The sequence below is a fragment of the Alexandromys fortis genome, unplaced genomic scaffold (genome assembly GCF_014885135.2).
Source record: "Alexandromys fortis isolate MF-2015 unplaced genomic scaffold, M_Fortis_MF-2015_v1.1 scaffold_61, whole genome shotgun sequence".
Classification (NCBI taxonomy): Eukaryota; Metazoa; Chordata; class Mammalia; order Rodentia; family Cricetidae; genus Alexandromys; species Alexandromys fortis.
The window spans coordinates 292,315-364,403 of record NW_026067962.1 but is presented as its reverse complement, the minus strand read 5'-3'; positions in this window follow the sequence as shown (position 1 = coordinate 364,403).

Sequence of the window (72,089 nt, the reverse complement as noted above, 5' to 3'; positions counted from 1 at the left end):
TGGTTCTGTCCCTGCTTCCAGCTTCCGACTTTGAGTGGCTGACCTGAATTTTCTCCATGATGTGCTCTGATCAGAATGAGCAAGATGAAATAAACCTTTTTCTCTCTTAAAATGAAAAAGAGAAAGAAGGAAGGAAGAAAGGAAAGAAGGAAGGGAGGAACGAAGGGAGGGAGGGAGGGAGGAAGGAAGGAAGGGAGGGAGGGAGGGAGGGAAGGAAGGAGGAAGGAAGGAAGGAAAAGTAGTTTCCTCGGTGAAATGTCTTTGGAGAAAGCAAAACACTCATTTGCAAGTGGTTATCAATTAGACATTGCTTCTAGGTTAAGGATGGGGCCATGTGTCCACTAATCCCTTCAGTGCCAGGACCCCATCTGGTGTAGATTAATGCAGGTCTATGCCTACTACCTCGGCTCTACGAGTTTGTATGTGGGTTGATCTTGTTGCTATAGAGGACCTTCTTTTCTTGGTGTCCTCCATGCCCTCTGATTCTTACATCATTTCTTCCTCCTCTTCTGGAGGAGAGGGTTTTGATGAGGCCATCCCCTTTAGGGCTGAGCATTCCAAGGTCTCTCACTCTGCATAATATCTGGCTGTGACTCTCTGTATTTGTCCCCATCTACTGATGAAAGCAGGAAAACTCTGCTCTACTTTCTTGATCAGACTCTGCCCTCATTTTTGTTTGTTGGGTCTTTATGTGATTCAGGTGTCAGGGTAATTGTAACCTCTTAAAGTAAACAGAGCAATGTTTATAGTTTGTGTATAGTTGGAAAGTATTGGCATTAATTCTTCTCTGAAAGTCTAGTAGAATTCTTCACTAGAACTATCTGGCCCTAGGCTTTTAAATGACTGCTTCTATTTAACTAGAGGTTAGAGGTCTGCTGAAATTGCTTAATGACTTTTTATTTAACTTGGGTAAGTGGTATATATTGCGAAAATTATCTATTTATTTTTTGATTTTCCAATTTGATGGGGTACAGATTTTAAAAGTAAATCCTTATAATTCTCTGGATTTTCTCACCTTCTGCCCTTTATATCTCTAATTTTGTTCATTTGAATTTTCTCTCTCTCTGGCTTTTTAATTAATTTGAATAATGGTTTTTCACTAATATAATGGTGTTTTCAAAGAATCAACTCCTTTTCTTCACTGAGTCTTGTATTTGTATCAGACCACTGGTAGTTGCCTTGCCTCCTTCCCTGTCCATTCCCCAGTGGATCACATAGATCTTCCCCACCAAACTTTCTCCCTCCCCAACTCATTGCCTTACTCCAGACTCCAACTCCAGCAGGCATTCCCTGGGGACCTTCCAGCAAAACCTGTCAGCAAGTAGGCAAGCTTCATATCTTCATTCTCTGTCCTCTCTTCCTTGTCTAATCCCCCAGTTTCATCCCAAGATCTGTAGCAGATCTGTGACCTCTCCTTGCTCCCTTTTCCTGTTCCCAGGGGTCTACACAGTTTCTGGGGAATACCTTGCTTTCTCCTCTCCTTTTGTATTCCTCATGCACCCACCTCAAAAATCCCCATTCTAAGGGACAGCTCCCTGTACCTAGAAATACATTTTACCATTAATCTTCAGTGGCACACCTAGCAGAATCCTAGAATTCCCTATTGGAAAACACAGCATCACCAAATCCTTCTAAGAACCAGAGAGGGCAATAGAAAGCAAGGGACAAAACACCTACTCAGCAAGGCTAAGACCAAATATCCACACCTAGATTGTAATCTTCCCAAACTCAGATGCCTAGATGCCAGCATAAAAGCATGATCAATAACAGCCAGAGTAATATGTCTCTGCTAGAGCTCAGCAACCCTAACACAAAAGGCTCTAGATATTCACCATAGCTGAATCACAAGACAAATACTTAAAAATATCCATTATGATTATAAATCCCTTAAAGAAATCTATGAAAAACAAAACAGTGGAAGAAAATGAATAAAACAGTTTAAGACTTGAAAGTGAAATAGAATAAAGAAAGAAAATCCAAACTAAGGGAAATCTGGAAGTGAATAATTTAGGAACTCAAACAGAAATCTCAGAGGTCCTAGAGATAGAAGAGTGAAAATTGAAGACCAGATAGAAGAAATAGATAACTCAGGCAAAGAAAATATTAAATCTAAAATAAAAACCTCCAGAGACAAAATATCTAGGAAATCTGGGACACTATGAGATGAAAATCTAATAATACTAGTAATAGAGGAAGGTGAAGAAGTCAGGTCAAAGGCACAGAAAATTTTTTCAAGAAAATTATAGAAGAAAAATTCCCTAACCTAAATGAGGCACCTTTGAAGGCACAAGAGGCATACAGAACACAAAACAGACTGGTAAAGAAAATAAATTCCCTTTAGCAAATAGGAATCAAAGCACCAAATGTACAGAACAAAGAAGAATATTAAATGCTGCAAGGGGGAAAGGACAGGAAACATATAAAGGCAGACCCACTAGGATTACACCTGACTTTGTGATGGAGATTCTAAAAGTCAGAAGGACCTGAACCAATTACTACAGACTCTATGACACAGTAGGTGCCACCATAGCCTACTAAACACAAGAAAACCTTTCAATCATAATACCTGGTGAAAGAAAGATATTCCATAAACAATATTTATGTATAAATCCAAGCCTACAGATGGCACTAGTAGGAAAACCCGAACTGAAAGCGGTTCACCCAAGGAAACACAAGAAATAAATAATCCCAGACCAGTAAATTAAAGGGGGAAACACACACAACTACAACACAACAAACTAACAGGAATCAACAAACACTTCTCATTGATATCTCTCACCATTAGTGGTCTCAATTTTCTAATAAAAAGATATAAACTAACCATAATGGATGCAAAAGCAAATTTTATCCTTCTTCTACATCAAAGATACATACCATAACTTCCAGGATAGATATCAGCCAGGGATAAAAAGATGGAAATGGTTATTCAAAGCAAATGGAACTCAAAGGTATGCTGGTGTAGTTATTTTAATATCTGACAAAATAATCTTTGAACCAATCTAATCAGAAAAGGTAGGAAAGAACACTACATGCACATCAAAGGAAAAATCCACCAAGAAGATACAGCATTTATTAACAACTATGCACCAAACCTAGGGCCACCAAATTTTGTCAAAGAAACATCATGAGCTTAAATCACATATTGACTCTCACACTTAGATAATGGGAGGCTTCACTCTCACCCTCTAACCAACAGACAGGCCATTCAGACAAGAACTAAGCAGAGAAATGCTGGAGTTAACCGACATCAGCCAAATGAGCCTGACAGATATTTGTAGAACATTTTACTCAAACACAAAAGAATACACAAATTTTCTTTGCATTATATGTAAAAGCCACTTATGAGTGAGTACATATTATATTTGTTTTTCTTGGTCTGGGTTACTTCACTCAATATGACGTTTTCTAGATCCACTCATTGGCCCACAAATTTCAAGAGGTCATTATTATTTTCTGCTGTGTAGTACTCCATTGAGTAAATGTACCATATCTTCTTTATCCATTCTTCAGTTGAGGGACATCTAGGTTATTTCCAGGTTTTGAAACTAAGGAGCTTCTGTAAAGCAATGGACATGGTCAACAAGAAGAAATGGCAGTCTACAAAATGGGAGAAGATCTTCACCAATGCCACATTGAATAGAAGGATGATCTCTAAAATTTACAAAGAATTCAAGAAATTGGTCATCAAAAGAACAAATAAACCAATAAAAATGGGGTACAGACTTAAACAGAGATCTCTCAAGAGATGAATCTAAAATGGTTGAAAGACACTTAAAGAAATACTCAACATCCTTAGACATCAGGGAAATGCAAATCAAAACACTTCTGAGATTTCATCTTATACCTGTAAGAATGGCAAAGATCAAAAACACTGATGACAGCTTATGCTGGACAGGATCTGGGGTAAAGGGAACACTCCCCAATTGCTGGTGGGAGTACAAACTTATACAGCTTCTTTGAAAATCAGTATGGTGATTTCTCAGAAAATTAGGAAATTGCCTATCTCAAGACCCAGTAATACCACTTTTAGGTTTATACCCAAAGGATGTTCAATCATACCACCAGGAAATGTGTCCAACTATGTTCATAGAAGACTTCTTTTAAACATACCAGTTTGATTAAAGTTTTTATTCATTTACCATACTAAAACATCATTTCCTTATAAGAAACAAAGACACACTGAGGAAATGTCATTATTTATATAGTGTTTGAAAATAATGTTTAAGTCTAGATTCTGAGTTTTGCCTCTGCATTTGAACTGTTTTGATGTGTTTGGCCTAAACACGATGGAATGTTTGGTTATATACTGATATCTCAGATATCTCATTGGAAAGGAGGAGTTTTGTGAACATCTTTTTAGATAATTGAAGATTCTTTGAAATACACAGAATGTGATGGTTGACAGCTTATTTAAGTTGATTGAGGTGCAGAAACATAATCCAAGGAAAATCAATATAACAAATAACAAAAAAGCAGATATTTGAAATTAACAGTGTGAAAGTTAGTGACCTATCACATAATCAATTTGCCTCTTATTCATGCTTCATTTTGGAGTATTTTATATTGTTTTATTGAAAATACTGATTAACTGAGGTAGACAGGGCTTCTACAAACCTATACCCTTCATTATCCATTTATTAACACGATACAGTTTTATCAGAATATTCTATATTTTATGAATATTGGAAAACTGTCAACTTCACTGTAAAAGCATGCTTTTTCAAATTCTAATTTTTTTCTTGAAATCTTGAAATTTATCACTACAGCCAATATTGTCAGCTACTTCCTTGAAGTGGCAGGTTCACTTCATTAACTTTTGAAACAATATCTGTCAAATGTGTCTGAATAATTACACTGTGTCTATCACTCATGTGTTCAAGAAAGAACTTCACTATAGAAACACATAATGAAGCTTGTATGTCAGCATTATGTAGGTGATTTACCTGAGATAACCTGTTACTTTAGTACCCAGCAGAGACTTTTATTCCTTCTTCCAATTTACTCAGATGTTGATTTACTATTACAAAGGTTCATGTGCAAGAGCTAGCATCTAATTAAGTTGATTATTTATTGCTTTGTCAATGATATTAATTGTTAAAGCTCAATGTTTTTTTTCTAATATCATGTGTCTTAGTCACCGTCCATCTGCTATGAAGAAACACTATGCACATAACAACTTTTATAACATAAATAATTTAATTGGGACTGGCTTACAGTTTCAGAAACTTGGTCCATTATCATCATGGTGTGGAGCAGGTTAGCAGGCATGTCAGCCATGGTGGTGGAGAATTATAGAGGGCTGCCACATTGCATTCCCTGGCCCCCACAGGCTTATAACCATATCATTTTGTGTAATCATTTACTACAGCTTCAAAATTCCCATAGTCTATTACAGTCTCAACACTGTTTAATAGTCCAAAGTTCAAAGGCCCTTCTGTTATGGGAGTCTGCTTGTTTGTTCCTGGCTGCCCAGAACCAACAATAAACACTTAGAAACTGTATTATTAGCAATACTATTTGGCCAATAGATTAAGCATATTTCTGGCTAACTTACATTTTATACTAACCCATCTCCATTAATCTGTGTATTGCCATGTGGCTGTGGCTTACCAGGTAAAATTCCATCCCCAGCATCTGTCTCTGGTGGGGTTACATGGCTTATCCTGACTCTGCCTTCTTTTGTCCAAGAATTCAGTTTAATTTTTGCCACCTACCTCTTTTCTGCTCTGTGCTGGGCCAAGACAGTTTCTTTATTAACCAATGACATTCACAGCATACAGAGGAGAATCCCACATCACCTTCCCTTTACTGTTTAAGTGAAAAGGAAGGTTCTAACTTTAATATTGCAAGATTACATGAAAACAGATATCAAGTAAGAATTACAGTTACAATATTTATATCTACTTTATCTTTTGTCATAACTAAGGAAAATTATAATTATAAATATCTATTCTTTAACATTATCAAACACCCCAGAATTATATAATATTACCTAAGTAGACAGAAAGTGCATTGTAAGCAACTTCCAAAACTCTAGAATTAACAGAAACATCTCACTGCCTGGACAGTCAACCCAAATTCTTCTGTGCTGTTGGGGCATCCATATTTAGCCTATAGGCCCATAGTGTCTGACAGACTCTTCCATAAAGCAGGAAATTTCAAAGACAGTTCCACCTATATTGGCAGTTTATCACTTACTTTTTCTGTGTCTTATAGACTGTCTAACAGACTCTTTCATGAAGCAGGAACCCAGAAGGATTGTCTCACCTTTAAGCAAGTTCAGCCATCATTTTTCTGTGGGTACTGTATGTCCAGTTCACACAGAATAACATCAAACAATCCAGGCAAGAGCAGTTTCTTGCCCAAATGGCTAATAAACTCCATGAGGAGACTCTTTGATACCCATCTTCCTCTTGAAGTGATTGTTGCTGCCAGGAGCAGATGTGTCTCATTGTCATGAAAAGTCATAAGTTTTTAAACATCTTAAATGCTGTATTTTGAAGGTATTTGAAAGATTTGAAGAATTCCTATCCATCTGAATTGTATCTCTATTCATCTAAAAAACATAATTAATATGACTACAAGATTGACTATTATATATGATTATCTATTAACCTATATTTCTTATTTATACATTTTTAATGAGCTGAAAAACCATAATGCCTTAATCAAGATCAGAAATACATAGAGACAGTATAACAAAGTTTATCTTAAATTTGTATCAATAAACCGAGATCCACAGCAACACAAATCTCCATAGTATATCTCCCTTTAAGTATAAACAAACATTTATAAACAGTATTTGGGAAATTGGGCATAGTTATCTCTAAACTGCTTCTTTTATTTTTGGATGAAGTATTTTTGGGGTGTTCATGGCAACCTTTCAGGGGGACTTGATCCATTAAACCACATTAGTCTGGAAGAAATCCATAGGTTCTCATCGTCTATGGAAACAAAAGAAGATCCTCTTTTTTAAAACAATATATCCCTGGACTCAAATTTTGAAGTCAAGATACCTTTAAAATATATTTGTTGGTTTAGCTTAGCAGTCCCCAGAATCAAATGTCTCTCTGCAGTCAAAAAAAAAAATAAAGAAAACACAATAACATACATAATCCAGACTCTATGTATTTTCCATTCTTTTGAGCTTATGTTTCTTTACTTCTTTTAATCTATGACTGTCTGTACTCTGTATCTTTAAAGACTTTGTTTTATATTTAAAAAAAAAACATTAACTTCTTTTTATAACTCTCTATACTCTTTTTCTTCTCTGTCTCAAGCCTATGTACATTTTTAAAAACACACTGTGTCTCTTCTATGTCTGAATATGTCCTGTTGTGTATCTGTAATTCTTTTCTGTCCAGGAGCGCATCTTAAAATGTTAAGCGGCTAAGTGTCATTACTAAGACTAAGGCTGCTTTACCTTTGGCTCCAGCCAGTCCAACAAACATGGCAGGGCAGAGGTCTGTTTAGCACAAGCCTTGCTGGCAGCCCCATTTTCAGGCACACAGTAAGTCTATGTTGCCATTAAGCAAGTTGTAGCCCTCTGCTTACAAAACCCATTCAAATGCTCTATAGACAGACCTCCCGAAGGAGTCAGGGCCATTTGTGCTGGCAAATCAGGAATCTGGCATTTTTTAAAGAAGCTGCACAGTTTTTACTGTACCTCTCTTAAAGCAGTCAGGGTATCTTTGATCACTGTGAGCCCATCTAGAGAAAGAAATTGTGGCTACCAAGAAACTGTGCTAAACAACAAATGGTGCCAACATGGACAACTAAATTCACTTAAAACCTGAGAGAGTTTGTGAAGGAATTCTAGACACAAAAAGAACAGAGTTAAGCATGACTTCATAGTAGCATCATTTTCTCAGGTGGCCTCTGTTTGCTAGAGTCAAGCATATCTTATTTAAGAGATGCTTCTTGGTTCAGGTTTATCTTTAAAAACCTTGCAGCCCTTTTAAGAGGCCCCCACCACAAAACATTTAAATGGTGTTTATGTATAGCTGACAACATGTTTCTTGGTGGTGGCAGGGACATTGAGACTTCATAAAGTTGTGGCAATAAACATGGCTCCCACCAGTTGCTTCACCATGAAGCTAGACTCTCAGAAAGCTATGGAATGGGGTGGATCCAGCTGTCAAAGCAACAGCTTTAATCCTATCCATATCGCTTAGTGAATTAAAGACACATGTGGTCAGAAAAAGAGAGATATACAGTAAAGACAGATTCAGACAAAAACGCCTCTAAATGTTTTGCAGTGTGTTTAAAAATATATGTAGGCTTGCAGGAGAAAAGAAAAAAGATAAAGTCCTTTGAGAAAGAGAGAGAAATAGAAGTTGGGTGTGGTGGCACTCAATTTTAATTCTAGCACTTGGGAAGAAGAGGCAGGAAGATCTCTCTTGAGTTCTAGTACAGCCTGGTCTGCAGAGTGAGTTCCAGGATAGCCAAAGATACACAGAGAAACCCCGTCTCTAAAAAAAAAATCAAAAATTAAATGTAAAATAATAAGACTTTAAATAAAGCCACGTAAAGATGGAAAATACATAGAGAATCTGGATACTGTATGTTATTATGTTGTCTTTGAATTGTTTGAATGCTGACAAAGGAGTAACAACAGCTAAAAGACATTTATTTGATTATAAATGCTGTTGGATTAATCCAACATATACATTTTTAAAATGCCTTGACTTAAAAATTTAAGTCAAAAGATATGTTACTTTGGAGAAGAGGTTTTACTTTTGTTTCCACAGGAAATAAGAGTCTGTGGATTCATTCTGTATTAAGAAAAATCAGGTTTGATCAAGGAAGACCCCCCTGAAGGTTCTCCAATAGGAGCAGATGGCCCAGATGATTCAACATTTCAGAAGACTTCTATTGGAGTTTCCTCTGAGTTCTACATCCAGAACAGTTTCAAGATTTCGGGCTAAGATGATCAAGCCTCACAGAATATTCTAGTCAGGACTTGACCATAATTGTCAATTTTCTTTAAGTCCCCATAAGATGATTAGAGCCCCCAACCATCAGGAAGTAGCCTAGAAAACTATGCCCTCATTACTAAAAAAAATGGATTATGCATATTCTTCTCTGTTTTAGAGTGCTGGTTACACATTGTTATGGATGATGGTATAGGAAAAAAACTAAACAAAAGAGATTAGATTCAGAGTTCTTGTTTTGAAAGAAGGGGGCAGGGCCTGCTATGGAACAATGGACTTGTACCCTGTTACTTGTATTGCATTGTTTCAGTTAAATGCTGATTGACCAGTAGTAATGCAGGAAGTATAGGCAGGGTGACCAGGAAGGAAATAAAGGTGGGGTGACAGAAGAATCCTGTGAAGAGGAAAGACTCAGTCTTTAGTCATAACCCAGACACAGAGGAAGCAAGATGAGAATGCTTCACTGGTAAAAGGTACCAGGCCACTTGGCTAACATAGATAAGAATAATGGGCTAATTTAAGATGTAAGAATTAGTTTATAATAAGCTTGAGCTAATAGGCTCACCAATTTATGATTAATGTAGACCTCTGTGTATTTCTTTGGGACTGAATGACTGCAGAACTGGGTGGGACAGAAACTTTGGTCAAGAATGGAGAAATAGAATGATTTCCATTTCCTGTTGCAGTAAGCTTAATTTTGTTTTTCTTTAAAGATTTACATTTATAAGAAAAGCAAATTGTGAAAACAGTTCACTTTCAGTTAGAGACTGCTTCATTCTAAACAAAACATTTGCATATTCAGTCTTAAAACATGGAAGAATAATACATCTCAAAAGGTAGGTTTTATCCCATGAAAGTGTAATTGTTTTCATGCTTAAAATAATCAACAGAGTGTATCAGTTTACCAGAAAATGATCTCAGTAGACTCAGAAAACACATTAAGCAAAGTTAAACAATCATTCATCAAACAAGCAAACAACCTCAACTCAACAAAGGGAAAGAAAAAAATACGTTTAATCTGATAAAGAATGTCTCCTGAAAAATAACAAATGATACCTTAGTTTAGCTAAGCAAGAACAGACTTTAATAAAAAGATAGTATCAGATCTCACTGTTTTTTGATATTTTCCATGGAAATTAATACTATTTACAGAAACTCAGTAAAAATATAAAAATTATTATAAAAGAAATCCAAACTCTACTTGTACACAACATTTTGTATATATAAACTGCTTGAAAAATTAACAAGTAACAATGGACAACACTGTAGAGGAAAGGTCAGGTGCAGAAATAAGATAAAAATTGCATTTCTATGTATCTGAAGTGGAATGTTGGATGCTGAAGTAGAAAAATAAAACTTTTGGAATAACACCATAATGCCAAATATATATCTTCTCACATATATGTGTGTTTATGTGTATCAGATCATGAAAATGACAAAATCATGCAGAGATTAATTAAAAAGTGAAATAGTTTATAATGTATCACGTGGAAAACTTAGAACTTTACTTAGATTAGTTCTTTATAAATTACTATTTAGATTTAACAAAAATGCTATTTTAAATAGCTAAGTCTGAACTATATGAGATGAGAACACTTCACTGATAAAAGGTACCAGGCCTCTTGTATAACATAGACGAGAATAATGGGCTAATTAGTTAATAAAGTGCCTGAGCTAATAGTCCAACCAGTTTCTGATTAATGCAGACCTCTGTGTATTTCTTTGGGACTGAACTGCTGCAGGACCAGGTGGGACAGAAACCTCAGTCAACGCCTTACTGAGACTCATGGCAATCATTTAACTGTAACTCCCTGTAAAACCAAAATCAAAAAGCAGATCACTTATTTCCAGCATGGAATATATATTACCCTTCCAAAAGGGAGGAAAGGGAGTTTAGGGAAAAAATACTGGGTCAAAGCAAGATAGAAACCAAGCAGCGAAAAATCTAAGTTCTTCATCTCTGTGTCTGATGTCTTCAGATCTCCAAGTCCTTCAGTCATGGAAACTACAACACATTGCTCGCTCCTTGCCTCTTTGCTGTCACTTACCTAACAAGTTCATTCCTTTGCTTACTTTAATGCCTATTTCTTCAGAATTCAGGTGTGTACTGAAGACTAACTGAGACATCCAGCCCCGTGGACTGAGTCTTGGACCTTCTGTTGGTAGACTAGCTGAATTATAGCCTGTAAGCCCCTCTCTCTCTCTCTCTCTCTCTCTCTCTCTCTCTCTCTCTCTCTCTCTCTCTCTCTCTCTCTCTCTCTCTCTCTCTCTCTCTCTCTCTTTCTCTCTGTATGTGTATATATACATATATATATATACAGAAAATAGATATAGATATAGATAATATGTAGATAGATATAGATATGTTCATTCAATAAATTCTGTTCCTCTATAGAACCCTGCCTAATACACTGTGCATTTACTCAATTAAGTAAGCCATTATTATTAATGACCTGATCAAGAAACAAAGGACTTGTGTCATATCTAGGTGACGACTGATTAGTTATCACTCATTTTGTACCATTAGTGTGTATAAACCCAATGAAAGAGTTGGAGGGCCTAACTGGACTCTGCAAACTTTGAGAAAAAAAATGAGTTAGAGACAAGGAAGTAGAAAAGAAGTATGCCAACATTTCTCAGATGTATTTAGTTGCAAGATATATGGTATAAGAGAAAGAATTCCACATTCACCTAAACACAAAAAGTACTTTGTTTCTGGATCCATCAACCATCTATTGCAATGACCCCAGAGGTGCTTTTATATGTGTCTCTTGCTGGAAACGAGAAGATGAATGTGACATTTCACCAGTAGATTCACTATACATTTGTCTCCTTTCCTAGTGGAAAGGCGAAATCTTTGAGTTGCTGGCTTCTGTCAAGTCGTATGAACAGCTGGCCACAGCAGCATTTCTTTCTTGTGTTTTCACTACTTTCTTGATCAGATGCAAGAGTCAACTGCCGTTTTTTTTTTTCTTTCTTCCAAATGACTGTTCTATTAGATGCAAAAAAGGCTTATTTTTGCATTACCGGTTTATCACACCTGTCTCATAGAGACGGGGAATCATTCTTGTTGACTTAACTGTTTTATCTTGCTTAGTGAGATAAAGTTTAGTAATCACTGAAATGAATGCATTTTTGTGGTCAGCACTTACTGATTTGTGGAGGTTATTATTCTTATTTACTGACCACAGCGTTTTGAGTTCATGAACTGCTGACATTTGCTTTTCTGATCTCAAGATGACAGATATACATGCAAATTTGTAGGAACAGTTTCATAAGCAAGACAAGTGACCATTTCATTTCCAGGAACTACAGAGTGTGTACTTACTTATCCATGGTACTATAATCTATACTGATAGGTTTGAACATATACTAAACTGCTGATCACAATGGATTCTTTTTTTAACCAATTCTAATTTCTACTTAATCTTTTCACATTTCAACTTAATTACTTTGCCTCATTATATTATGTAATACTTCTTTGTGTGTGTTTATGTATATAAATGTGAATATGTGTGTATGTACAGGTGGAGTCTAGAGGTCAATTTTAGGTGTGATAGCCCAGGGCAATCCATCTCATATTTTGAGACATGATTTCTCACTAGACTGTGATTTGCTTATTTGTCTAGACTGACTGACAGCTGGGTACCGGTGATCTATCTGTTTCACCTCCTCAGTGCTGGGGTTATGAACATGTGCCACCATGTCTGTGTTTTTAGCATGGGTTCTTGAGATTGAAATTAGGCCCTCGTGCTTATGAGTGAAATACCTCACAGTCTGAGCTATCTTCTAGTTCCAATTATCAATTACTTTTGAACACACTGGATTGAGTCTTATAAACCACTGTAAATTATTTTGAAATTGAAGTTGTGAGTGAATAACTGGATTGATTAAATAAATGAATAAGTGTACTTGGGCTTAAAAGTGACTTCTCCCATATAAGTTTTCCTAAATGTTTGTTTTATTCAAACCTTTTCTTCTAACGGCACCACATAGCACATAACGCTTCTTTGACATTTATCAAGGCACACACATAAAACTGTTGTTCTCTCAGCTATTTGACCCCTAGAGTCAAAAGAGACAGAGGTGCCTGGGAAACAGTGAATGGAATGGCAAGGAAAATATTAGCTGGTGCTGAGCATAAACTTACAAGATTAACTCACAAGACAGAAAGTCCTCCTCAGCAGTTACTGACCATTTTTTCTTTAATATGAGAATATGTAGAGGACATAAACACATTTAGAGAACTATTGTTCAACAAGTAGTTCCTAAAAGTCACATCAGAGAATGTCTGCCCTTGTTGCTGCGGGGAAATGAGGAGCGCTTTTCAATACTACACATTTCTTAACCTATGCAAATGTCTGTAGGACTCTAAGGTACGATAGATTATGCATAAAAGGGAATAAATGCTCATTATTAATATTCAAGCCAGAAATTGTGTTTACATGGTATAACTAACTAATGTCCTGCGTCTGGACAGCAGTCTATGATCTCCAGGTTAGAATCAGAAGATCAATTATTAGATTATTCATTTTCAAGATATAAGATGTTTGGCAAATTGCCATGTCAGATTAATAAATTAATTTCTTCTATAAATAACCTTGAATATTATGGAAAACTGCGTTTTACATCACATTTTACAAGAAATTAAAGAATACATATTCAGGGAAGTTTACATATAGGAAGATAAATGATATAACTAAAATTAATTAATAATCAATTAATATATGTATATTAGGGAGATAATTATGTATATAAGGAGGTAAATGGTAATAACTAAAATTATTTACTTAATTAATATTTGTATAATTGAAAAGAGAAATGCTATGCATAATCATGCTGAGTCACCCATTCTCTATGAACTCTAGGTTTTCAGAGTATGTGGTGTAGAAAAATGTTGCTTTCTTGTTGCTGTGTTGGCCTCATGTCTTCATCACCATAGGTATACATTATGACTGAGAGTTATTATATATTTATAGCTGCATTGATTTATTGAAAATATATTTTTCATAGTTTCTTCTGATCACATTTTCTACTTCTCCAACTACCTCCATATTTTCTCTATATTCACACACCCCCAAATACACACCCTTTCTTACTCTCTCTAAATAGAAAACAGGCACTGTGCCAAAAAAATGAGAAAAAGAAAGAAAAAATAGATAAAATACAGACAAAAAACCCGAATAGGACAAAACAAGCAAAGGAACAGAAATAAAAAGTACCAAAGAGAAAGCATAAGAAACGCGTATAGATCCAGAAACACACATTATTTGCACACACAGATATCCCATAAACATACAAAACTGGAAACTATAATATATAAGCAAAAGATCAGTGGGAGAAAAATAAAAGCCCAGACAAAGTATTATGAAGCAAGCCAACAAACAAACAAATTACCATTGAGTTTCTTTTGTGTTTACTATCTACTCTTTGACATGGGGCCTGGCCTTAAGTGTGGTTTGTGTAAAAAATGAGACTCCATTGAAGAAAACTAATTCTTTTTTTCTTTAGTAATTTTTATTCATATTTTTAAAATTTATTTTACATACCAACACAGTTCCCTCTCCCTCTTCTCCTCCTGCTCCCTCTCCCTACCTCTCTTCCACCTCCCCAATCCACTTTTCCTTTATCCCCATTCAGATGGAGAAAGGCCTCCCATGGGAATCAACAAATCATGGCACATCAAACTGAGGCAAGATCAAGCTCCTCCCCCTGTATCTAGCCTGAGCAAAGTATTCCTCCATAGGGAATAGGTTCCAAAAAGCCAGTTTATGCCCTAGGGTAAATCCTGATCTCACTGCCAGTGGCCCTACAAACTGCCTAAGCACCCACATTCAGAGGGCCTAGTTTGGTCCTAAGCAGGTTCCCCAGTTGTCAGTCTGGAGTCAGTGAGCTCCCACTCACTTGGGTCAGCTGTGTCTATGAGGTTCTCCATCATGACCCCTTTTCTTATATTATCCCTCCTCTCTCCCTTTGACTGGATTCAGGGAGCGTGTCCCTGCACTTAGTTGTGGATCTCTGCATCTGCTTCTTTCAGGACTAAGGTTTATGATGACAATTAAGGCAGTCAACAATTTGATTACATGGATGGCCAATTCAGGAACCCTCTTCAATATTGCTTAGAGGCTTAGCTGGGTTCACCCTTGTGGATTCCTGGGAATTTCTCTAGTGCCAGATGTCTCACTAACCCCATAATGGCTCCCTTTATCAACATACCTCTTTCCTGGTTCTCCCTTTCTGTTCTTCCCCCAACTGGACCACACAGTCCCTCATGTTCTACTCCCCATCCACACTCTCCTTTTCCTCTACTTCCCCTCTCCCACAGATTTCCATTTAACTCAGGAGATCTCACAAAATGGCAGCCTACAGAATGGGAAATGATCTTCACCAACCCCACATCTGAGAGAGCTGATCTCAAAAATATACAAAGAACTCAAGAAACTAGACATCAAAGTACCAAATAAGCCAATTAAAAATGGGAAACAGATCTAAACAGAGAATTCTCAACAGAGGAAGCTTAAATGGATGAAAGACACTTAAGAAACTGTTCAACATCCTTAGCCATCAGGAAAATGCAACTCAAACAACTCTGAGATAACATCTTACCCCATCATGTCAAAGATCAAAAACACGGATGACAGCTTATGCTGAAAAAGATGTGGGGTAAGAAAAACATTTTTCCATTGCTGGTGGGAGTGCAAACTGATACAGCCACTTTGGAAATCAGTATGGCAGTTTCTCAGAAAATTGAAAATCATTCTCTAGACTCAGCAATACCACTCTTGGGCATATACCCAAAAGATGCTCAATTATTTTTTTCAACTATATTCATAGCAACATTTTTGTAATAATCAGAACCTGGAAACAACCTAGATGCCCCTCAACCAAAGAATGGCTAAAGAAAATGTGGTACATTTACACAATGAAGTACTATTCAGCAGTAAAAAACAGTGACATCTTGAACATTGTATGCAAATGGATGGAACTAGAAAATTCCATCCTGAATAGTGAGGCAACCCAGACCCAGAAAGAAAAACATGGTATGTCCTCACTCATAAGTGGATATTAGACATAAAGCAAAGAATAACCAGCCTGCTGTCCACAATTCCAGAGAAGCTAGGTATCAAGGACCCTAAGAAAGACATACATGGACAAAAGCTCAATTAGATGTAACCCATTCATGGCATTGGAGGCTTCCTTTGGTGTTGTGAGATATCCAGCTGTGATTTTCTCTCTCCCTGTTATTTGGTGATTCCATTTAGATTTCATTTATAGCAACATTTTTAAAGAAATGAATAATTTTATATGGAACATATTTTATTAAAATAATATCAAAAGCAGTGATTTGTAATGAGATTTTCTGGTTAATTATTGCCTTAAAATTTACACTTTCCTATCAGATCCAAGTTTTTGAATTAGGTGAAGATAATATAACAATGCATATAGACATTAACACAAAATGTTCATATTTGAGTGATGGCAGACCATGGAAACTTTTAAGTGGGAGAAATATCAGAGTGAAGGACAGAAAGAAACCTGGTTTGTTCTTTCAGGGAGACTGTTCAAGACGCATTGTGAATTTGAACGGGGAAAACTGTGGCTACTAAAGGAGTTTTAGGGGCCCTAATAGGAAACAGGAATTAAGAAATACCTTGACATACTATGTGGTACACATAGTGTACATGATAAATACCAGCAACTGCACATAACCATCTTCATTCCTCCCTTCCTTCCTTTCATTTCTATGTAGTGTGAGGAAAACATCTCAAAGTATTGCACATGGTAGGCAGGAACTCTAACACTGGACCACATTTGCAGTCAGCAATCTGTCCATTTGAGACAGAGTTTAGTACACGGCGGCAGGTCTCTCGAGCTCGTAATATAAGCACTAGCCTCACAGGTGTGCTCCATGCCCCCAGGTGCAGTCATCACTTTTCATTTATGTTGTAAGTGTACCTGATACCTTCTATTTCATTTTTGGTTTGAATGATAAAAATTAAAGGTGACCTGTGATTTTATATTAACTGACCATCTCATTTACATTTTTAATTATTGAATTTCTATGTAAAATGTTTTAGAGGGAAACTAGAAGGTTCATTTGCTAAAATTAAAAACTACTATTCTGAACTCTAATTAAAGCATAACCTAGAAATAACACAGCACTACAGTGAGTTAGGTCCTCTGTGAAAACACCTCTAATGCTAAACTCTTAGAATACGATGCAGTGACATTAACTTACCATGTGAAATGTATTCATAAATTAGTTCAGCTTCCAAATAAAAGTTGGTCTGGGAAGTGCTCCAGAGAAATTCAAAATGAAAGAGAGCAGCAGAGCAGGGTTTATTTTTCCGTTAAAGGCATCTCACAAGGGAGAGTATGGGGAAGGAAAGAGAAGGAAGGAGTACTTTTTCATGAAAATTATGTTTGAGATATGCAAATTTATGAAAGTTTTGCACTAATGCTCTGCAGAAAGCATAACTATTGCAAATATGGCGAGATCTGAAAAAAATGTACAATATACCATGTCTGCTCTTCCCAGTTTGAGGTGGGTTCTATTTCTATAGTCTGAGACTTGATTTTCATAAATACGGCAAAAATGGTAACAAGAAAACTGTTACTCTCATTTTTTACAGACATTTTGTGTGAGAAATGCCAGCGGGCATCTGCCTATTGTTTCTGAAAATCAGTGAAACATGGGGAAAGACACAGAAGTCTATGATACTGCAGTTATACATAACCATACCCACCCAGTTTATTAGATGAATTCCAGAACATGAAACATGAAATGAAAATGAAAATTGAAAGTAACATGGAATGCCCCGACTATCATGGCAATTTTCTGGCATTAATAAATTGCTTAGTTACTATGCATTGGAGCAACTTCCTTGTGAACCACTGAACAGTTCAAGCCCTTTCTGTTTCCACTCCATGTCTTTTAAATTTAACCACGACCATATCTTCAACTACATGATTTTGATACACAATGTATTTTGTAAGAGTTTTCTAGATGATTTGAAATTTAAAGAAATGATATTTTATTTCCTTTGTGTATAAATGGATATTATAACAACATTGAATTTCAGAATCAAGACAACTTACTGAAAGAATAATAGAAACCTTGGAACACTCAGCCCTAAATGGAATGACCTATTCAAATCCTTTCCCCAGGGCTCAGGGAACTCTGCACAGGAGGCAATGTAAAGAATCAGAGCAGATGGAGAATGGCAAAGATAAGGCCTTCTGAACATAGCATGAACTCACAGGGTCTGAGGCAGCATGCACATGCTTGAACGGGTCTTCACCCGATGGCATCCTTGAGCAGAGAGAAGTGGACAAGCCTGCATCCTTAAACCCATAAACTATCTCCAGCTGATATCTACTTCCATATGAAAACCTGGTTTTCTCCAAGAGATTCTCACTGAGACTACAAACCACTCTTTAGGGAAGACCCCATACCCAACAGTAGGTGGCCAGTGCAAAATGAACTCATTAATATCTTTGTAATTTTTGACTCATAATTTTTGTCAGGGCATTTATTTTCCTTAAAGGTTTTCTGGATATGTATTATGGCTTCCAGTTTTATGCTTTTATGTAATTCCTGTGTGTCTCTGCACATGTGATTATATGTGTTTCTTGTGTTTTCTCTTTGTATTTTTAAAAAATATTCATTTGTTCAATTTGTCCTTAACTTTATATTTTATCTTATCATATTTTAGTATTATTCCTTAGATGCCTGTTTATTTTCTAACAAAAAGAAAGGGTGCATATCTGAATGGGATGGAGCAGGGAGTAAGAACTGGGAAGAGTTGGGAGAGGGAAAACCATAATAAGAATATAGTGTATGAAAAAAAAATCTATTTTCAATTAAAGAAAAAAGAAAGGAAGGGGGAAGGAAGGAAGAAAAAGAAGGAAAAGAAGAAAGGAAATGGGCTTAAGAGCAAACAGAAGAAATACCAGAACCCAGTATCTTCTCCACCATTGCTGGATATTATTTTCCTCTCTGTCTGATACATCATATACCTGGGGCCCTATGTCTATCCTGAAACTTCACAGGTTTCCTGTAGATGCTCTATAAAGCTGTTTTCTTTTCCTGTGTTAGCATAAATAGGTGGCTCTTTTAGTTAGGTGTAGTAGTTATCTGATATTCTTACTCTGGTATATTTTCTTGGCCTTTCATGTGTCTTTCTTGACACTGAAAATTTTATTAAATACATTCCAATTTCTTTTTTTAATTGGAGATATAAATAAAAACCTACTTAGGGCAACATCAGGGGAAGAAATTACAAGTAGTGTGATTGGCTTGATTAGTGACATTATTTTATCTTTCTAGTTACCCGTTTCAACATTTGTTTGGACAGAATTTTAAAATATCTGTTTCTAAGATTTTGAACACATATATATTCAATATCTGAATAAATATATATTCAGTTATGCATTGATATTAGTTCCTGTTATGCATAAATATATTTTTATTGCTTAGTAATATATTTATAAAGAAATAGACAAATATGTTTCTTGAAACTCTTTTGTAGGGTAAAAGGGACAAGAATCAGGGAACCAACCAATCACTGAGCACCCCAACTCTGAACCAAGAGCCAGTGAAAGAAACATACCCTGTATTTGAGATCTGATCCAGGGAAAGAAACATCTTTATCCCTGAACTCAGGATAAAAGAAACCTGGCCAGACTCTGAAACTAGTATCAAAGAAACATACTTTGTCCCTAGAATCAGAGCCAGTGAAATAAATATGCCCTGGTACTAAGATTAGAGTCAAAAAGCTAAAAAGGACCAATGAAAGGAACACAGTTCGGCCATAAAGTCAGAGCCATCTCTGCCCCTGACCAACCCCTAAGCAGGGAAAAGCTTAACCAATCCCTCTTCTCCCTGGGAAAACTCTGGCCCTAAAAAAGCCCTATATAAACTTCTCTGCCCCTTTAGTTAAAGGCCATTGATAAATCCCTCCATGCCAGTATGAGGAACTCTCCTGGACTCCTCCTTCCCAAATAAATCTCTTTCTCAATAGAGTCTTGGGTGAGGACCTTCATTCACAGGTGCAGACTAGAAGAACCTGGCTGGGGCTTCCCTTAGGGGACTGAGCTGAAAAACCTTGCTGAGACACTTCCTTAGCGGGACCCAGCAAGGCAGAGCAGAACAGAAGAATTTTGCTAGGACATTCCTTAAGAGGGGCTGAGCAAGGCATGCAGAAAAAAGTAATAACTTTTCGCCTGAGCAGGAGGAGATTGCTAATTTCTGCAGGGGCTTCCCTTTTAGCAGAGTGTTAGCCAAAGGAGAAACATCTTGGGCTGGAGAAAAAGCAGATAGCACTGCTAGGACATTCCCTTAAGAGAACAGAGCCGAACTCAGCTGTGGCGGCTTTCCAGGAGAAGAGTAGGATCACTATATCCTACAGGGAGACCATCACCTACTGCACCACAGCTTCAGGTAGCCTGGCTTCCCGATAGAACACCTGTCCTCCAGGGCTGCACTGTCCTATTGTGGCTCCAACCACCAGAACTGATATTGTGGCTCTATCCTCCAGGACTGAGCTGTCATATTTAGGCTCTACCCCTCCAGTGCTGTCCTATTGCTGTTCTAAGTATAGCCTGGCTTCCTGATAACTCAGCATATCTCTGCAACACTACAACTGTAACACATTCCCCTACAACGTTGCCAGTGTTATATACCCTTTCTTTATCCCAATTTTTAGCTTAACTATTAATAGATTAAAGCAAATATTGTGCCAAATGTTTTACTAGATAATACTGTAATGACTGAAATAACTGTGTTGATGGGTGTATCAGTTACTTTTCAGTCTATCATGACCAAAAGCAACGTAAGGGAGAAATGACTTGTTTTGGCTTACAGGGTCAGAGAGATGGAGTCCATCATCATAAGAGCATGACAAAAAGGACAGAGAAAGCAAGGCATGAGTAGAAAACTAGACTGATCACCTTGCAACTGCTCATAGGAAGCTGAGAGAAAGAATAAAAAGTGAGGCTGTAAAACCCCACACCTTCTCCCTAGTAATGTGCTTCATCCAGCTAGGCTCTACCTCTAAGACCTTCTATACCACCCACAAAGAGTGCTACAAACTAGAAGCCAAGTACTTGAACATCTGAGCCTCTGAGGGACATTTCTTAAGGAAATAGTGTCAGCAAGCTACTCATTTCACATTAACATAAAAAAACACACATCTGAAATTTAACCAAGTGAAAGAATCTGTCATGTAATCGGAATCTCCAAACCAAAGCTCCGAATACTCATGGAATAGACAAATTTAATACTATCCATCAATTGATTTGTACTTTCAAATTTATATCATATTTGCAATGGTAACCAGGCTCTGTCAAAGACTTTGCTGTAGTACTTTATTTGTATATTGTTGTTATATCGATCAATTATATTTTTACATGATGACACGTCAATTAAGATTAATTGCCAACTATTGCCAAGATAGTTGAATCGTTCAAATGTAGAGAGAGTCACAGAAATAGTTAACTCCTAATGCTGACACCTGAAAGAACTGTACGTAAATCATAATTTTGATTTTTCTTCTTGTAGTTATTAAAATGTTAACTCAACTTGTATGAAAATAACAGTCTGAAATTCATGATATTCCTACAATTTATGTAGAATATACTAATATTTTGAATTTTTCATGGGAAATTTCAAGCTACAATATATTTTAAATTATTGAGTGTTGGAATTTGTGAAAATGATATACATATGTGTTACAATCTCTCCAAATTAGTCTTTTAAAATAACTTTCTAATTATTTTATATTGGCCAAACTGGAGTCATATTTGCTGTGTGATACTAACTGAGATAAAGACATTTGGGAAAATAGATAAACCAATTTTGAATACAGCAGTTTCTTATACAGTATATAATTGTAAGGAATATTATGATATAGAAGTATACATGAGTCAATATGTGCAGGTAAGTACTATTAATTTTATATTGCTGAAATATCATATTCAAAGATCTGGAAACAACAAGAATGAAGAAAGACGACTCAAGGCAATGCATTACTCCAGGCAGAAATGCAAAGATTTGTCCTAAGGTTTTATCAAAAACAAAATTAGAAAAAAAAATAGATTCAATAGGTAAAGAATAAAAATCCTTAGAAATTCTCAGTTAATGGGAAAGAGAAGATATTTAGTTCCATTAATATCCAATATATTATCAATCTTTAAATTGTTATAGAAGAAAATTATTTTGTGTTTAAATGCCAGTTATTGCACAATCTTTATACAAGTGCATGGATTGTTAGTCATATTTTACCTTTCAATAAGGTATTTAAATAGTGAACAGAAGATTTTAAATTACAGTCATAAAATTTTATTTTACTTTTAATTATGTGTATGTCTGAATATGGACATGTGTATCTGATTGCAGGTACCCACAGAGGCCAGAGAATGATTTCAGATCTCCTGGATCTGCACTTTCAGGTGGTTCGAGTATTCCAATAAAGGTGCAGTAATCTGAACTTGAGTTTTCTGTAAGAGCAGCACTTGACCCTAAACACTGAACCTTCTTTCCAGCCCTCAGTTATATACTGTTAAAAATAATAAGATTTATGTCATTTAAAATTTAATCAGTACTGATATTTAAATCATGAATTCTGATAACTGGCATAGAGTACTTTTGTGCTAGGGAGAAACTCCTAAATTCTCATTTGTTATTGGGGAACATGTCTCAAAGATTTCCAAGATATCTCTTTGGTATTAATTTCTCAAGTATAATGAAATTAAATAGAATTTTATGCCAAAAAGAGTTATATTTAATTCCTACTGTAAAAACAAAATCAGCAACTTTTCATTATTTGATGTATGCACATTTTCAAAACAGCTGCATCATCCGATACAATATCACTAATTAAGAGTTGTTTTCTCACGCAGTATAAATGCGGGTTTAATGTGCTGGTTACTAAAAACTGGCTAAAATAGTGACATTCTACTTGGAACTCATTGATTACAAACTTGCTTACATCCATCAGGCTGTAGTAACCCTTTATTTTTTCAAAGAAAAAAAGAAGTATTTTAATTTGTTAGCACTTACCTCAGAATATTCTATTGTTTAGCATATTATTTTGCTGGATATTGTTTTGGCAATTATTGTGTTATTTAGACAAGAAAAAATACCTCAAGAAAATTATGGTTTAGTAATACAGGGAATGTTGATGAGAGGCTATGCGGTGTAGCTTTATTTTAAAATGCACTAAGTAAACTGGGCAGTGGTGTCACATGCCTTTAATCCCAGCATTTGGGAGGCAGAGGCAGGTGGATCTCTGTGAGTTCAAGGCCAGTCTGGTCTACAGAGTGAGTTACAGACCAGGCTCCAAAGCTATACAGGGAAACCCCATCTCAAACAAAACAAAACAACCAAAATAAAAAAAAAAATGAAATGAAATAACTACATGTCTGTTTATACATGTTTTCTATCTATTCATTAGTCAGAGGGAAGTCAAATAGCCAAGTACTAGGTTTGAAGGCATAAGTCACGAACAAGGCAACACCAGTTTGGAGTTATGATTAATAGGGGATTTAAAGGGGAAAAAAACTTACAGATCACAATCCCAGACAACAGCCATCTGCACAACCAGGAAGGGAGTCTAGTCTCCAGCGGAGCAGGAAGAGAAGAGAGCGAGCAGAGGAAATAGCCACTTTTTTAAAGGGAGAGAGACCACGCCCCAATGGGCTGGTATCACAGCAGCTATTGGTTGGAGGGGCGGAAGGACCTCCCGCAACACCTTTTGTTTAAGTAAGAGAGTTCTAAACCTACTATGAAATTATATACAATAAGTACAAATATCCTATTCTAACAAGCTTAGGTCTTGTATAATAAATAACTTGGCCAAGTCGTGAGAGAAAATTAACTACATTTATTTAGTCTTCAACCCCATCGAAGATCTGAGAAGGGAAATAATGTTACCTGGGTAATTAGGAAGTTCAGTAAAACAACTTCCAAATCATGCAACAAATCACAGAGACAACTAGCTACCTGGGCAATCACCCAAAGTCATGTTTGCAGCGTTGAAGCAACCAACTTTGGCTAAGGCCTAACATAACTGACATACCATTTTCAAAGGCAAGCAACTTTTCAAAACTATCTTACCCTGTCTTGGCAGGATATGACAGTCCTGTTTTATTTATTGATGCACGCTCTGTATCTCTGTCAGTTGTTGAGGTATGGGCATTTCTTTGCCTTAAGGCCAGTTCTGCCAAAAATAAAGGCTCCAGGTGGAGTGTCTTTGGTGCTCAACATTCTCTCGGGAATAGAGCGGTGTTGCCAGGAGCAACTGTGTCTCACTACCACAAAACTCTGAGTTAGATTAAAGGCCATATTCTACAGCTCTTCAAAGAGGTTGAAGATTATCTATCTATACTGAGTATAATCTCTATATATCTAAAGAACCTGATTAGTCTAATTATAAATGACAAACTTAGATGACTATTAATCTATATAATTCTCAATATCTATCTGACTTAAAGACTAAGACAATAATTTTTTTTGGAGTTATGATTAATAGGGTGTTATTTATTTAAAGGGGAAAAAACTTACAGATCACAATCCCAGACAACAGCCATCTGCACAACCAGGAAGGGAGTCTAGTCTCCAGTGGAACAGAAGAGAAGAGAGTGAGCAGAGGAAATAGCCGCTTTTTTAAAGGGAGAGAGACCACGCCCCAATGGGCTGGTATCACAGCACCTATTGGTTGGAGGGGCGGAGGTCTAGAAAATATGTAACTAAATATGGGACAGTGAGATACAAAGGGGTAAACATCAGCTCATCCATCAGTCTACCACAACATGGAATTCTGAAGCATGCCTCCATGAACACTCTATCATGTAGAGATAAAAGCCAGGTCCAACCCTAAACAACATAGCCTGTGACTCATTGTGATGACTATCTTAAAGGAGTTATCATCACATAGGAAAAAGCATGGGAACATCTGTGACAGATGGTCATGAGTTAACAGAGCTGGGAAGACCCATTTGAAATGGAAAGGCTATACTCAATGGTTGGGGTCCTGGTGATCACTCTCTGCCCCCAGACTGTGGATCAATCTGACATGCTGCTTCAAGCTTCTGCCACCAGGACTTGTAAGCCATAATTAGATCGTACTGGAACACTAAGCCAAATTAAATGCTGACTCACGTCCATTAAGGTACTTCGTGCAGGCATTTTCTTCACAGCAATAGGATAAGAAAATATTCCCATGTGTGACTATTTCATTGACATTTACAGCATTATTTAAAAGAAAGAATGTAGACCAATAGAGATATAGCTTATTGAAATGGATGAAGACTCATCTCTCCCTGGGCTGTTGGACTGATAGGAGCAAAAATTATTAAAAGTAATGCTAAGCCTTGTTAAAACTGATGATAATATAACTGATAAGTGCTATTTATATGGGCTTCTTCTGATGTTTATCTGCCTGGGAATGAGAGAAACTGAACGGTGCTGATTTGACTACCTAACTGAAATCTATTGGTTTCCTCTTGCTATTGATACCCACGGTGCCTTGAACAGAAGGACTATTAAAAGGAAGCTAACAGGACTGCCATTCTGCAGACAAGGGCTGCTTTGGGCATTTTGACAGGTAAGTTGATGAATGTATATCACAGTTGAAGTCGATTGGCAGCTGCAGCTCCTGAAGCTATAGCTCAGCGCTAAGTAACTATCTCAAATGGCCATTTACATCCCATGCTTTGCTATGGAAAGCCTCGGGGATCTCTAAGATGACACTGTAGGCTTTTCCGTGCAAGAGTGCTCCTGGAGCTGCAAACTGCTCTGCAAGCCAGGCCAGGCTGTGTTTAGTGTAAACAGAAATTTTACTCTGAGTGTAACGTTTGCTGTGATTGGTACAAACTCCACATCTCTGATGACGCAGACAAGCCTTGTGACTCATGGGTGAGCTAGCTGAAAGACTCCTTGGGTTGCCACCCTAGTATTTCAATGTTCAGCCCAATGAGAGGCTTCCACTCCTTCATGGTGTTCCTTGCTTGCATTTGGTGAATGAACTCAGTTGGTACCGTGAAGAAAGAAGTAGCAGCACCCCGAGTAGAGAAACAGCAACAACATAGATGACAGAGCCGTAGAGGCAGCAGTAGCAGCGATTGTGGAACAGCCGGAGAGCTACTGAAGGGGAAGAGCAGCTGGCTGCTTTGACAGCTGCCATAGAGGCAGAACTACTGAGTATGCGGGTGGAGTTCATCAGAATGTCCACGGATTGACAAGCAGTGAAAGCATAGCTGTGGGAACCACACTGCCTTGACAGGTGCCAGCGCCAGAGATGAGAAGTCAGCCAAGTGAGCTGCAAACACAGATAAATATCAGGCTACAGTGACACCTTCAAAAGAGGTGAAACTGCGAGAGCAGCAGCTGGCAGGGACCCAAGCAGAGACACCGCGAAAAAGCTCTGGTATGGGTTTCGTGGGCGGTGACAGCTGTGGCAGTGACGGTAGCAAGCTGCTGTCCAGGTCTGAAGAATCTCAACATTCGAGGTACACACGGGGTTTTAGGAGGTAGGGTTAAAGTTCTTGGTTTCGTAGGTCTGGGTAACAGAGGCAACCTGCAGTTGCTCTTGTTTATCAGCTGCCAGAAAGCTCTAAAATGCTAAAGAGCACAAAAGCTGCCAGGTGTTAGCACTTGAAGCTCCTTCTTCCCTTCCCTTTCTTTCTATTCAAGTAAACATATCAGCTAATTAATTGATAACAATAAGACTTTTTTACATTTATTGTATGTGCATGTGCATGTCATATGACATATGGAGAGGTCAGATAGCAACTTACAGGTGTCTCCATCATGTAGGTTCTAGGAATTGAACTCAAGCCATCAGGATTGGTGACAAGTGCTTTTACCCTCTGCATCATCCTAGTGTTCTTAATATAACTATTTTAGCTAGCAATTTCTTTTGTCAACACCATCTATTAGTTACTGACTTATCTAACTCTTTAATATGTAGATAGATGATATTGTGGACTTCAACCATAGTCAAGCCCCAGTGATTCCTTTTCTGAAATTCATGTGTTGTGTAGTCATGCCCCACCCACAATGATGTTCTTATCATTTTTCTACTTTATCTCCCTATCATTAGGCTCTATAGTCCTCGTTCTTCATTACAGTTTTGTTCCCTCTATAACATGGCCTTGGATAAGTAAATTACAATGTTGTGAGCTTCTCTAAAGAAGGCCATGCAATAATGGCCTGGAAAATAAGGGTGGCTGGGAAATATTTGGGCCTCCAGTCATCCCTGGAAGTGCATTCTTTCCAGGTAATTCACTAGGTGAAAACAATATTTGAATGAATCCTAGGGAAAACGTTTAGCTGAGGAGCCAGTTAAAATAGACCTGTGTATTGAAATGGTTATGTCATAAGTGTGTTCTGTTACAGTTAAGACAGACCTGTGTACTGAAATGATAATGTCATAGTGTGTTCTGTTACAGATAAGATAGATCTGTGTGCTGAAATGATGTCATAAGTGGGCTCTGTTAAAGTGACACTTCTTGTCACTTGTTCTGAGGCAAAAAAAAAACCTTGTACATTGACAAGTCACTCTTTCCATTCCCATCAATATAAAAATGCTTAAATAAGGCTCTTGTTGTGAGGCTGATTTTCATAAAAAATACTTTTAAACAAAAACAACGACTTAAAGTTTTCTAAGTAAATGGAAATGTAAAGATTTCTTGTACTAAATGATTTCTGGACTCATAAATATCTTTTCAGACATCACTTTGTTCTAATCAAGGTAGCAGACCTTCTTAATTAGTTTTTGGGTAGGCATAATTGAAAGAATCTGAAAATTATGTTCTTCCTGTATTCTGTATGACAAGGCACATATGTTTACAGCCTTATTTCTTTCAATGTGGTAGAAAATAATCACTTTTATTTGCATTATTTAAAATACTGTAAATCTCTCAAAGTTAGGTGTATTTAAGCCAAAGCATTTTAAATGTATGTAAAGTTCTTTAATTTTTATGTCATATTTATGATGGCTTAGTTTGATTTTTGTTGCTGTGATAATCCACATAGGCAACTTTGTAATGAATGGATTTATTTTAGCTTATAGCTGATCTTCTGTCATGAAGGAAGACAGGAAGGAAAAGCATGACAGGAAACCATAGAGAAGAACGGAGGCAGGTACTTTGGAGAAATATTGTTTGCCGGTGTGCTTACCATGTCTTGTGTAGCTTTCTTTTCTCTACAACTCAGGACCACGTCCTCAAGGGTGGCACCACCACTCCACTCCAACATCAGTCATCAAAGAAGATGTTCCGAGGACATTTATATAGGCCAATTTGATGAAAGCAACTCCCCAGTTGAGGTTCCCTCTTCCCAATGACTTCAGTTTGTGTCAAGTTGACAAAACTAAACCAGAATATATGTGTTCTATTCTTCAACAAGAATATATTGGACAATATGAAGTACTAGAATAAGTTTTTTTGTTAAATACTTTTGAATAAGTTTTTGTGGGTCATAGGAAAAAAAACATTTTAATTTAGAAAACGTATACATTAAGCTTGCTATAGGAAATATTTGCTCATTTTAAATTATTGCAGTATGTTGACTATAAGACCTAGATGTATCTCCTTCTGTTGTGGAATATTAGTTTCAGGTGTATTACATTTGTTTGTGCTGTTAAATATTTGTTTAATGTAATGAAAATGTGATGCATTCTTTTATATTGCATTTTTCAGCTCTGTAAAGCTGTGTTACTGTGCCTACCTACAACACCAAATTGCTCTAATAAAGAGCTGAATGGCCAATAACTAGGCAGGAGAGGGATAGGTGGAAATACCATGGAGAACAAATACATATGAGAAATCTAGACTCGAGAGATGACTAAGATTGAGAAAAGGAGGAGAGGAGGATTCCAGGGACCAGTCACCCAACAACTCAGCCAGTCATGGAGTAAGAAGGAAAGAAACATATACAGAATAAAGAGAGGTAAAAATCCTGAGGCAAAATGTATTTAAATAGAAATTGGATAATTTAAGTTAGAAAATCTGGCTAGAGAGAAGCCAAGCTAAGTTCAGGCATCTATAAGTAAGAATAATTCTCTGTGTATTAATTTGGGAACTGGGTTATGGGCCCACATGGAGTAAAAAAAGAACAAACTACATTCTTGTATCACACAATTACTAAAAAATTAGTTTTTTTATAACCAATGTTCATCGTACATAAATATATTCATTTTAATGCTGTAAAACACAATATCTCTTGGTGAAAGATAACTTTAATGTAGTATTTACATGAACAAATTCTGTATTTCTAAAACCATAGCAATGGTAATGAATTAAAAAGACAGTCGAACTGCTAGGAAAATATTTGAAAGATCAAAGCAAAAACTTATTAGTATTAATTCTTACGTACCTTCCAGTTATTTTACCATTAGAATTTTGAAACTTTCTTTTTCCAAAATTAAGATGTGTAATTGAAATTTCAAAGTCCTATAATGATGTTTAGAAGGACAATGCTATTGAGCAAGTTTTACATGGTAAAAACAGTTTAGAAGGAAAAGAAATACTTTCCACAGTTTCTGTCCAGATAAGGAAAGAGGGGAGCAAGCGCCAGAGCCTGGGGACACAGTGAGGTCAGAGCACTGGGGATGGTTCAATGGGACAGGACTGTTACCTGCTATTAACTATAGATAAACCAGCGTTGGCTTATGTAGGAATGATGTTCCTTGAGCATGTTGTAAAGTGCAGGAAACCATGGGAAAGGGAAGAGGATATATTCTGTTAAAATTCTGTGCCTTTTTCAAAGTCCATTGTTGTGCTACTTAAAAACTAGGCCATCCGCAAACAAGCCCAAAGAAGATGGATAACATCAAAGTGTTCCAGAGAAATGGAGTTTTCGTGGCTCTGTGCACAAGACCAGCTCCTGCCACTTTGTATTTTCCCAAGGCCTGTGCAACTGAATCGACGTAAGGAAATTCACGAGTAAATTAGATTGAGCATTCCACATTTTATGCATTTTTCTAAGTCACTTACTTTGGGGCCAAATTTCAGTGGAAGCTAATATGTCTCATTTATTGATGCCAAGAAGATATGTCATGTTTGCAATTGAGATAGTATTAGGAGAATAACACAATTCAGTGTTTGTAAATACTATTTTTCTGTACTAATTTGAAGTTGGGTCTTCATTGGTTCCTTTGCCAAAAGAAAGAAAACAAAATAGATGAACCATGTCAATAGAGAGTATTAAGTCTCAAGAAAATATAATCAATTAAACTATTTATGTTTTTACTGTATTCAACCAAAAGCACAAGACTCTCAAGTGGTAAGGTATTTATGCAGAACAAAGTAGTTTTGAGTCTGCTGCATAGACTCAAATGATTGAGTATCAGTGAATCTATAATGATGGTTTTCAAACAGCTTTCAAAGTGAATTGTACTGCATATAAGATGGTTTAAAAAGTTGGATGGTATAGCACATACAGAAGGAAAAGCAAATTAGAATGATTTAAAAATCTTCCCCTGTGTACATGAGGTGACTCATAGCAGGTATAATCAATAAGCCTGCATAAATTACTACTTACTGCAGAATCTGAAAAAGTATTCTAAATAGCTGACCTTAACCACCCTGTTTTTAGTATATATTATGCTACAGTAGTGTCTGGATATTTCTTCTTGTGAAAAAATTGAGATTTAGGTTGCAATTTAATAGTTTAATATCAATATGAGTTTGAAAAAAAATAAGTATATGCAAAATTGCTTATTGCAATAGATATGAACATAGTACATAAGTACAGCTCTTTGTATTTAACCTAATACATAAAGTAGAGATGATTATTATAATGAATATTTTAAGTTTCATGATAGAAGTTTGATAGTTTTAATGCATAATCAGAATGTTTGATGAATAAAACAGTGTAACACTACTCTGTTTTTTTTTCAAATTTTCTATTATTATTCTTTTATTCACATTAGGAAGATTGAATGGATTGACAAGTAAGTATGCAAGAACAGAAAAGAAATTGAAAGTCATGAAACCTAAGAGATACAAACCAATAAAAAGTGCTTTATTAAAAAGCTCATGGCCCTTGGAACCCAAGATAGCATTATATTAGAAGATAGTACCACAGTTTTATCATCTTTCTGTTCAGCCAATAACTTTTTTCTAATTAAAATTTTAGTGCGTATATGACTATGTAAGTATTAGATGTGCCAAGGTGTAGGTGTGTGCATTTGTGTGCATGTATAGAGGAGAATATCTGGTTTCTTCCTCCATCATTACTATCTGTCCTACCTCTCTCTGCCACAGTCTCTCACTGGAACGTACAATTAGGCTGCTGGTTAGCAAGTATTAGTGACCCTCATGTCTCTGTTCTAAATAATGCTGGAGTTACAGGCTCTTGTCAGACATCCTCAGCTTTGACATGCGTATTGCATATTCTTCAAAAATAAATTCAGATCCTCACGCTTGAGTAACAAGTGCTTTTACACACTGAAATATCTCCCAAAGTTTTAAGAACTTGGGGAGATGAATGCTCTCATCCAAAGTTTTTTAAACTGTTTAAGGCAAATATTTCCAAAAAAAAAAAAATAGACACGTTGCCTTCTCATTTAAGGAGATGCAGGGAAAACTAGTTAGTCATTCAAAGTTTCTGTGACTTCACTCCAAATCTTATTTATCCACCTTCCTGAAAATAAGCAGGGAGGCTCTCCAAATACAATTTCTCAACCTACATCTTAAAAGGCCATCCTCTATCATTTAGACAGTCTAGAGAGTAAAGACCCTGAAACTCTTTAGACCACATAACAGTTGGTAAAGATGAAGAATAAGCTGTGTATGATGATTCAGCAACCCCAACCCTAGTGAGGGAGATAAGGTCAATAAATGAAAGAACATATTCAGGAACTTATGAGATAAAAGCACATATTAGAAAAATGTGACTTGAGACACAGTGGAAAGGTACAGTTATGCTTTGACTGTGCTAAAGTAGACATCTTCACATGGATTTTTATACAACTTTAATGGGTGAAAATGGGGTAGAACATTATAAAATTAAAGATGCTGAATCAAAATTCCATTAAATAAATAGCTTTGTCAGAACAGTCAGAGAAGAGTGAGTGGTAGCTTTAGGATCTGAGGGATTCTAGATTTGGAAAGGTGTTTTGCAGACTTGTGGGAGTTATTTATGAATATCCTGATTCCATTTGAAGCTAAACAATTTATGTTATTCCCAAATTTTCACAATGTGTTTTGATCATACTTACCTCCCTCCATCAACTCTTTCTAGACCCACTAGCCTATTCCTAGCCACACAACTTTATGTCCTTCATTAAAAAAGAAAATTGCCAAGAGTAATTAGGGATGCCCAAATAGTCTTGCCCTGTATGAACTTCTGCTATAGCGTGGTTTACTTATCTGGAGCTATACTCTTAGAAAACAGACTCTCCGTGAAAGAGTGGGAGTCATTCAATAGTTACTGTATTGGGGGTAAGATTTTTGTGTTCACTTTTTCCATATGTGCTGGGATTTTGTCTGGCAGAAATATGTAAAGCCTTTGTCTATGTTCTTACTGTTGTAATAAAAAAAAAAGTGGTATTAGAGAGAAAGATGCCATACAACAGAGTTCAAGTGGAGGGGTTTATATTAGTAGAAAGGGTACATAAAAAGAGGAAAAGAGAGTGGGATGACCAACATTTGGGGACAGGAGTGACAGAAAAGAAGAACAGAGACAGACAGACAGAAAAAGAGAGAGATTGGAGGTGAGCGGGGCTCTTTTAAAAGGAAACCTAGTGAATGTGCACAGTAGGTATTTTAGTGCTACAGCTGAGGACATTGCCTGTCAGAACCCCAAGGGCAGGCCAGTGCGGATGCCTGCATACTAACACAACTGTCGTGAGTTCATAAGTCCAGTTGCCCTACAGTGTCCAGAAGACAAGAGTATTTGTAGTCACCGTCTCATTTAAACTCTTTCTGACCCCTCTTCTGTAATGATCTCAGAGCCGCACAAGGAAGGGGTGTGAAGATATATTCTGTTTCGGCAGAGCATTCTGCAGTTTCTTACTCTCTAAGCCTTTGGCAAGCTGTGGATCTCTGTGTTAACCTCAGTCTACTGCAAACAAAAGCTTATCTGGTTTGGGTGGAAAGATAGATTAATCTAATATAAAGAAAAGTCATTAGGAGCCAGTTTAATACCATGGCAATATAGCATGAGAATAGTAGTAGATTCGTCCCTAGGACCTACAACCTGTCTAGCCATAGGATGTTGGCCTGATAATGGTGCCAAGTATGGGTTTTGCCTTGTGGGGTAGAGCTTAAATCCAAACAGAAAAAAATGGCTATTTCCATGATGTTTACAACACTGTTGCACTAGTGAGCTTATCTTGCTAAGCTAATCATTATTGCATTTTTAAAGGTTTCCAGCTGGGTACCTTTTTTGCCTCTAGTGTCCTGTATAGAATCATGCAGTCCTATGAAGCTGGCCAGAAGGTATGAAGCTTCCAGGTCAATATTAGATTATTTTCCTCCATGTTCTATGACTTACATATGTTATGTCTTCAGCAATATGATCAGGTATTGGAGGGGAGTCAAGAGCATTAACCATACCTTGTAATGTTTGAGGGTCTATGGGATCTCACCAGCCTCCAAAATAAACAACTAACCCTTGATTTTTTATTTGTTAAGCTATTGTGACTAGTTGAGAACTTGTCACCTCCTTATTTGATGATCCAATTTTAAAATATAATGATATTAGGAAGTTTTTACAATAGTAGGTTTCCATGTGATTTTTGAAAGAACTCCAGTGCTATGTATTCCCCAAATTCATCCTCTACTCTGCCCTCCCTTCTCCAAGGCTAATTTAACTCTTTCTACCTCTTAACCCATTATACTACTACTTTCTAGCTCTGGTCCTTTTAATGTCTCCTATACGGGCCTTTAATATTTTTCTGACCTTTGTGGGAATTCCAAATGAAACACACATAGCTGAAGACTCACAGTTCGCATCCACTGATGAAAGAAAACATGAAACATTTGCCTTTTGTGTTTGGGTTACCTCACTCGAAATGATTGTTTCTGGTTTTATCCATTCACCTGCAGATTTTATAATTTCATATTTTCTCAAAAGCTTTAATAATACTGTATTGTATAAACATACCATATTTCCACTCAACTTCATTTTTGAAATCCTAGTTTGTAGCAGAAGTGACAAAAATGCTTTGCTACTCACAAAACACTACAGAGCAGGTACTAAATACACTTCCACACACATTACCAAGGATTAAACAAAATTAAGAGCAGGCAGTGCATCAGCTAATTAGGCCTAATACGCTGTTTGGAATTAAAGTCAAATTTTTTTAATTGGCACATCTCAGCAGGACTAGGAATACAAACTTGTAATTAGGTGATGGTCGTGATGATCAAAGCTTAATTTGCATAGATTGTATAGGGAAAGTTACTTTTTCTTGAACCAGTTGCTGTATAGACAAACTAGGTTCTATTGTTGACAAAACTCATTGAACAACTGTATATAAAGGGAATTAGTCATGCTGGTGTCTCATAATTATGTGTAGCATCATTAAAATTTGTATTTTTAGGAAAATTATTTCTATATTAGGAAAATAATATAACTATCATAGAAATTATCATACATAAACTATAACCTGCACTAAAATAAACTCTGCCAGTCGACATCAGAAATATTCTAATATACATGACTCTTGGGGGATGTCAACAGAAGTGGGAAGATTCCTAGGAATTAAATAGTTACAAACATTAAATAAGTCACTATAAATTGTTTATTTAAGTATTGCAAGTAGCTTAAATTATACTATTTTTGCCATCCCCCTACAAATGTTCTTGATAATGGAAATAAGGACGTCAACAAATAAAGATGTTATTTCATTTAACCATATATCAGATACAAAAACCCACTGAAGACTAATCCAATATTCTTTTTTTTTTTAAATAAAAATAGGGAAAGGTTGATTTTGGCTCACAGCTCAAGGTTACAGTACACCATGGGAAGGAAATTATTATGGCAAACATGTGAAATAAGTCATGTTATGTCTGTGGTCAGGAAACAGAGAGAAATATGTTGGTGTTCAACACCTTTCCTTCTTTTCTTTCAGTTCAGGATCTCACCCCATTTTTGGTGTCACCCACATGCAGAGTGTGTTATCTTTCTTCAATTAAACCTTCCCTGACATACACTTACATACACACCCAAACGTTGTTTCCATGGTGATTCTGAACCCAGTCAAATTGACAGCGAAAATTAACCATCACACAGACTCTAACTGAAAAAGATATAAAGCCATTTATTATGATCCACAACCCCATCTCCTGATGGTCTCCCAATTTAAAGACTTGCTATCTCAGTCAATGAAAGATCTTTTTTATCATTCCTGAAAGGGATTCACTTGAACACTGTCCTGATCTCCCTGCCCTCCTCTTTACTGCTGTGGATATTCCTAACCAGGATGGTGTACTAAAATGAAAGAATGTGTACAGAGACATCTCTGTTTAAAAGGTAAATTATAAAAAAACAATGAATTCCCATCTAATTTAGATATGATATTGAATTTTTATGACAATAAGCTCTATTAAACACCTTTGTAAAAGGATTTTAGAACTGACAAAATGTCTTAGTAAGCAATGAGTCAGCCTCCAAGCATAAAGACCTGAGTTTGATCCCTGGGACTCACATTGTAGGAGAGACTTTATTCCTCATGCTGTCCTCTGACCTCCAAACACACCATGGAATGTGCACGCCTACACGTTCAAACACATATATACACATAGATTGATGTATAAATAAATAATATATGATTAAATGATAATGCATCTTGACTTAGTTCTAGTGTTGCTGTATTGTAATCTGCCTCCAAGATAAAATGCTGTTTGAATGTGATATTTTCTGTTGTTATATGTAGCTGAATACCTTTTCCTTTGTGTGTCTTTGTGGTGATTCAAACTACATTTTATACAAAGTAAAAAGAGATACATGTGTTATAAGAAAATTGATTTAATTAGAATATGGAGGAGAGTTAAATATGAATGAGAGTGTAAGTTAGCTTCCTTGTCAAATAAACTAATAGATAGTAGCATCATTTTTAAACAGGACTGCAAAGGGTTCACCATTAAAACGATGGCTATCAAAGGGAAATGCATTTTAATTTTAATGTATTGTATTTATAATACATAAATAGGTTTCTGGGAAAGCTGGATACTACTTTAGTCCCAGTCTGCCATTCACATTAGCTGTGTAGGCAGCAAATGACTATTTACAATGCAAAGATTTCTTTTGCTTTATAATGGAAACTTGGACCAGTAGTACCTGATTTAGTATCCTCTAGTCCATAAAAACAATGCTTGGAAACATACAGGTAAATGAACTTGGACTGTAGTCTGTGTTGAAAGGTCACCTCTGAACAAAACAATTGTTTTCAATTAACATTCAAACCACATTGCACTTCAGTGAACTATATGGAAGGACATGGTGTCTTATTAAAAGATTAGTTTATATTATGGGCTGACAAGAATGGCTTGTAAAGTGTGATTCATGCAACGAAACAGTACATTAAAGGTAATTTCTTCTCTGTCTGCTCTGCAATAATGAAAATAACCAAGAAACGATGTGATGGACCTAACAAGTGGGTCACCTATGCCCCACCATCTTTCTCATGCCTGGCAGCTGAGGTTGTTTCCTCTCCCTGGGGAAAAAGACAATCCTTTAATTCAACAATATATTCTCATTTTTAGGATGAGTAGTGTATCAAAACAAACAACCAAGAAAACACAGTAAAAGAATAAACACTAATTAGAATTATGTTTAAACTTTAATCTGTACTTTGCCTGTTGATCTCTTTAGAATGAGAATCAAACAACCCTGTCAAGGTAATGACTCAAAGCAAAATAATTTAAAAATATTGAGATGCTTAGAGACATATCAAAATTATCAAATAATATTGTGAATAATCTATGATCCTTGCTGTAAGTCAGAATGTGGTATAGGTAGATATACCATATTTTTACTCTAATTCATATAATAAGAGGATAGATTGCGCTGTAATTCACAGTAGAAAATCTATAGCTCTCTTGCTTAATATGTTTTTATAAAACAAGATACTATGACAAATTAAGTCTATATTACAGTTATTATAAAACTACAATTGTTCAAGAATTACTGGGTTAATAATGAAATAAAAAGAATTAACTTTTTAAAGTGTATTCCCAGTAAATAATTATACCATAAATGAGATAGAGCAAACTATTGTCTAACTTATACTACTTTACCCTAAATTGCCATTAACTACATTTGGCCATTTCTTTCATTTAAAGCATAATAATCTGTTACTCTATCCTAATTGTACAGTTGACAAATTCCCTGTAGATCCCACTATAGATGCAATGCTAGATCATTTTAGGTGTGAATATTACTTAACTGTAAGACAGCCATACATACAGCTATCCCTTACTTCCTGCCAAGTCTCTAGGATAAGATTGACATTTCAACCAATGGACTGAATAAGGATTTACTCTCATCTAGTGTGGGAGTACAGCAAGTGAGCACATCAGGGCACATAAAGAACAAAGCTGAAGAGACAATGTGAGTTTGTTTTCCCTTATCTGAAGTGCTGATGTTGCTCGTCTACTTCCATTCTTGGCGATGAGACCTGAAAGATTTCTGTCTCTGGGCTCTCAGATTGTACTAGCAGTTTCTCTGGTTCTCAGATCTTTGGCCTTAATCATGTTATCATGACTTCTTGCTCTTATGTTTTAGACTTGAAGTCAGCACATGACTGACTGATGTGGTGATCTAGAGTAGTTAATGCCTAGAGTGTCCTGCAAAGATGAGTGAGCCAATCCCCTTGATTAAGTTATATTCAAATCTATTTCCTTATTCTGTTTATTCACACTCTCTCTGTCTCTCCCTCCCCCCTTTCTGTTTTTCCTGTTTCTCTGAAGAACCCTAATACATTCCATCTGTTAATCAAGATATCTATTTCTTTAACAAGTTTCTGTTGCCTTCTCATTATTACTTTAATGGTTGTTTCTCACACAGTCTTCCTTTATATGTCCTGAACTTTACAAAAGTAAAGTAGTGTTTTCAACAATTTCATGTGTGTAAAGAGTTATTGGTTACATTGACTGATACTGCTCATGGGAATAAAACATACTAATACATCAAATCCCCACTGGAAAACAATAAATAACAGCATCAATGATGAAGATAAGGGGAATAAGTTTGGCAAGAGTTTTTTTTTTTTTTTTTTTTTCCAAGGGGTTAGAGAGGTTTGTGCATTCATGGCCATGAGAAAGGTTGACAGACTTAGCTTCATGACTTGTGTTGAGAATGTGCTCTGATATGAATTGCTGCCTTTGTCCTATTTAGGAAGGGGCTGTTTGTCAGATATAATTAGGAAGACGTAAAGATTTCAAGGTCAGCATGTGCTTCTTAATAGGACCTTGCCTCCAAAACCAGCCAACCAACCAACCAACCAACCAAACAAACAAACAAACAAAATCACTCCAGATATAATACATGGGTAGAGTACTTACCTAGTTTGCATAATACTCTGGTTTCAATCCCCCAAGTCATAAATATGCTATAATATTATTATGGATAATCACCTGTGAAAGGGAAAAGTTAGGCCTGTAAAGGCTGATTGGCTGATTATAACCTAACTGAAGTGGAGAAGCTTGAATGCTGATAGTCCAAAACCTAATTAAGGTTTTCCTTGGGCTATTTTTAGTTACCTAAGTAGTCATTTCTTATCTCTTTCTATGTCAGGCTTAACACAATATCACTAACAGATAGTAATCCTTTGGAATGTCTGAATAGAGCCCTGGGATACACCAATGAGAAGGCTAGGAATGCTGTCAGATTATATAAAAGATCTATATCAGAGTTTTCTTCACTCTGCTATAACATGCCTACCCAGCACCTGCCAAGGTATTTGAAACATGTTTCAATTTATGGCTCTCTTAGTTCTATTACTATAAAAACTTCATGAACCTGTATATAACCTTGGAACATGGAAACTGGTGTAACTTAAAATGTATTTCCTGGCTATCATCACTCATATTTGGCCCTATAATAAACTACCTCATATCTGCTTTAAGGCGGGAAGTGTATTTTTAGGTCAACACATGGTACTTAACAAGAGCTAACTACTTTGACCTTGCTGTTGTGACTCAACTTGGTACTTCAAAAAAAAAAAAAAAAACCTCCCCCTATTGGTTCATAAATTTGAATGCTTTGTCCCTTGTTAGTAGAGTTGTTTGCAAAGGGCTAGGAGGTGTAACCTTGTTAAAGTAGGTATGGCCATAGTGGAAGGGGTATGTCACTTGGGGGTGCTTTGAGGTTTCAAAGGCCCAACCCAGACTGAGTTTTACTCTGTCTCTGACTGCATTTTATAGATCAGATGTGATCTTTCAGCTACTGCTACAGCACTATGCCTACCTGTGGCCAAGTTCCCTGCCATGATGATTATGGACTAACTTATGTGGTTAGGCTCTCTCTTTTTACCTTATGGGTTCTGGGCATCAGCTCAGACCATCCGATTTGGAGCCTAGTGCAACTACGTACTTAGCAATCTCACCCACCTCCTATGTTGCAAATTCTTGAAAATGAGTATAAAAGGCTTAAGAGTCCATAAATGTGGACAACTATATAAAAAGCCAAATGCTAATATTTAATAGCAGAATAAAGGTTTTAAAATTTTAATCTATATTCTCATTGGATTTTGAAATTCTGGAACTTTGCATTTAAATTTTGATTGGACAAAATAAATTCACAAAAAAGAGAGGAATCATCAAATTCAATTAGAATAAAAACAAATACTTGTTATGAAGTTTGCTTTTCAATTTAACATCTAGGGAAACTACTATTTTTTAAAAAAAAATAATATGCTTATAGACTCTCTGGGAATTTCATAAAATATATTTTGACTGTATTAATCTCCCTTTGCCAAGTCCTCCCAGATCTTTCCACATCTCTGTACTCAGCCAACTTCATGATCTTTCTCTCTTTCTCTTTCTCTCTTCCTTCCCCCTCTCTGTGTGTATGTATGTATGTATATATATATGTATATATATGTATATATATATATATATTCCTTTCTCCCTCTCCCATCAAGTCCAGTTTCTGTTGACTGACTACTCCTGGGCATTGGACCTGTCTGGTGGTGTTATTGATACTTCCAGCATCATTTCATTGAAAAACAATGATATTCCCTCTCCCAGAATCTGTCACTTGCCCACATTTACTTGACAAGGCATGGACTATCATGTGTAACTTCTCTCCTCCACTCTGAGATTTTGTCCAGCTTGAGCTTGTGCAGGCCTTGTGCATGCTGTCACAATCTCTGTGAATTCATATGTGCATCTGCCAGGTTGTGTCTTGAAATCACTGTTTTCTACAAATCATCTACCACCTCTGGCTCATACAACATCCCATCTCTCTTCCATATAGATCCATGAGTCTCGAGAGAGGACTGTGACATGAATATCCCATTTAGTACAGAGCATTCCAAAGTCTCTTATTCTCTATATACTGAGCAGTTGTATGGTGTTATGTTAATTACTCTCTATTTTAAGAATGAACAATGCATTTATTTATAGGTGTAGCAGTATATTTTTAGTGCATTTTATTGTCATGTTCAAAATACTAGTAGGCAATATTTTAATGTCCATGACCTAACTAGTCTTGAGTTCTTTGCATCACTGACAGTGTTAAAAAAGCATTCCATCTTGTGGAGCAGGACTTAAATAAATAAAAAACAATATGTGGCCGGTTGCTTCCACAACATTAATGCTAATATTGCTACTATTACACCAGTGGGCATGACTTACAGGCAGGTTGCTATTGTAACAGGGTGCTATTGATTACTTTTCATCTCCAGGAGTGCATATAGCAACATTCACCACTGTGAAGCCTAGATACCGGCTTAAAAATTTATTTAGAAAGAGACATAAAATATTCATAGGCAGGAAGACAGAGACAAGTGGATAACTCTCCCAAAAGTAAAATAGATGAAACAACACTATGAAATTCCAGGGAACTATAGATACAAATTTCTAAGGAATCCCGCAAGGAGTTTGGATTACTGCTTTCCTTCATCTTTGCATGCTTACACTTCAAATTTACCTTCCAATGATTTTCATTTTGCTTATTATTTGTAGATATGTAATCATTTTATTAATGTTTCAAGGTTACCTACTAGCAAAACAAATATTAAAAACAACCAAATCACAGTTCCATTTTACACAGTACTCGTTTGATCATTGAATCACCCTTTTCAAATACACCTTATTTTATATAATTATCTCATTCACTCATATCTGATAACACTCTAGCATTAGCCCAGGACTTTATCCAGATTCTATACAACGGGTACTTTCTAATTTCTATCATTTATTTTTCTGGAGCAGCAAGTCCCACAGCATTCATCTATTTTAACATTCCCATTACTTCTCCAAAGTAACAAACTGAAATATTAGCAATGGCATTTGCAAGCTTTGAGCAGCCATACTGATATTTTCCAGTCCTTCTTGCCTCACCCTCTTTTGGCCAGTTTTGCTTAAAAATGATTTATTAAATGATTGTAAAAAGAGGTAGCATTAAGCTTACTTTTGCTGCTTAATTTGTATTTCTAGCAACAGATATCTACTGAAGATTTTACCTTCTGGCTAAGTAGTATGTGTTAGATGTCAATTATTCATGAGTCCACTCGAAAGGGGCATTGGGAAAATAAGATACGGAAAGATGTGGAGCTCATAGGAAGATCATAGGCACTTTGCATTTCTCCCATTCTTTCTTGCTAGTGTGACTTAAATGATTACTATGTAGTTTAGAAAGCAATTCCTGATATGTTTGCTGAACTTAACAAAATTTTGTCTGTGATTTATAGGCTTCATTTATTTCTCTATTAAATAATCCAAAACCTATATCATTATCTGGTGTGGATATACATATATGATACCAGGTTTTAAAATGCAGTAGTAGTGAAATTACAGTAACATAAATATGGGTACTATACTAGTATCTATATTTTAAAACTGTTATGTGAAAATTTAAAAAATAAATAAATAAATCACTAGATTTATACTAGAGAAAACACCCAAAAGTCTTATGAGTAAACATAATATAAAAGATTAAACTCAATATTCATTTGCAATTCAAATTTTATCTTAAGTAATTAATTAACATATCTATGGTTGCCTCGCCTACATGTATGTTGGTGTACCAAATGTGTGCCTGGTAGCTGTAAGGGTGAGAGAGAACATTGATTTCCCAGGGACTGGAGTGACAGACAATTTGAAGCTGCTGTGTGTGTCCTGGGATAAAAACCCAGGCCATCTGGGAGAGCCGCCAGTGCTCATAACTGCCCATCCACATGCAGGAGTTAAAGAAGAGAAAGCATGTGCTAATTGTTTGGCATCAACAAGATCATACCTCCTAATTCTTCCTAAAAAGTTCCACCAACTGGGGAACAAGCATTGAAACATATAGGCAATACTCATTCAAACAAATGAAGTATCCCATCAACATATCTACTTGCTACTTGTGTAAGTGTGCCTAACACGTAAGGATTGGATGTACACAAAAGTTCTCAATTATATGGAAGAGAGAATCTTTGGTTTGACTTAGAGCTCTCTCATTAGTCCTAGCCTTTAATATACCCACATGATGTATCTGCTTATTATACTAAATGCAAGAATTAGAAAGTAAAATTTTGTTGATGTTACTTACAGTTTCAATTTATCCAAAATTGTCAAAATTATACTCTATTTTATATTGAGTTCTCAAACTCACTTTCACAAAGTTTTTAAGAAAATGTCTGTGAGGTATTGTGGTTCGTGCCTGAATTCTTGGCACTCAGAAGGCCTGTGTGCCTGATATTGGCATAACAACAGAGAGGCAGACCAATGGAATTGAATCAGAGATCTGGATATTAATCCACACACCTATGAAATCCGGGTTTTTGACAAAGAAGTTAAAATTATGCAATTGTAAAAAAGACAACAAGAAATGGTACTGACATAGCTGGATGCTGACATGTAGAAGAATGCAAACAGATCCCAATCTATCCCCAAGTACAAAACATGAGTCCAAATGAATCAAAGACTTCAACATCAATCCAGCTACACTGAACCTCACAGAAGACAAAGTGGGAAGTAGCCTTGAATGAATGGGCACAGGAGACCTCTTCCTAAATATAACCCCAGTAGTACAGACTGGAGAGCACCAATAAATAAATGGGAGCCTCTGAAATCGAGAAGCTTTTATAAGGAAAAGGACAATGTCACTAAGACAAAGTGGCATCCAACTGCTTGGGAAAATATCTTCATCCATCACACATTAGACAAAGGATTGATCTCAAAAATATATGAAGAACTCAATAAACTAGACATCAAAATATCAAATACTCCAATTAAAAAATGGAGTACAGATCTAAACTGAGAATTCTCAACAGAAGAATCTCAAATGGTCGAAAGACATTTAAGGAAATACTCAACATCCTTAGCTATCAGGGAAATGCAAATCAAAATGACTCTGAGATACAATCTTACACCAGTCAGAAGGCTAAGATCAAAAACATCAATGATGGCTTATGTTAGAGAGGATGTGGTGTAAGGGGAACATTCCTCCACTGCTGGTGGGGGTGCAAACTTGTACAGCCATTTTGGAAATCAGTATGGCAATTTCTCAAAAAATTGGGAATCAATCTTCATCAAGACCCAGCAATACCACTCTTGGGAATATACCCAAACGATCCAGACCCATACCTCAAGGACATCTTTTTTTTTTTTTTTTTTTTTTTTTTGCTCGACTATGTTCGTACCAACATTATTCCTCATAGTCAGAACCTGGAAAGAACCTAGATGCCCCTCAACTGAACAAAAGAAAATGTGGTACATTTATACAATAGAGTACTATTCAGTGGTAAATAAAACAATGACATTTTGAAATTTGCAGGCAAATAGATGGAACCAGAGGAAACCATCCTGGGTGAGATAACCCAGACCCAGAAAGACAAACTGTTATGTATTCACTTGTGAGTGGGTATTAGATGTAAAGCAAAAGATAACCAGCCTATAAACCATGATCGCAGAGAAGCTAGGTAACAAAGAGAACCCAAGGAGAAGCATACATGGATCCCCTAGAAATGGGAAATAAATAAAAGCACCTGAGAAAATTAGGAGTGTGCAGGTGGAGAAGGGAGGGCAGAAGAGGAGGGAGGGACAAGAAAGCGGGAAGGAGAACATGACGAAATGGGATGGCCGAGATGGGGGAAGGACACAGAGGGAGATCAAGGGAAGAGATATCTTGATTATGGGGGCCACCATGAGACTAGCAAGAAACCTGACACTAGGGGAATTCCCAGGAATCCACAAGGATGCCCCAAGCTAAGAGCCTAAGCTGTAGAGGAGAGGGTACCTGAACTTGTCTTCTTTTGTAAGGAGGTTAGTGACTACCTCAATTGTCATCATAGAAACTTCATCCAGCAACTGATGGAAGCAGATGCAGAGATCCGTAACTAGCACTGTGGGAGTCCTCAAATGTGTCTTTTCAGTCTAGAACAGACCAGCTTATAAGATTATCTAAATCCCTGTGGATGCTGGAAAATAGGTGCTCTGTTCTGATAAAAAAAAATGAGAAGAGAAATTTTACCATAGGACACTTAATCAAGATATTAAAGTATAGTAATCACAGATAAAATTAAAATATTTAAGAGTGGATAACCTAAAATAAGACAATGAATTTCTTGCAATTTAGTTTCTTCACCAAGGCCGCTTCTCGTGAAGACGAGTATCAGATTTGGGAGCCTGGATGTAGACCAACAGAGCATATGCTTCTGATTGCTTATGCAGCAACTGATTCAATAAATGCTGAGAAAAAGCAAAAAGAATTAGTTGTGTTGCTAGAGGTACTTGAAGAATTTCTTCCATATGGAAGAGTTGGCCTAGGTGAAGTAGAGGGGAGCAGAAAGGAGGAGGCAGCAAACGCCAGTGGCTCAGAGCCTCTGGCGCTGAGTCTTCCTCTACCTGCATTTAATTGCAGGGTCTATTTGGCAACAGAGGCATGGCAAACAGAAGTGTGGCTTCCACAAGAGCAGCCAAAGTTCACAATCCTTTGCTGCTCATATTTTGGCATACCAAGAAATGCTTAATTGGGAACAAGTGGATTGTTGCTTATTTGGTTTTAATATCTGGCATATGTAACTAAGGCTAACAGATTACCAGCGCTATTTACTGGTTATGCTCTAAAATATGTCTTGAAGAATATTTTTTTAAAAAAAACAAGCATCATTGTATTATATATTGTGATTCAAGTGAATACTCATTGAGTCCCCGAAGGGATTCATTTATTTAATCATGTGTGTGTGTGTGTGTGTGTGTGTGTGTGTGTGTGTGTGTGTGTGAGAGAGAGAGAGAGAGAGAGAGAGAGAGAGAGAGAGAGAGAGAGAGAGAGAGAGAGAGAGAATTTGGCCTAAGCACAATAGATATAACCGCATAAATGTTTTGTAAAACAAAGCTTTGCTGTTCTTTTTGTAGATACAAATATATGCACACATAAATGTGCTTTGCAATGAAACACTTGTGGAGCTGTTTGGATTTTCACCATATTCGCAAGTATGACTGTGTCTCTAACTTTATGTGTCCTTCAGGCCTCATCAGAGCACAAAACTCCATGTGACTTCAAAGGGTTTCTGGGCTCAGATCAGCTCCATGGGGCATGGAAGAGGAAAAGAAATGAAGCGACATTCAAGGTTCATTGGAAGGCAAAACCCATAGCGTCTCAACATCTCACAGGTTATGCAGCCAAATTACTGCACCTCGACTTACTCTTCCCATGGATTCATGAAGGACAAGATGGCACATGTTTTAGGCAGCAGCTACCAGTGAGTTAATTCTCTGAATCCAAGAAGAGTTTTTCAAACCTTTTATACTACTTTGGAAAATAGTTTAGAAAATACAGTAAAAAGTAAAGAGTATTTTTTTTTGCAATTCTTTCACCCCTGATAAAAATGTAAACCTCACAATGTACCTATGTGCATTTATTTTTCATGAAACAGCACAATAATTTTAAGCACACATTTTAATGTTCATAAATTTATACATGAACTTTGGAAAAAGTAAGACTTTTTAAATGCTTATTATTTTGATTTCACATTGTCTATCTTTAAATAAAAGGAAATAAAATTTGACTGAAAATAATGTGTAGTTTAGTTATTATGTCAATGTATTAATTTTACTTCTTTATAATGAAAAATAAGTTTTGTCATGTGTTAAAGAGACAATTTTTTGCATAAATTGTTTAGAGACTTGTTTTCATGGCCCTCCCTACTATCACTTAATTTAAAAAATATCAGTAAACCAAAATCCCTACCAATATAAAATATTTTGAGACTAACAGTTGTTTTATAGATTAAAGTAGATTCAATAATCTAACCTTTTATCTCGTTTTTCTTTTCAGGACAAGATTCCTGAATCTAATCTTCTTTGGTTACTTATTTTTAACTTGACCAATAATAATTGCAACCAGACCCTACAAACTATGACAAACATTTATAACTGATATTTGGGAGAACTATGGACATAGTTCTCTAGATTACTTCCTGTTGTGTTGGTGTGCTGGTAATCTTTGAGGAACCCTGAGAAAATTAAGGATAATGGTTAAGTCTTGGCTAGAGTGGTCTGTAAAGCTAGATCATTTTACCCATCATCTTTGAAACTGTTCTGGGTTTAGAACTCAGAGGAACTTGTAACAGAGGTAATTTGAAATAATGGCTAACTTGAGCCACCTATTTTCACTTGTGTCTGGTTCCCTTGTTCTGAAAACACACAAAATTTAAAGTTAACTTATATTTGTATTAATATAAGTATAGATTTTGCATGCACTGTGTACAAGTAAGCCAAAGATGATTTTTTTTTGGTTATGTGTTTGAGCAGGTAAAATATACATCACATGTCTCATAGTTTCTTTAGGTTTGTTTTTCAATGTCTGCAGTCAGGATTTCAGGTAGTCTTCCTCAATCAAACCTGACTTTTCTTAACCCAGAATAAATCCAGAGCCTCTCATTTCCTATGGAAATGAAATAAAAGCATAACGTCTTTCCCACAGTGATATATCTTTTCACTTAAATTTTGAAATCAAGGTAATTTAAAAATTTGTAGACTGGTTTAGTAGACAGTTTCCATAGTTCAAGGTCTCTTAGCAGGTAAAAGGTTTAAACACAGAACAATAACAAGCATAGTCCAAACTTTTTAAGTATGTTCCATCTTTACATGGCTTGTTTCCTTTATTTTACTTTACTTTCCCCTTTAAGGACTTTATTTTATTATTTTAAATCTGTATTTATTCTAAGACTCTATATACTGTTTCTCTTCTCTTTCCCAAGCCTGCATATATTTTATATACACACTGTAACCCATTAAGAGTTGGTGTTTTTTTTTTTTTTTGGTCTGAACATGTCTATACTGTGTATCTGTAACCTTTTCTGTCTCTGTGAAAGAAACAAACAAAAACAAAAATGAAAAAAGCCTGCTATGTAACTTAGATCATAGTGTGCTGGTGTTGCCTTCTTTCCCTCAGTTCCCCGAAGAGTGTAGGGTTATGGCAGAGGCAGGTTTACCTCTAGCTCTGGGAGCCATGTTTACTGCACCAACTCTGGGAAGTTTCTAGGGCCATGCAGTCACCAAGTAATGTGCTACCTGCTGCTGATATACTCCATTTAAATGGTAGCAGGGCCTCTGTAAAGAGTTATATGTTTTTGTCACTAACACTAACCAAAAAAAGAAGAGGTTGTCAAGAAGCTGAGTTTGACTCCATTTTTGTGTGTTTAGAATCCTTTTTTAAGCTTTGGCAAGGCTTATGTGGAAATTCCAGACAAATGTTTGGGTACCATATATTTGTAGAAGTTTCTGTTTTTCCAGCATTTCTCAAAACATACTAAGACTTAATATTACGTATAAATGCTCAGACAACAGCTCTGGCTTGTTACTAGATAACTCTTACATTTTAAGTTAACCTATATTCCTTAGTCATGCTCTGCTATGTGGCGGTATCTTTATTAGTATGGCACATTCATCTCCTGCTCCCTATGTGTCTGGTTGGTGACTCCTGACTTGCCCCTTCTTCCCACCAACTTTAATTTGGCTGTCCCACTTATACTTTTTGCCTGGCTACTGGCCAATCAGTGTTTTATTAAACCAATTCGATTAAGATATACTTACAGTGTACCAGAAGATTATTCCACAGCAGAATAGATTAAAAAATAATGTAGGTATTGACCTACATTGATCCCTGACTTCCATACACATGAGTATACAGGTGTATGCACATATGCATATATATGTGCACAAACATACTTGTACACACACACACACACATATATATACCATAAGCACAACTAAATATAGTAAAAATTGTTATTGTAAAGTATCATGTCAGTAGAATGTGGGAATGAGACATTCTGGTTGTTCCTACTGCTTAGTAATTGATGATGATCTAGGGCAGCACCAAAAACGTTTTCTTTAGTTGTAGTCTAAAAACCATATCTCTCCAACTCAATCATGAGTCAAGACAGGAGGTAGTACTTCCTCTACTGCTCATTTTTCTCAGTTGTAATGTTAACTTATTGCAGCATGGCTCTGGTGTTCCTTTAACTGTGAAACTGTTTATTATAGACCTTCTGCTAACAGTATTGTCCAATGCATGCTCACCTCAGATCATTATTTTCCATCTTTCATAAACATTGTATGTTGCTACATTAAACTAATAGCAACTATTAAGGATAGTATCCTGAATTATACCTACAGTGTTTATTGCATAAATGCAAATGCCAATAATTTGAATTACTCAAAAGCCTTAGAATTTTCCCGAGTTCTGCCTCCATTTTCCTAAAGTATGGGAGAGGATCCGTTTCACCCTCTGAAAATGGAAAGTAATGAACATGAGGAAATCAGCTTTGTTCTTTGGCAGGGTCCCCTGGTTTAGGATGCCAACTTCATTCTTCTTCATTATTCGTTGTTAATTTGGTTCATCTCTGTTTGCTGCCAGGGCAGTGTCATTTGAAATCCAGACAATAAGCACAGCCAGGCATCCTCACGCATGAATCAATGGATTTGACGCTTGGAGAGTCCTAGGCTCCTTATAATAATCTATTCATTTATTTCTATTTATGAAATAATCATTAGAAAAATGTCATTTTCATCACAGAAATCATTGCTTCTGTCTTTGTGTCATCTTCTCCATCACATTAAACAGATCCACCTAATTAGGACAGTTGACTCGGGAATTTGGAGGTATCATTTCTGAAGATCTTCATTTAAGATAAAATTTAGTAAACTATGAAAAATCTTAATAATGAATTTATCCCCAGGCAGATGAAGTGATTCCATTTTCATAATATTCTATTGAAAATGAAATGCATAAAAAGAATTTGGCATGGATTCCACAACATTTTCACAGAGTGTATATAAAAGAAGATCGTACTAGTAAATTTTTGTTCTGCATATAACTGTTTGATGTCTAAAAAGAAAGAAAAATCAGTATAGTGACATTTCCACTAATAATAAGTTTGCCTTTCTTCCACATAAGAATGAGTCTCTTTTAGGCTTTTATTTGAGTTGTATAAAATCTTCTTTAGGCTTAGATTAGATTTGCATAATGTTTGTGAAATAACAAATATCTGTTAAGAAATCCTATCATCTTAATACTTTTTAAATTCTCAAACTTAAGGCAATCAGGAAATGACGCCAGCTCAAATGCATGCTGTCTGTTATCCTATCCCCCAGCCTCCCCACCTGTCAGGTCACAAGGCTGCTGACACATGCCATGATCCACAAGGGTAGTTTAATAATTCCCCTCATTGATATTTATATGTTGGGAAGCCCTGTGGTCAGAGGTTGCAGTCTACCATAGCCTGGCTGCTCTTTCTGTGCTCTACATCATGGCAGACTCCCTCCGCCTGGCGGGGGTCCTCCTACTCTCTACCTGACCTTATCTGGAGAATGTCTCTAGGTCCAGATGCCTGACTTATCTCTAGTGTAACTATTGACACAGTCCCCTGCAGAAGGTTTTCTCTCCTGCCCATATGGTGATTAGACTTGTACTAGGAGCCTTATGAATGGAACATGCACTGTTTAATGAAAATTAGGTGATACCCCAGCCTCTGTCCGCATCCTTTATCTCTCACTTCACTCTGGCATAAAGACAGAGCTTGAGTGCAGAGTTTATTGAGAGAAGGGTAGAGGGAACAGTAGAGAGAGAGAGACAGAGAGAGGGAAAGAGAAAGTGTGTGGGGGAGGTTTTGAAAAATGACCGGAAGAAGATAGAGATTAAGTAGGCAGGACTGTCTTTCTAAAGGGACGGGGTATTGTCTGCCATGCATGCAGTTATGACACAAATTGCAGGGAGTGATACACTTTGCCAGGTTCCCGAAGGACAGGGCCAAGGTGTGCCTGGATGACAACAAATGTCACATTATTAACATAGATATTTACAAATATAAAGTGAACTGTGATAAAAAATAAGTTTACTGAAATTTCTGGTACCCTCACCTTTCATGTCCAATTTTAAAATATATTTCATTCATGTTTCCGGAAATGCACTTAGGCCTCTTATACCTAATTCTATTTTAACAATGATCACGGGATTACGGGCTTCCCAATCACTTTGGAACTTCAGGTCTCATCACAAAGTCTATTTCATGCTGTTCCCATTTTTATTTACAGGAATACAGTAGGATAGTACTATCTCTACAGAAGCAAAAAATTATGCCATTTAATGTCCCATCATCAAAGTAGGAAGGCTACAAATTTCCTTTTGAAAAATACAGGTTTCTTTGGATTTTTAGTCACCACACGCTTTACAAAAGGTATGCTAGCCAAAAATCAATTTTGGGACCAGTACTCAAGTCCCTGTATAGCACCCTAGAAAGAGGTTCATTCTCTTGTCTCAGCTTCATTCTAGGTACCCAATTCTGTGCCAAAAGCAATTCTGCAAACATAAATCCCTACGTTTTAAGTAAGTAGGAACAATGGTCTCATGAATTTCCATCTCTGCTCACTTGCCAAAGGCACAAAAGACACAATTTCAGTTATCTCATTTTAGATTATCAAAGCATACCCAAGATAGAAAACTTGGTCCTAAAAAGAATAAATCAATGATTTTGCTTTTCTGATAAATGTCTGGGGAATCTGATAGAGGAAGTTGTGTGATATTTTGATCACATTCTGACAACAAAGTTTACTTTGAATCAGATGGCGGAGCTAACCATTAGCTGACCAAAATTAGCCGGAGGTCTTCATGGAAATGAGGCCATATTGGAGATAGGAAATAGTAAGGTAGGGCTGAGAGAGGATCTCAGGCCATTTGGATTGAGTAAAGGAAGAGAGAGGAGGTCACTGATGGCTTGTCTGTCACTTTAAGAGGACGTTTGGAGGGTTATAGCTAATTTATTGAAATTTAGCATTTCATTTTGTGATCAGAGTAGAAACTGGAGGTAATATTGTATCTTTTCATTGGGTTTAAGACTATCCCTGCCCCTTCTGAAAAATTTCAAAAATATAAGCAAACAAAGGCAGACATGACAGCCTAATTTTAGAACTTCTAAATCAACTAGCTTGACAGGTTGACTTCTGTAGTTAGTGGGTCAGGAAGCTAAAGAGTATGACATGCTATCTAAATGCTCGGTGTTTTCTCCCCTCAATGCCCACAAAGAAGCCCTTTATGTGTGCAGCCGTCCCATTAGGCAAGTTTCCTGTTTTTCAGTTTTCGATATTGAGTAGGCAACCCAAAAGCCTTTGGGCAGTTTGGATCTTCAATAATCTCAGAAACATACATGCTGCAGACAGGCAACTACCTGTCATTGGCAGATTTTTAGTTGGTTGGATTTCATTTCCCTTCTTCCTTCACCTTTGTTGTTTAAATACCTGTCCTTGAAAATGGCAAACAATGAAGGAAGGGTTAATGACCTGAAACAGAGAGCATCATGGGAGATGAGAAAAGCCTGCTCAACTGATGGATAAAAACGCCTTCCTGAGAAGAATGCCAACACAGAAATGAGAATAACTTCAGGGTCCTAAGATTCTGGGAAACTGCAGATAAGATCTATGTACCAATGTACCAAGCACTTGTTGGTATTTACAGCCTTAAGACAACAAAGCAGCAGATCTGTAGATGGAATCTTCTGCCCACAAATTTCCCTTAAACCCTATAAAAGTTCAAGCCCCATGCATCTGGACACACTTTTCCCACTCCCCTAGAGACTGCTGCTCTTCATTGTTCTGCTAAAGGATAATCTAATTCTGTAGAGGTCAGACTTTCTTATTTTTTATTATTTCCAGGTCACCTCAATCAATCTGAGGTGATCTAACAGTGATTGCTTTTGAGTTATTAAGATGTCAAACAGTGTAGATATTTCTAGAATGCCTGGTGTGGACTTTGGTTCTAAACCTTAGATCCGGGTCATGCCACTTAAAGACTGGCATTTAAACTCTGACATGGGTTACATTGTTTTCGTTAGAGGTCAGTTCTCCATCTTGCTTGTTTCATCCTTACAATGATACTGACACATTGCAGCTGACTTTGTTTTTTGAAGTTTTTCATATCTCATGGGGAAGGCTCATAGTTCTTTGTAAAGAATATAGACACCACTGTCTAATTTTTATTGCACAGCAATTAAATGTAGTTTCTATGGTTGATGTCAAAGTAAGTGAAAATTGAAGGAGTAAATTACCCAGAACAGCAAAGTAAGAATGTACTAATAAATGTACATTTATCTGACCAGTTTAGAGAAACCGTTTTGGTACATTTTAAAAAGTGTTTCTCAGCCATTTGTGCTTTGCCTTTTGAAAACCATATCTTTAGTTGCATACCTCATTTTTAATCGGATTGTTTATTTTCTTGAGACAATTTTTGAGTTCTACATATATTTCAGTACCAGTCCTCTTCACGTATATAGCTGGAAAAGATATTTTCCCATTGTGTGGGCTTCTTATTCATTTAAATGGTGGTTTCCTTTGCTGTTTAGAATACTTTTAGTTTCACAAACTCTCATGTATTAATTGTTAATCTTAATGCCTTCAATATCGGTATCTTGTCCAAAAGTCTTTTTTGTGCCAACTGTAAATGGATTCAAGTATATCTCCTTCCTTTTGCCTCTAATTCAGAATGTCAGGATCAGGATATGTTGAGATCCTTGATCCATTTCGAGTTTTGTGCAGATTAAAAGATAAGGACCTAGTTTTCTTCTTCTACCTGTAGCGATCTAACTTGATCTCTGACATTTGTTGAAGAAGTTATCAGCTTAGTAGCAGCATGCTTCTCTGTATCTTGCAACCAAAGTGTGATGTGCCTTACTATCCAGGCCGGGTGGAATGCCAAGAAAAATGACAAGAACATGTATTGTTTGGGATGTTTTGGCCCTTCTTTGACCAACACATGTCTTGTTTTGGTGTAATAACTCACCGCTTCTAAGAACAGTATTTTCCAGATACACAAATATGTCCCTTCAAACTGTTTTAGAACATATATCATACCTGTTATAAACTTGGCTACAAGATGGAAAGAAGGTCATGCTCAACCTCATTAGCAATCAGGGAAATGCAAATCAAAACAACTTTGAGATATCATCTCACACCTGTCAGAATGGCTAAAATCAAAAGCACCGATGATGGCCTTTGCTGGAGAGGATGTGGAGGAAGGGGTACCCTCATCCATTGCTGGTGGGAATGCAATCTTGTGCAACCACTTTGGAAATCAGTGTTTCGGTTTCTCAGGAAATTCGGGATCAACCTACCCCTGGACCCAGCAATACCACTCTTGGGAATATACCCAAGAGATGCCCTATCATATGACAAAAGCATTTGTTCAACTATGTTCATAGCAGCATTATTTGTAATAGCCAGAACTTGGAAACAACCTAGATGCCCTTCAATGGAAGAATGGATGAAGAAAGTGTGGAATATATACACATTAGAGTATTATGCTGCTGTAAAAAACAATGACTTCTCGAATTTTGCATGCAAATGGATGGAAATAGAAAACACTATCCTGAGCTAGGTAACCCAGACCCAAAAAGATGAACATGGGATGTATTCACTCATAATTGGTTTCTAGCCATAAATAAAGGTCATGGAGTGTATACCTGGTGAACCTAAAGAAGCTAAAGAAGAAGGTGAACCCAAGAAAAAACATATAGTTATCCTCTTGCCTAAGGGAAGTAGATAAAATTGCCGGGGACAAAATTGGGATCTTGGGGGTGGGGTGGGTTGGGGATAAGGGGGGACAGGGAGAGAAAAGTAAGAAGGGGAGGATTGGGGGAACTTGGGGAAACAGGAAGATTGGGATAAAGGAAGGTTGGATAGGGGAGCAGGGAAGCACATATCTTAGTTAAAAGAGCCACCTTAGTGTTGGCAAGAGACTTGAACCTTGAGTGGCTCCCAGGAGTCCAAATGACTTTTTATTTCAGCTAACCTTCCCTGCTACATCATCATTCCCTGCATACCCCCACTGATTTCTGTTTAAACCTTTCCACCCTCAGTATTCCCACCCTCATCTCTACTTCCATTAGATGTCACTATTAATTCTTAAGTTTATTATGAGTATAAATAATTATGCAATCAAATGATGTACTAAACTTTCTAGTAACTATGTACAGACCATACAAAAATATATTGATGTCCAAATAATGTATTACTTCTATAATAGTGACCTTTCTGATGCTATGATAGAGCTCCATGACCAGGGTTGCTTACAGAAAAGTGGTGTTTACCTGTGTTTGCCATTCTAGAGGGATAGAGCTTGTTATGGCAGAGAAGCACATCAGCAAGTGTCAGGCACAACATCAGGAGTAGGCAGGAGAGAGTTCATACCTTCTAATGCAAGCATGAAGGAGATAGGGAGTGATAGAAGCGGAATGAGATTATAAACACTAAACGCCTATCACCACTGACCCTCTGGCATGTGTTATGCCCAAATCTGTGAAGTCCCCCAAAAGCCAACAAGGAGACCCATTCCTTTGTACAAAGCAAAGAGCCTTTATTTTATCCAAGTTTGCACACTCGGTCTTTCTGTGTGTCCAATGTATTGGAATAATTGGAGAGCCCAGATATCAGTTAGAGTTGGGTTTTTATAGTAGTAAAGGTGACGGTAAGGGGTTTCTGAGGTTCAGGACCTCTGATTGGCTGACATTTGTCTGGAGGTGTCCTGGTGAGTATGTGCTGGCAGGTGATCCTATCTACAGCGGTTGGAATTTGGAATGTTAGGCATTTCTTTGGATGGTCTGCTCTTGGGTGGTGCTCAGATAATCTTAGTTTATGGTCCTTCCTGCAACCAAGTATTGCTTCAGGGTAAACTACTGAGACTCAGGCCTCCAGTAAACTTAGTGATGGTCCAGTCCTACTCCGGCAGGTGATAATGGTTGAACTGCCCTTTGGTGGTCTGTTTCTATTTAGCTTATCATGGCTGGCTCCTTCAGCATGGCTCTATCTCCTAAAGTTTCCAACAGCATCTCCAAATATTACCATCAGTTGTGGTCTAAGTGTTCAGGTCTTTGGGCCTATGGAAAATACCATTCAAGTCACCACATTCTACTGACTCCCATAGAATCCTGACTAAACCATAGTTAAAATGCATACAGTTTAATTTCATAGACTTTGACAATCACGACAATCCTGTTTAAAAGTCCAAATCTCATCTGAGACTCAAGGCAACCTCTTAATTGTATGTAACCCACTGTAAAAAATCACAAAGAAAAGTATATGCTTACAATACACAGCACTGAATATTCATGGACATTTTAAAATAGAGGAAGGAGTGGGGTATATTAAGGAAATACACTGGACCAAAGCAAGACCTGAATACAGCAAAGACAAGTCCTGAATCCAGTAGCTCCATATCCAATGTCAACAGTCTTCGATGGTACTTCCCTTCCAACTTTGCTGCCTGTAAAATACTTCTCTCCATTGAGTTGGCTCCACTTCATGTGTGTAGTAGTTCTTTCGCCAGATTATAACTGTTTTGGGATATTCAATAACTTGAGATTCCTACTGTAACCCAAGCTTTACTTTCACAGCTTCACGTAATGACCTTTTAGGGCCTTCATGCACTCCTCCGCCCCATACTGCTGAGCCCTAGAATCTCTCTGAAACCTTGGAGGTAAAAACCACAATCCCTTCACTCTTACTTTGTTCTTGCCTCTAAATCCAGCACTACAAGAACAACACTGTTGATTTCCTCTGCATAGTTTAAATAAATCCTTTCTTTCTTTAACCACATGAATAGCAGCTTTTGTTTGTGGTTACTTTATAGAAGTGAAAAATTCTTTAAGACTTTTTTTTCCCCAAACGTGTGAAGCTTAGCTAGGGTGGGTATTCCAGACTTTTACAAGAACAGACATTAAGCCATGTTTTCAGCACCAAACTGAATTTTGAGTTCAAAGTTCCAAAATCTTCCACATTCTTCCAAAGAAAGAATAGTCAGATTCTTCATAGCAACAGCCCAACTCTCTGTCACTAACTTCTGTACTAGTTACCTGTCTGCAATGACCATGACAACTTCCTGGAGAAATAGTTTTTCTGGATGGATAGTTTCAGGAGTATAAGAATCCATCTTATTGGGGAAGCATGATAGCCAGGATTAGGCATGGTGGCAGGAGCAGCAAGTTAAGAGCTGACATCTTCAAATGCAAGCATGAGCAGAGAATGAACTAGAATTAGGTTGAGATAATCAACACTCAGAATCTGCCCTGGGTGACATACTTCCTCCAGAAGGCTCCATCACCTAAAGGTTCCGTAACCTCCTTAACTAGCACCACCAACTGGGGACCAAGTGTTCAAATATCTGAACCTATGGAGAACATTATCATTCATGTTAGGGGTCATGAGAAGGCCCCAAAAGACCACCAGTCACGATGCAATCAGCGAGAGTATTTATTACAACATATGCATGCGGTGTTGCATACCTGTACAAAATAGTGATGACCCCAAGAGGAATGTGTAAGAAAGCTTCTTTTAAGCACAGCTTCAGGAATTTTAAAAGCCGTGTGAGCATTCTACCTAGGAATAGCTAAGTAGCAATCATGTTAGAACATTTCTAATTGATAAGGGCTAGCAGGGGTGGGCTAAGGCTATGACTTTTCTATTCTTGGGCTATTCTGGATAAGTCCGAGGCTTTGTTCTTTTATGGTTATCACCTGTGAGGGGAGGGAGGGATTTGGCCCAGGCCTAGTATGAACAGGAACTGAGGCCTAGTTCTTAACTGAGATATTAGGGGACCATCATGATATTTACCTGGCCCTCTCAGTTCAAACCACCACAACCACAACGTCCTAAACAATACCTTAAAAGGTATCTATTTTTAACAGTGGAGAGATTCTTTGGAGTTAAGAACATTTTCTTATTTCTGCATTTTTCTCACAGAAGACCTGACTTTGGTAGCAAGCTGTATGATCTTAGGGTCATACAGCTGATAATAGAATTTAACTTCAGCAGCTCCAGGGGACTCCGAGGTCTCTGACCTCTTTAGACACCTGCATTCAGGTCCACAAGCCCATATGCACCGCACCCCCAATGCACAAACACAATGAAAATAAAAGCCTTAAAACGTATCTGTTTCCTAAAATCAAAATACTTGGAAGTGTTTTCAGTTGAGTTTACTGCAATACACAAACCTCGGCCATTGATTGCCTGATGCAATGGAGATTATTCAACAAACACCTGTAAATGAATGCCAAGTGATCACTTTTAATTCTCTGTTTGCAATTATTTTTGTGATTGCTAGACGATTTTTGATAATTAAAGATAAATTCCAATGTTTAATTTAAAAATATTGCATCTCGTTTGATAGAGTATAAAAATACCTAGGTTAGTATCAATACATTTTAAAAGTACATAGTCAAACCACATACAACTTGAGAGTATAACATTTTTATAGTATATGTACAACACAAAAAACACTGAGGGCATAACACTGTAGAGAATATCAAGATATTCTTCTCTCTTTGAATTTTTGCCTAAGCATTTGGATTATGCTATAGTGTCTAAAATGAGCCTTTGTGTATTTCAGTTTCTCTCTGAAGACTGATGTTTGTTTCATAGTTAACTGAGCGGAAATTTAAGAACTTTATCAGAACACAATTATGATAATGAAAGCTTTATTGTCAGAGAAACGTGCAGGGCTTTTTTCTTTGGATTCCAGCCAGGATTAGTTAACGTTAAGGAACAGAAACAATGTTTCAGGTGTTTGCCTTTGTCACAGGCAGGGGAGCGCAACTTCTCACTGACAACTGTGAATTGCATGGAATTCCCAGGCTCCACACTCTCTGATGCACACTGCATCCCCAGAGGGGAATCACATGACAGAGCAGCTATTTTTGGGCCTTGCTTAGACCAGAATTTTGAAGTGTTACCAAGAAGAAATATTTTTTCCCTCCATTTATATGCGCACCAATAATTAGGCTCAAGGAAATGAAGTGCATAGAAAGTGAATTGCGATTTTGTTTTTAACATGAACTTGTTTGATAACAGCCTCCACTCTCCTGACAGATGGATTCTTCTTGGCAGATGATTATGCAAACTGTTCCTTTCGTGCCTGTCTACATGAAATGTATTCTATAAACACACTGAAGCCTCATGCTCCTCTGAGTCCTCAGTGCTTGAGAATGTATTAGCGCCCCGGTGATTTGGATGACAGAATTTAAAAGTAGCTGAGGGTGGAAATGGAGAGAATACTAGTGTGATTGCTTGGGTTCTGTCAAGGGCCCTGGTGAATAATGAGGTGGCTCCTTTGAAGTTTGAGATAGGGATTTTTATGTCATAAAAAAAGAATCCATCCACAAAATTTCTATAACACTTTTTTTCAGTTAGCATTATCATCGATACTGGAAAACTAATGTTTTTTGAAAGCAGTAATAGGTAATTTACAAATATATGACAGGAAAACATGAGAGTCATTCTGACTAAGAATCTAGTCACCACAGCTATAGTTGGATTATCATGACGACATGCTGACTCGATTGTCTCTGTTTTATAGATATATCTTCATCCTTCAGAGTGAAATAGAACCTCCTAGAAGGAGTTTCATAAGCAAATTAAACTTATAAGACTCAGGAAACTCCAAAAATTAGACCGTACAAGGTCACTCTGCCAAAGACAGTGAAACCAAAAAACAATTGCTGAGGAAAAGCAAAGTCTTTGGTAAAGTTGCCCGAAAGTTGACTTTGAATCATCCATTCTCCTGTCAGGAAATCTAATAAACTCATTAGGTAATCAGTATTTGGATACAATTGCTTCTTTGAATGGGCCAAAGCAGTCTATCTGTTCTGAAAAATTGTTTCTTTACATCTACTAAGAGAAGTCACACAACTCCATTTGAAAAAGGATCAATGATAATAATACATTTATGTTAGCTTCTTTTAGGACATTTTGAAATCCTTGAGTTCTCTTTATTATTAACTTTATCAGAGGAAAATCCACCTAAGGCCAGAAAGAGAAGAGCAGAGAAGACTTACTGAAGCCTACCCAATAAGAGTTGTGTAAAATGATTGAAGTTATCAATAGAGATGGTCTTTCTCAGACCAGGTCTTGTCTACTCTCCTCCAAGAGTAAGAGTGTGGCAGAAGCTCCAAGGAATGCTCAGCCAGGAGATATTTTATTATGAATTTGTCATTAATAACCTCAAATGGGTTAGAGAACTTTACACAGATTGTGACATGGTATTTAACAATTCAGATGGAAACATTTTGAACTCTCAGTAGCCACAGAATGCTATCCCAGTGCAGTAAGAGTTCAGAGAAATGCTCCAGTTCCAGGAAGTGTTAGTCTGATAGCATCTGCAGTTTTCCTTCTCTTCCTCCTCTGCGGAGCTCTTCACATGGCCTGTCTCCAGAATATCCCACATTGTTCTGGAAAGTCCACATTTATGATGCCAGCTAAGAAAGTAATTAGCAGCAATCAGGAAAGAGCTGTCAAAAGTCTGTTTTAATTGCTCTAGAATACCCTGCAGGTCACAGTAGGCTGTTTCCTGGCTGGTTTTACTCAAGGTTTTTCCTTTGTCAAAAAGCTAGAGTTTTAGACAGGCAGCCAGAGCGCCTGTGCCCTTTGTGGTTCCCTTGATGAGGTTGCTATTTCTTTTGGTATCTGATGATAATTCCCGAATCATCAGAGCCATGCATAGGGCAGAATGCTCCTAAGGGTGGGTCCCTCCTGTCACTGTCAACATGACACCTAAGGGGAACTGCAGATAGTCTTCTGGCTTCCATATTGCCACACAACCAAACCACAATCTCAAAGGTAAGAGTTTTTGTTGATAAGGTGTATTATAATCTGTTTTATAGGCAGTGAAATGTTTTGAGGTAGGTGAGCTGGAGTGAAGATGGTGGTGGTTGACATTACAAAGATAAATTGGGTACACATATGAAACTTTCAAAGAACAATAGATAGATAACTAAATAATGAAGAGTTCTGAAGCAAATGAAAGTAAACACTTGTCATATATTATAAAAGGAAAATAAACAATTCTATTGATGTTTCTGATCAAAGATGGTAGTGATCGCAACTGAGTTCTGAATTACGTGAAAAATATTGTTAGCAGATGAGGTGTGTGTGTGTGTGTGTGTGTGTGTGTGTGTGTGTGTGTGTGTCTAAGATGAGGGAGAGAGAAGCAGGGATGTAAATGCATTGAGCGTATGTGAATGAGTGTGTAAGTCCTCATGAAAACTTGACTGTATAGTAAGATTATGTGACCAGTGCAGTAGCTAAACCAGGTGAGAGTCCAGAGCTATAGTCCCATATCACATACTTCCTGGTGACTGAGTGGGATATTGTGATGTGGTTATTTATAATTTATTATCATACATTTAATCAATCCCATTCAAATTATATTATTATGTTATCAAACGAAGTAAGACTAGATTTTTGATTCTGGATAATTAACTTGTGTGACATTGCTTATCATTATCACTATCATTGTTTAGTGATTGAGATCAGGTTTCATAAGTTTCTAACTATTTGAAGATGAGTAAGTAAAGTATCTGGAAAGACAGAAAAGTAAACTTTGATATATTATTTTAGTTATCACTTAATTTCACACATCAACTAGTTCTGCAAGGATTAATGTGAGGATAATTCTTTGAGAAGCTGTCACAGATGCTTCTGTGAGACTAGTTTGGTACCGGTACCAATTGTCTGCTGATGGCCATGTGCTTAGTTGTGTTTTTTACTTTGGCCTTATAACTTCCTCCTATGGACTTCCTCAAGGACTTACTTCAGTTTCTTTACTGTCTAAGAAGAGGTAGGAAATGGAAGCTTCAGGTCTCTTAAATTGACAACCCTCATGTACCCAAGGTAGCTACAATTCTCCACAGAAGATATATACAAACTCTGCGATATCATTGGTCAATTTTTATTACCGTAAAGAAATATCTGAGAGAAATCAGCTTTAAAAGTAGAAAGGTTTGCATTTGCTCTTATGTTTTGAGGTCTTTAATCCATTCTTGATTAATCAAATTAGTTTGGAGCCTATGAGAAATGAATGTAGCACGGATGGGGAGGGAAGCCTGTCCCTCTCATGTCTAAGAACAAAGGAGAGAGAGGGAGCAACTGGTGTCTCACAGCTGAAAGACATGTCCCTAATCATCTAAATAATCTGATTGGCCTAAGTTCTAAGAGGTTCCCCCCATCTTCCAACAGCACCAGATGAAGCTAAAACTTTAACACATGACTTATGAAAACTATGCCAGTGGCATAGTAGCTTTCTTTGGAAATGTTTACATTACTCATTTATGAAACATATATATATATACATATATATATATATACACATATATTGAACCTTACCCCAAACAATACAGACTTATTCCAGCTCTGTATCACTTTCAGAAGCAGGATTCAGATGCTAATGCTTTTCTCAGATCAGGGTGTTGATGAGGCTTGCCTTACAGAACAACAAGTTGGAGCTGGCTGCTCGCTAGGATTCCCAGCAGGCTAGTGCTCACTACAGAATAGCTCAGCCTAACACTTAGGATGATGGTTGCCAACCAAGAGGAAGCATTCCAAAAAGCATGAATTGGAAGCTGCCAGGCTCCGAAGGCTCAGAGCCAGAAATAGACACAGTGAAGCTCTCAATGGAGGCTGTCACTCAAAACAGCTTCAGAATCCTCACATTTGACAAGAGTAGCATCAAAGTATTTAGGTTTTGCTTTAGTTTGCATTTCTTGCATATTCAAAGAGCAGAGGTATGAACAGCTAACCAACATTTCACTGCATCCTTTGTGTACTTGTAACTTAAAATCAAATTACTTAAAAATATAGACAGAGCTCTAAATGGTATCTTTGAGTACATACTAAATATGTAGAGATGGAAGCTAGAAAATTACGTTAAGCCTAAAATAGCTCAGTTTGGAGTTTCAGTCAAACCTACAGGAACGGATGTGTTTGCTCTGCAATGCATAAACAGAAAGGGGATTCCATTTGACTTAGAGTAGTCAGGAGTTTAGAATTGACCCAGAGATCAAATTATATATCTTGCCCATCGAAGTAAGTGCAAGAAGCCCACAGATTGAGATAACAACATTTTGATGGGTCACATATTATGTAAATAAAAAGAGAGAGAGGAGAGATGTCATACAACATAGTAGTTTGTTTTAAGTAGAAAGGACTATGTTGCCTCCTTCTCAACCTGGCTACTCTGGATGGCCACTTTGACTAGAATACTTAGTATGAGGAAGAGAAATAATACTAATCAAAGATTTCCCCCAATACATCATAAAATAGAAAAACACAAGTTTCTTAAAATAAGGTGTTTTTAAAGTATTAATACCACATAGAAAAGACAGTTTACCAAAATCCAAAATTTACTTTGGTAACCTGTTGGGAACCTGCGTACATATTTTGAAGTATACTCCTTAAATTTAGTTAAGCTATATCTGGTGATTTTTTTTTTTTTGTACATGGAAGTATACAACTGAAAGGAAGACATACAAAACAAAACAAATCACAGTGAATAGAGGAATCTAAGTTTAGAAATGAGGATGGAAAACATGACTGCACATGTTCCTCCCTTAAAAGTCTCTCTCTCTCTCTCTCTCTCTCTCTCTCTCTCTCTCTCTCTCTCTCTCTCTCTTTCTTTTTCTCTCTCTCCGTGTGTATGTGTGTGTGAGTGTGTGTGTAACCAAGTCTACTTGTGTTGGCCTGACCTGTCTGCCTGGTTGATATGCTTGACGATACTCCACTGAAGAAAACTGACCCTCCCTCTCCCAACAGCCATCAAACACACCAGCTCCTCAGCTTGCTTCTTCCTCTTCCATGCTAGGATTCTGTCTGGCTTGAGCTTGAGCTGGTTTTGTATGGACTGTCTCAATCTCTGTGAGTTCCTGAGTGCATCTGCTCTGCCAGTGTCTGTAAACACTGTTCCTATTAGTCATCCTCTGCTTCTAATACTCTTTCTGTGCCTCTTCTGTTTAGATTGCCCAGTCTTGAAGAGCAAGTTGTGATACAGTAATCTCTCATAGGGCTGAGAATTTGGTTCCTCTTATTCTCTGCATGCTGTCCAAGTGTGGTCTCTGTGTTAATCACCTTCTATTTTAAGAAGCGTAATGATGGGAATTGAGTGATGTACAAATATATTTTTAAAGCAATGACTCCATAGGAGTCATTTTATGGCCATATCCATTTAGCAAATAGTAGCAAGGTTTTCCTCGAGGACTCCTATCTATTTTGATGTGTCTTCACATCAGAGTCCTCATCTGCACTTCTTTAGCCACTTTAGTTCTAGCATCATCCCTTCCATAATGTCCTTCGGAGTTGTAGCTAATTGCCTTCTCTCCATGGTGTGGAATGCATTAGAGTGTTTCTGACATAGAGCTGCTCTGTACAGTGAGATGCTACAAGTTACATGTTATTACTTTTTGAGGATAATATAAAGTATTTAAAATTGTACATTAAATTAAACTTCAGTTCACTGCTTTAGAAGCCACATAACTAGGGCACAGCAATGGTTTGTGACAAGTGAGATTCATCTTTAAAAATATAGAAACAGAATACGCCAGTCATCACGGTTCTGTTGGAGATCATTTATCAATTTGTTTCCATTGTTACAGGGTACAAGAAAAGGTGGCTATGGCAGTTTCATTATAGAAATTTGACTCTACATAGGAAATTATAAAAATGTTAAAAATATTATTATTTAAATATTAATCAATACATACATGAGAATTATTTTTATTGACAGGGTATTGCTATGCAATGTATTAAGTTCTTAAATATAATTCTAGACAGCCTTTAAATTTTTTTTATTTTATTTTGTTTTATTTCTTTATTGTTGGCTTTCATGACAAGCTTTTTCTGTATAACAGCCTTGGCTATCCTGGAACTCACTGTTCTCAAACTCAGGGATTTGCCTGCCTATGCCTACCAAGTGCTGGGCTTAAAGGCATGTGCTATTCAGCTTGACCAGAAATATAATTCTATTTAATATAAAGTAATCAATGAAACACAAATTAAATCTTGGGCATGGAAAACAAAAGGAGTCTCTTTCATATCCATGGTCAGTAATCAAATAGGGCTGTGAAGTTCTATTTGTTTCTTTTATGGCTTACACTCTTTTTTTCTTTCATTATATATTTATTTTTTTAAAATTTCATTTTACATTGCAACTAAGCTCTTAAACTCTAAAATCTCCAAATTAAGGACACATAGGACACAAGGAAGTGAATTAAATAGAATCTATACTAAATTGTAACATGCTGTTTGAATTTCGGTCATACCAAAAGTTACCTGGAGTGAGTGATAAAGACAGTGATGAAATGATAACCGATCAGATAATAAAATGAAAACTGATCAGATTTACACAGGTTTTTCAGATTCAAAAGACCAAGTTTTACTAACTATACAGTCAAAATTAATTGTAGGTGTTTGAAAAAGAGCGTGCTTCCATAACCAAAAATAGCCAGAGTTGTATGTTCGTTTGTCCTCAGAGGAGTCTGTTTCTGGCCTCAGGCCTCTGACTTAGATTGATATACTAGCCTTTTCCAGCTAGAAAATAATCAAATAACTTCAACCCAACATAAATAGAGAGGGAAAACTCCTATACTTTGGAAATTATTAAAGAATGAAAATTAAATATTGACTGAAGAGAAAAACTCTAGTTGAAGGAGAAAACCTAATTTGTTGAAGAATGGAGAAGGAGACCATATGTCTTAGTTAGGGTTTCTATTGTGAAGAAACACCAAGACCAAAAGCAAGTTGGGGAGGAAAGGATTTAGATTTATTTGGCTCTACACCTCCACATGATAATTTATCACTGAAGGAAAACAGGTCAGGAACTCAAACAGGGCAGGAACCTGGCTTGAGGCAGAAATTGATGAAGAGGCCATGGAGGGGTGCTACTTACTGGTTTGCTCAACATGGTTTGCTCAGTAGGCTTCCTTATAGATCACAGGACCACCAGCCCAGGGGTGCCACCACCCACAATAGGCTAGCCCCTCCACCATCGATCACTAATAAAGAAAAAGCCTTTCTGCTGTATCTAAATGGAGGCATTTTCTCAACCGAGATTCCTTCCTTTCACATACTCTAGCTTGTCTCAAGTTGCCATAAAGTAGCTACCACATGATACTTCAAAATGTTCTCAGATACATGAAAATCAGCTAGTTACATTTTGCTATACAGAAATTTCCTGATACAGCAGGGTAGAATTATAAATTTAGCTACATATGCATTCATGTATTATAGATTATTCATCTCCACTGTATTTTTTTTTATCACCAGAGAAGTATATACTCCTGGTTAAGCGGGTACAAAACACTTACTTGAAACTTCATAGCTTGGCAAGGAGAGGTTTCTTCAGTTTCTTCTAGTTCATGGAAATTCATATATTCAATACTCATTAACCTTAATATATTCTCAGATCATAATTGTGTTTAATTTCATACTCAGTAGTCTGAAAATGTTCTCCTTTACACACGTTAGGCTCCCCTCCTTACCTGTAGAATATACTTTAGTCACATTAACATTTTTATGATGTGATATGACGCAAGGTGGTCTGAAGTATACTCACAGGAAAATGATGACCTTAAAGGCTACGAGAGCAAACAAGCTTTGAAAGTAAAGCAAAACCAATGCATGTTAAGACTACATATTGACTGACCAAATATTTACACTGAACAATATAAAAATGTGTAACTTGATCATAACTTTTATTCAATTTAGATAGTTATATGGGACATGTACTTCACACTATTGGACCCCAAACTTTGGAATTTCACCATTTTTCTTCCTAATTATAATTGCTAAAATATAACTCAGGTTTCCCCAATGTGTTCTATGGACCATAAAGAATTTTACTTAGCTTTCATCACAAAGTCACATTTTGGGAAAAAAATGAATAAGCTCATCATAACATTTTTTATATGTCATATATGTATGTATGTGTCTATACACATAGACACAGAAACATACACCTGTGTACTTATATAAATACATATATATATATCTATATAATTCTGACTTTCATTTGAATAACATTTTCATAAAAATTGTCATTTTTTATTATGGAGGATGTGAAAACATCATTTGATATTGGGATGATAAATAGCTCTGTTTAGAATAGGAGGATTTGGGTTTTTGGGTTTACACAGGTGTAGCATGAAACCAGTATTTAGGAACAGAAGAATACTCCTTAGTGTGTTTTCAAACTATAGCTTCATTGATCCTCCTGAAGTACAGATGCTGTGGGACCTGGAAATATGCATGTCTTATCAACCCTAATATAAATTCTAACTTCATATTTAGCATGGCTTATCAGTTTGAATATTGTTCCATGTTTAATTTCCTCATTCCCTATTTCTCAAATACTCTTCATAAAATAAAAATAAATCTTTCCTTGCATAAAAAGTAGTATTCAGGTTCCTAAATTACCTTTCTTTGATCACTCTTTAACCTATACTTGCCTGCTTTTCCCCTACCTTGACTTCTATTCCCCATCATGTCCTGGCTCCATCATCAACCCATCATCTGTCAGATTTTTCAAATAAACTCTTCATATAATTTTACTTCCTTTTGGAAAAATGTTCTGTCTTTTACTTCATACATCAAGTTAACTAGAAATTACTACTTATAAAGAAAGAAAAGGAAAAGGAATATTATTATCAAGAAATAAAGATAAAAATGTAGCATTATTACATCTGGTACTATAATATTAATGGCATGCATGGTTATTGTGGAATGGTAGTGACATGCTTTCCTTTTTCTGAAATGGCATTTCCTCGGGGAAAACTGTCATCTGTGGTATTTACAGTACATACAGGAACATACTGCCTTCATCATTTTTACACAGGATCTGATGTTAAGCTCCCAGAAGTAGTAACCTCCTGTTCCTTCATAAGATTCCTTGGGATGTATATTGGCTGTAGAAAATCACTTTGTTATTGTTTGAAGTCATAGCTTTTACTGAGGCAGTTTCTCTCATGACCACATGAGATAGTAGAGACAAAAAAAGATGTACTCTTGTTAATAAAATTACTGTGCACCAGTTTTATCATAAAGGGAAGGGCCATCTTACAAAGATGAAGACACAAAAGTCTGCTGAAGATGCACACAGTATGTATTTCACTAAATACAGTCAACTGGACAGTGGTATCAGAAAGTGATATTCAGTTTTAGATGGAAAGGAAAACTGCTCAAAGACACAAGGTCATTAGCTGATGTCAAGTAGATTGAATTTCTTCCCTTACATTCATTAGGGAAATATTAACTCAGTATACTCAGTATAGAAGGTATACATTCTAAGGACTATTCTTCTAGTTTTATATGTGTCTTACAGCACTATTATTTCAGGATTTAGGAACTAAGTAAATGAGACTAGATTCTATACAATGTTAAATCTTTACATTTAAAAAAAATTACACCTTTTTCTCTATTGTATGTATGGATGTATGTGCATGCATGTACATACTCATGTGCTCATGTATATACCTGAAAACAAGCACCATGATGTTTTTGTGGATGCCAAAAGACATCTTGTAAGAGTGGGGTCTCTTTCCACTACATCAATAATCCCTGAGTCATTTAACTGCAGTGATCATGCTTGGCAGCAATTGCCCTTACCCACTGAGCCATCTCTCCAGCTCCTCATAATATCTCACCTTATTAGGTGATCTCTTCATACCAAAGTTATGACTTGAGGGTCCTCATACACCATTATGGCTCATCTTCTGGAATGATACGTCATTTTAAAGATTAACTAGAGACACAAAATTGTAAATGTCACTTGGTGACAAAATGTTAAATGTTCAACTGTAAAATGTTATGACATCATGGCTCTGCAGTATGTGCATTTAATTAAATAATTCATTTGGTCCTGTGATGCTAATAAGAATAAAAGAGGAAAGAATTCTGATTTTCCTTCACTGTTATTAATTCCCTAGATGACTTCATAATAAGTTGGATGCTTTCAACAGGAAAAGCTACTATTTCTAGATAATACAGCAAGAATCACACTGAGCGGTAATATAAAACCTCCACCTATGCATATTTAACTTCTCTTGTTCTAAATAGGAAAAATACCTTTGTTTAGAGGGGTAACTATTTTTGAATCATTATTGGTTGCTAAGGATACAAGAAAAAATGAATAAAATTTATAGAGTTTAGCTTATTAACTGTATATGGAGACTACACATTAGTATTTCAACTGCCCAGACTCAAATAACCACATAGAAACTATATTAAATTACAACACTGCTTGGCCAATAGCTTAGGTATATTCCTAGTTAGCTCTTAAATCTTTAATTAATTCATATCTATTAATCTGTGCATCACCATGACACTGTGGCCTACCAGTATGGTTCTGGCATCCTGCTCCTTCAGCAGCTACAGGGCGACTCTTTGCGTCTGCTGACTATTTATATATACTTTTGTTCAGATTTTCTGCCTGGCTTTACTCTGCTAAGCTAAAACAGCTTTATTCATCAACCAATAAAAGCAACACGTATACAGAAGGACATCCCACATCAATTAACTTAAACAGTTGAAAGTTATTATGAGAAGAACATACTAAGTAATGACCCAAAAGCCTATGCTTGCTTCTTTCATAATTGCACAAGACAAGCTGAACATGAGAATAGATATTATATGAACACTGAATTCTGCCTTTTACTAATTATAATATTGATTCTTCCCTTTAGTCTTTTTTCATACAGTATTTTGCATTAATTCTTTGAGAATTTCATATTTTCTTATTTTGGGGATTATAATATAATCAAGTATTTCTCCCTTCCCTTCTTTCTTTCAAACCCCTCCCATATATCCCCCACATTCTTCAAATTTATGGCCTCCTTTTCACTAATTGTTATTTCATACACACACGCACACAAACACAATCTGTCTAGTTCATAATTGTTATTTGTATATGTGTTTTCAGATCTGAATATTTGGCAATGAACAATTTATTGTTGTTCTTGGAGAATACCACCTCTTCTTCTCCCAGCTTCCTAGATTCCCTATAGTTATTTCTCTAAGAGTGAGGTGGGCTTCTCTCTGTCCAGTTTGATATGTTCACTGGTGTCATCATAGTTCATCTTATCATTAGGCAGTCACGCTGATGAGATTTTATTGATGTCATTTCTGCATTTTCTAGGACACAAAATCCCATAGTAAACTCCCTGGTCCTCTGGCACTTTCATTCTTTTTTCTCTCTTTTCTCTAACATTTCCTGAACCTTAGATTCAGGAGGGTTTTGTAGATGTATCCATTGGAACTGGACTTAACTCTCTGCATTTTGACTGGCTGCTATTTTCTGTAATGTTCTCTGTTTATTGCAAAGAGAAGTTACCTTGGTGAGGGGTGAAGACTGCATTACTCTGTGAGTATAAGGACAAATGTTTACAGATTTCTGTTAGGGATTATGTTGGTTTGGTAAATTAGAGGTTGCAGATTCTCCTCCAATAAGCACGGCTAACTTTGAATATTAACCACTCATTCCTACGTCTAAATTCTCCCAGGTCCTCCCCAACTCTCTATCTTCCCAAGATCCTATCATTTTCAAATGAAGTATTAACACAACAGCTTTAATTTATGCTACCCATATACTCCCATACTGAGCAAGGTAACCTTGTATGTCTTTTCTGGAGGATGGTTTATCTACCAAGTTCCACATCTTTAAAGAAACCCGATACTCACTTCATCAGGGAATATACAGCCCGTAGTCCTCAGTTAGAGAAGAGGCTTGTGAACCTCTTCCCCTCCCTACTGGAAGGTTACTTGGCTTGATCTGCATTTGCTAGGACACAAGTGAGGACATAAGTACAGTGGTCTTGTCACTACCCCAGGACATTGTTTTTCTCCAGTCTTCCTCAAACTCTGCCTCTTGCAATCATTTTCTACCCTCTCTTCAGTGGTCCTTGCACTTTGGAAAAGAACTGATATAGATGCCATATTTGTGGCTGAGTACTCTGCCGACACATATTCTCTGCACTTTGACCAGTTGGGATTTCCAATTTTAGCTACCCTACACTGAACACAGAAACTCTCTGATTAAGTCTGAGTGCTGCATTGATCTCTGGGAATTGTGACATGAATGAAGAATGCAATTTGATACTATGTCACTTTAGCAAAATAATGAAGTGGGTTTACCTCTGAGGTTGTAGGTATGTGTACTCATATTTGGAATTTCTCTTTTGTTATATTCATTTGCATGTCTGGTTTTGAAATAATATCATGCTGTTTTTGTTACTATAGCTCTGTAATGTATCTTGAAACTAGGAATTATAATCTCTCTAGCTTTGATCTTTTATAATGATTGCTTTAACTATTCATAACTTTTTATTCCAAAATCTTATGTAATTTCACATGATATTTTTCTATCTCTGTGGCATGCAAGGGAGTTCTGTGTTCCTCATCTTTCTCTTCAGTGGTTTAAAGTTCTCACTGTAGATTTTTTTCACTTCCTTTGTTAGGTTTATATGTAGTATTGTATAATTTTGAATGAGAGTATGAGCATGACATCTTTTCATCGGTAGTGTCAGGAGTATGCGTTTGTGATTATATACCAAGTCTTAGATCCACTTGCACACAAGGGCAAAAGGAATAAAAAGCAAACAAGGAAACTAGCAAGCAAGAAAGAAATAAAGATGGGAAAGAAATAATAAAGGAATGAAGGAAGGAAGAAACAAAGAAAGACAGACAAATAGAAAGAGCACTTTACAATACCTCAGGGGCAACACTACTGTTTCAAAATAAGAGCATGTGTAGCAACAAATAACTAATGATTCTGCAGTGGAAGAGAAAATATCTTAATTTTTTCCATTTAGTTTTATTAGCCTTCTTATTTTGTAATATTTAAAATTGGGCAGAATATCTCCTATCAGTGTGAGCAAACAATTTTTAAGTTTTTTGAGTTGATTAATACAGGGCTTCTGTGTGGAATAGTATGTTATAACAGAACTTCTTCACAGTGGTGAAGGTAGAAATTATTTACATGGTTTACATGATTTGTGATGAATTTATGATGGAGCTCAGGTTTAACATTTCCATAAAATACAAAATCTGAAAACCTATATTATGAACATGTTATGATATGTAACTATCCTGCCTTTAAAAAAACAGATAGAAGATGGACTCATTTAATTTCATAGGTGAATAATTAAAATTTCACATGTATAGATATTTTTTATAGATCAATAATTGTTCAATGAATTGAGAAGTTACTGTATTAAATTGATATTCAATCATTTAATTATATATGTTTTTACCACATATTTTAAGCTAAGCAACCAATATTGAAATGGTAATTTGGGAAGCATTTATTTAACAGCATCAAAACAGGAAGAATGTGGTTGTAAAATAAGTTGGAAAAACTGTTTTCATTCATTTTGTATTTATTGAATACCTCACGTGGACTTTATTTAGTAGAAAAGTGTGGTCTAAGCTGGCTTCGATCCCATCATGTGACAAAGGAAAACCTGGAACTCCTTATCTTCTTGTCCTTGCCCATGAAGTGCTGGGATTAGGAGACAGCCCCACATATCCTTGTTTCTGAGGTTCTTTGTATTGAACCCAGGGCTTTGGGCATCCTAAGCAAGTACAGTGTCAACTGAGCTACAGCTAAAGTCCATGTAGTATTTAAAAATAAAATTATTTAGTTGTTAAATTCTCTTATACATATTTGCAATGTGTCTTGCTCAT